Here is a 72089-nt window from a genome sequence, read left to right on the forward strand (position 1 = left end):
AATAAACCTCAGGACCAGATATTGGTGAATACTCCCCAGGACCAGATATTTGGGAATTCAGTCCAGGTCCAGATATTGGGGGAATACACCCCAGGACCAGATACTGGGGGAATACAACCCAGGACCTGATATTGAGGAATACAGCCCAGGACCAGATATTGAGGAATACACCCCAGGAACAGATATTGGGGAATACACCCCAGGACCAGATATTGAGGAATACACCCCAGGACCAGATACTGGGGGTACACCCCAGGACCAGATATTGGGGAAATACTCTCCATGACCAGATATTGGGGAATACACCCCAGGACCAGATATTGGGGAATACAGCCCAGAACCAGATACTGGGTGAATACACCCCATGACCAGATATTGGGGAATACACCGCAGGACCAGATATTGGGGAATACACCCCAGGACCAGATACTGGGGGAATGCTTTCCAGGACCAGATTATGGGGGATTATACCCCAGGAACAGATATTGTGGGAATACACCCCCAGACCAGATATTGGGGAAATATTCCCTGGGAGCAGATACTGGAGGAGTACACCTCAGGACCAGATTTGGGGAATACACCCGAGAACCATATATTATGGGAATACACCCCCAGACCAGATATTGGGGAAATAGTCCACGGGAACAGGTACCGGAGGAGTACGCCTCAGGACCAGATATTGGGGAATACACCCTAGGAGCAGTTACGGGGTAATACTTCCCAGGACCAGATTATGGGTGATTATACCCCAGGACCAGATATTGGGGAATACACCACAGGAAAAGAGATTGGGTGAATACATCCCAGCACATTATATTGGGGAATTACACCCAACGACAAGATATTCGTTAATAAACCCCAACACCGGGTATTGAGGGAATTACACCCAAGGACCAGATATTGGGGAATACACCCCAGGTCCAGATAACGGGGGAATTAACCCAGGACCAGATATTGGGGAAATAAACCCCAGGACCAGATATTGGGGAAATACACCCCAGGACCAGATTTTGGGGAAGAACACCTCAGGACCAAATATTAGAGAATATACCCCAGGAACAGATATTGGGGAATAAACCTCAGGACCAGATATTGGTGAATACTCCCCAGGACCAGATATTGAGGAATACACCCCAGGACCAGATATTTGGGAATTCAGTCCAGGTCCAGATATTGGGGGAATACACCCAGGACCAGATACTCGGGGAATACAACATAGGACCTGATATTGAGGAATACAGCCCAGGACCAGATATTGAGGAATACACCCCAGGACCAAATATTGGGGAATACACCCCAGGACCAGATATTGGGGAATACACCCCAGGACCAGATATTGGGGGAATACATCCCAGGTCCAGATATTGGGGAATACACCCCAGGACCTGATACTGGTGTAATACACCCCAGGACTAGATATTGAGGAATACACCCCAGGACCAGATATTGAGGAATAAACCCCAGTACCAGATATCGAGTGATACACCCCTGGACCAGATAGTGGGGGAATACACTCCAGGACCAGATATTGTGGTAATACACCCCAGGAACAGATATTAGGGAATACAACCCAGAACCAGATACTGGGTGAATACACCCCATGACCAGATATTGGGGAATACACCACAGGACCAGATATTGGGGAATACACCACAGGACCAGGTACTGGGGGAATATTTTCCAGGACCAGATTATGGGGGATTCTACCCCAGGACCAGATATTGTGGGAATACACCCCAGGAGCAGATAGTGGGGGAATACAACCCAGGAACAGGTATTGTGGAATCCCCAGGATCAGATACTGGGATAATACACCACCAGACTAAATGCATCCCAGGAACAGATACTGGAGGAGTACACCTCAGGACCAGATATTGGGGAATACACCCCAGGAGCAGATACTGGGGGAATACTTCCAAGGACCATATTATGGGGGATTATACCCCAGGACCAGATATTGGAGGATATAACCCAGGACCAGATATTTGGTCACTTCAAGACCAGATACTGAGTTAATTCACCCCATGATCAGATACTGGGGGAATACACCCCCGGACCAAATATTGGGGGCATACACCACAGCACCAGATATTGGGGAACAAACCGCAGGTCCAGGTTTTAAGGAAATACACTCCAGGAGCATATATTGGTTAATTACAACCCAGGAGCAGACACTACAGGAATACACCCCAGGAACAGATATTGGGGAATACACCCCAGAACCCGATATTGGAGAAGATTCACAGTCACAAAAATTGCAGGATAACACCACCTTATAGTCATAGGGTTAATACACCCTAGTAGCTAATGTTGTTGGATTGCACCCCAGGAACAGATTTTGGGGATATGCACCCAATGACCAGCTATCGGGGAAATACACCCCAGGATCAGATAATGGGGGACTTAACCCAGGGCCAGATATTGGGGAAATACACCCCAGGACCAGATATTGGACAAATACACCCAGGACCACATTTTGGGGAAAAACACCTCAGGACCAGATATTGGGGGAATTCATCCCAGGACCATATTTTGTGGAAAAACACCTCAGGACTAAATATTAGAGAATATACCCCAGGAACAGATATTGGGGAATACGCCCCAGGACCAGATATTGAGGAATACACCCCAGGACCAGATATTGAGTAATATACCCTAGCACCAGATATTGAGTAATACACCCCAGGACCAGATATTGGGGAATACAGCCCAGCACCAGATATTGAGTAATACACCCCAGGACCAGATATTGGGGAAATACTCCCCGGGAACACATACTGGGGGAGTACACCTCAGGACCAGATATTGGGAAATACAACCGAGGACCAGATATTGGGGGAATACAACCCAGGACCAGATATTGGGGAATACACCCCAGGACCAGATATTGGGGAATACACCCCAGGACCAGATATTGGGGGAATACACCCCATGACCAGATATTGGGGAATACACCCCAGGACCAGATATTGGGGAATGCACTCCAGGACCAGATATTGGGGAATACACCCCAGGGCCAGATATTGGGGAATACACCCCAGGACCAGATACTGGGGGAATACTTTCCAGGACCAGATTATGGGGGATTATACCCCAGGACCAGATATTGTGGGAAAACACCCAAGGAACAGATACTGGAGGAATACAACCCAGGACCAGGTATTGGGGAATACACCCCAGGACCAGATACTGGGATAATACACCACTGGACTAAATACATCCCAGGACCAGATATTGAGGAATACACCCGAGAACCATATATTGTGGAAATACACCCCCGGACCAGATATTGGGGATATAGTCCCCGGGAACAGAGACTGGAGGAGTACACCTCAGGACCCGATATTGTGGAATACACCCGAGGAGCAGATACTGGGGGAATAATACCCCAGGGCCAGATATTGGGGAATATAACCCAGGACCAGATATTTGGTCACTTCAAGACCAGATAATGGGTGAATTCACCCCATGAACAGATACCGGGGGAATACACCCTAGGACCAGATATTGGGGGAATACACCCCAGGACCAGATATTAGGGAATGTAACCCAGGACCAGATATTTGGTCACTTCAAGACCAGATACTGGGGGAATACAGCCCAGAATCCAATATTGGAGAAGATTCACAGTCACAAAAATTGCAGGATAACACCACCTTATAGTCATAGGGTGAATACACCCCAGTAACTAATGTTGATGGAATGCACCCCAGGAACAGATTTTGGGGATATGCACCAAATGACCAGATATCAGGGAAATACACCCCAGGATCAAATACTGGGGAATATACCCCAGGACCAGATTTTGGGGATTGCACCTCAGGAAAAAATATTGGGTGAATACATCCCAGCATCATATAAAGGGGGATTACACCCAATGACAAGATATTTGTTAATAAACCCCCAACACCAAGTATTGGGGGAATTAAACCCAAGGACCAGATATTGGGGAATTGCACCCCAGGACCAGATATTGGGGAAATACACCCCAGGACCAGATATTGGGGGAATTAACCCAGGACCAGATATTGGGGAATACACCCCAGGACCAGATATTGGGGTAATACACCCCAGAACCAGTTATTGGGGGCATACACCCCAGGGACTAGATATTGGGGGAATCTCCCCCAGTATCTGGTCCTAGGTTATAGTCTAAAGGGGCGGCCATTTAAGACTGAGATGAGCAGGAATTTCTTCACACAGAGGGTTGTGAATCTTTGGAATTGTCTACCCCAAACAGCTGTGGATGCTGAATCCTCACGAATAATCACGGCTGAGATAGTCAGATTTTTAGACTCCAGGGGAAGGAAGGGATATGGAGAGCAGGCGGGAAAGTGGAGTTGAGGTCGAAGATCAGCCATGATCTTATTGAATGGCGCAGTAGGCTCGAGGGGCCCGACTCCTGCTCTGAATTTTTATGTTCTTATGAGGGAATTTTCCACAAGTATTGTATTTGGGTGAATACATCCCAGATATTGGGGGAGATATTCAGCAACGTGTATAAGGGAATCCCTCGAGTATATTCATTGCAGGAATACACCCCAGGACCAGATACTGGGGGAATACACCCCAGGACCAGATACTGGGGGAATACACCCCAGGACCAGATACTGGGGGAATACACCCCAGGACCAAGATATGGGGGAAGATTCCCCAGGACCAAGATATGGGGGAACATTCCCAGTCCCATGTCTGCGGAAATCACCCCAGTATAGTTATTGGGGGGAATACACTAAGGGACTAGATATTGCTGGGAATACACAGCAGGACCCAATATTTGGGGAGATTCCCAGTCCCATGATGGAATCCTCCCCAAGTACAGAATTTTGGAAATACACTTCAGGGAGATTCCCAGTCACAAAAATTGCAGGAATAACTCGCCTGTATAGTCACAGGGGAATACACCCAAGAAACTGATATTGGCAGAATGTACCCCAGGTCCAGATAACGCGGGAGGTTCCCAGTCCCATGTATGAGCAAATTTCTCCCCAAGCACATTCATTGGGAGAATAGACTCCCAGTCCCATTTATGAGGGAATCCACCCAGGACGGTCTTTGCGGAAACACACACCAGGATCAGATATTGGGGGAGATTCCTAGTCGCATGTACGAGAGAATCCCCCCCTCCGCTGCAGTACAAACATTGGGGGAATGCACCCCAGGACCATATATTGGGAGAGATTCCCAGTAACATGTATGAAGGAATCCTGCCAGTGCAGTCATTGGAGAAATACACCCCATGACCAGATATTGGGGGTGAGACCAGTTCCATGTGTGTGAGAATCCCCCCAAATACTGTCATTCGGGGAATAAACTTATGAACCAGATACTGGGGGATTACTCCCCAGGACCAGATATCGGGGGAGATTTCTAGTTGCATGTGAGAGGGAACTGCCCCCCAGTTAAATCATTGGGAGAATACTCACAAGGAACAGATTTTGGGGGAAAATGACCCAGGATCAGATATTGTGGGAGTAAACCCCAGGACCAGATTTTGTGCGAGATTACCAGCCCCATGTATGAGTGTATCCCACCAGTAGAGTCAATGGGGAAATACACCCAAGGATCACATATTTGGGGAATACACCCCAGGACCCGATAACTGGCAACTCCACCCCAGGCCGGATATTGGAGCTGATTTCCATTCCCATGTATGAGGGCATTCCACCACCCCCCCCGCCTCCAGTATTGCAAATAGGGTCCACATGTCAACGGAATGTACCTGGATACATTTCAATACAATATATGGTGGATTAATCATAATACAATATACTGGTGGATCAATCATAATATAGTGGTGGAAGAATCATGATACAATATAGTGGGGTATATATCCCTATAGAATAGCCTTCACTCTGACTCTCTCCTCCACTCTTTAATAGTCTCCTTCCATCTATCACAGCAGCGAGAGTGACAGGCAGCTACAGCATCGTTTCCCAGGCAACAGCATCTGTTGCTGTATGATTTTACACAGTCCATCGCTCGCAAATAACGGCCTGGGCATCTGCTTCCTGTTTTGTGCTTTTTGCTTCTCTCCTGTCAGCCAACTGCCCAGGCGGTCTGTTTGTACAAAGTGTAGCCAGTCTCTGAATCCCAGCTTCTGTCCCTGTGCAGGGTGGAGTGGGGAGCGAGGAGGGGGGAGTGGGAGAGAAGGGGGGAGAGGGAGGGAGGATGTCTGTTTGTAGAAAGTGCAGCCAGCCTGTGAATCCCAGCTTCTGTCCCTGTGCAGAGTGGGGTGGGGAGCGAGGAGAGAGTGAGGGAGAGAAGGGGGGAGAGGAAGGGAGGGTGTCTGTTTGTACAAAGTGCAGCCAGTCTGTGAATCCCAGCTTCAGTCCCTGTGCAGAGTGGAGTGGGAAGCGAGGAGAGAGGGAGGGAGAGAAGGGGGGAGAGGGAGGGAGGGTGTCTGTTTGTACAAAGTGCAGCCAGTCTGTGAATCCCAACTTCTGTCCCTGTGCAGGGTGGAGTGGGAAGCGAGGAGAGAGGGAGGGAGAGAAGGGGGGAGAGGGAGGGAGGAGGAGGGAGTCGGAGAGGGATGCAGGGAGACAGGGAGTGAGGAGGCAGGTGAAAAGCAGGGAGGAGGCAGGGAGTGAGGGGGAGAGAGTGGTAGGGAGTTAATTTGTTCACTGGTGCCCTCCCTGTGCAGGATGGGGTGAGTGAGTGAGGGAGGAATCTGTTTGTAAACAGCTTCCATCCAAGTACAGGGTGTGGTGGGGAGAGAGGGAGGGAGGAAGTCGGTTTGTACATATGGGGGAGTTTCACGAGGTGTGGGGGGAGAGAAACTTAAAGGGACCAGAGTTTCACAGTGGGGAGTTTCAGGGGAGGGGAGCTTTACGGGGGGTGGGGCGGATTTTCACAAGGGGCAGTTTCACAGGGGCCAGTTTCACAGGGGGGAGTTTCACGGGGCGCGGGGGCGGGGGAGTTTCAGAGGGGGGAATTTCACAAGGGGAAGAAGTTTCACAGGGCGAAGTTTCACCGAGACATCCAGAGATCGCTACGGTTCTCCAAGTCTGGCCTCTTGCGCATTTAGTCGCTCCTCCATTGGTGGTCATGCCTTCAGCTGCCGAGACCCTAAGCTCTGGAATTCCCCCACTAAACCTCTCCGCCTCTCTATCTCTCTTTCCTCCTGTAAGACGGCCAATATGTCCTCATGTCGCTCGATGTCAAATTTTGTTTGATAACGCTCCTGTGAAGCTCCTTCTGACGTTTTACTACGTTAAAAGCGCTATATAAATACAAGTAGTTGTTGTTGCTGTTGTTGGACCAGATATTGGAGTTTCCCAGTCCCATATGAGGGAATTCCATCTCCTCCACACTCCCAACTCCTCCCCCCCGAAACAGTGGAGGAATAAACCCCAGGACCAGATATTGGGGGAATATGCCGCAGGACCAGATATTGGAGGATATTCCCAGTCCCATGTATGAGGGAATCACCAAACCCCTTCCTGCACTACAAGCACTGGGGGAATGAACACCATAACGTGATATTGGGGGTGATTCCCAGGACCATGTATGAGGGAATACCCCAAGTCCAGTCTTTGGGGAAATACACCCCAGGACCAGAAATTGGGGGAAGACATGACAAGACTAGATACTGGGACAATACATGCGAGGACTGGCTACTGGGGAAATACACCCCAGGACCAGAAATTGGGGGAAGACACAACAAGACTAGATACTGGGGCAATACATGGGAGGACTGGCTACTAGGGAAATACACCCCAGGACCAGAAATTGGGGGAAGACACAACAAGACTAGATACTGGGACAATACATGCGAGGACTGGCTACTGGGGAAATACACCGCAGGGCCAGAAATTGGGGGAAGACATGACAAGACTAGATACTGGGGCAATACATGGGAGGACTAGCTACTGGGGAAATACACCCCAGGACCAGAAATTGGGGGAAGACACAACAAGACTAGATACTGGGGCAATACATGGGGGGAATCGCTACTGGGGAAATACACCCTAGGACCAGAAATTGGGGGAAGACACGACAAGATTAGATACTGGGGCAATACATGGGAGGAATCGCTACTGGGGAAATACACCCCAGGACCAGAAATTGGGGGAAGACACAACAAGACTAGATACTGAGGCAATACATGGGGGGAATTGCTACTGGGGAAATACACCCCAGGACCAGAAATTGGGGGAAGACACAACAAGACTAGATACTGGGGCAATACATGCGAGGACTAGCTGCTGGGGAAATACAGCCCAGGACCAGAAATTGGGGGGAGACACGACAAGAGCAGATACCGGGCAATACATGCGAGGACTAGCTACTGGGGAAGTACACCCCAGGACCAGATACACAACAACAACTTGTATTTATATAGCGCCTTTAACGTCCCAAGGCACTTCACAGGAGTATAAGAGTAAAAATTTCACACCGAGCCACATAAGGAGAAACTAGGGCAGGTGACCAAAAGCATGATCAAAGAGGTAGGTTTTAAGGAGCGTCTTAAAGGAGGAAAGAGAAGTAGAGAGGCAGTGCGGTTTAGTCAGGGAATTCCAGGGTTTAGGGCCCAGGCAACAGGAGGCACGGCCACCAATGCTGGAGCGATTATAATCAGGAATGCTCAAGAGGGCAGAATTAGAGGAGCACAGATACCTCGGCGGGGGTGGTTGTGGGGCTGAAGGAGATTACAGAGATAGGAAGGGGCGAGGCCATGGAGGGATTTGAAAACAAGGATGAGAATTTTTAAATCGACGCGCTGCTTAGCTGGGAGCCAATGTAGGTCAGCGAGCACAGGGGAATTGGGCGAACGGGACTTGGTGTGAGTTAGGACACAGGCAGCCGAGTTTTGAATGACGCCAGGTGTACGCAAGGTAGAATGTGGGAGGCCAGCCAGGAGTGCATTGGAATAGTCAAATCCAGAGGTAACAAAGACGTGGATGAGGGTTTCAGCAGAGGATGAGCTGAGGCAAGGGCGGAGACGGGCAACGTTACGGAAGTGGAAATAGGTAGCCTTAGTTATGCTGCGGATATGTTGTCGGAAGCTCATTTCAGGGTCAAATATGACACCAAGGTTGCAAACAGTGTTGTTCAGCCTCAGACAGATGTTAGGGAGAGGGATGGAGTCAGTGGCGAGAGGATGGAGTTTGTGGTGGGGACTAAAAACAATGGCTTTGGTCTTCCCAATATTTAATTGGAGAAAATTTCTGCTCATCCAGAACTGGATGTCAGACAAGCAGTCTGACAATTTAGAGACATGGGAGGGGTCGAGAGAAGTGGTAGTGAGGTAGAGCTGGGTGTCGTCAGCGTACATGTGGAAACTGACGCTGTGCTTTCCGATGATGTCGCCAAGGGGCAACATGTAGATGAGAAATAGGAGGGGCCCAAGGATAGATCCTTGGGGGACACCAGAGGTAATGATGCGGGAGCGGGAAGAGAAGCCATTGCAGGTGATTCTCTGGCTACGATTAGATAGATAAGAATGGAACTAGGCGAGTGCAGTCCCACCCAGCTGGATGACAGTGGAGCGGCGTTGGAGAAGGATGGAGTGATGAACCGTGTCAAAGTCTGCAGACAAGTCAAGAGGATGAGAAGGGATAGTTTACCTTTGTCACAGTCGCAAAGGATGTCAGTTGTGACTTTGATGAGAGCCGTTTCGGTACTGTGGCAAGGGCGGATACCTGATTGGAGGGATTCAAACATGGAATTGTGGGAAAGATGGGCACGGATTTGGGAGGCGACAACACGTTCAAGGACTTTGGAGAGGAAAGGGTGGTTGGAGTTGGGGCGGTAGTATGCAAGGACGGAGGGGTCAGGGGTTGTTTTATTGAGGAGAGGGGTGATGACGGCAGATTTGAGGGAGGGCAGGACAGTACCTGAGGAGAGAGAACAATGTCAGCTAACATGGGAACCAGAAAATGAAGTTGGGTGGTCAGCAGTTTGGTACTGAGGGAATATATCTCAGGACCAGATATTGTGGGAGGTTCCCAGATGCATGTATGAGGGAATTCCTCCACAAGCATATTAAATAGAGGAATACACCCTCGGACGCAACATTGCGGCGTGGGCAGCGGGGGACGGGGAGGCAGCGGTGGAATTCAAGTTCCCAAGTATGAGGGTACCGCTCGAGGTACAGTCATTGGAAATACACCCCAGGACCAGATATTGTGGGTGATTCTCAGTCCCATATAAGAGGGAATCCCCTGAAGTAGAGTCATTGGAGAGTACATCCCAGGAACAGATATTGGGGGAATACACCCCAGGAACAGATACTAGGGGATACACCCGAGGACCAGATATTGGGGGAATACACCCCAGGACCAGATATTGGAGGAATACGCCCCAGGGCAAGATATTGGGGGAATACACGCCAGGACCAGATACTGGGGGATACACCCGAGGACCAGATACTGGGGGATACACCCGAGGAGCAGCTATTGGGGGAATACACCCCAGGACCAGATATTGGAGGAATACACCCCAGGGCAAGATATTGGGGGAATACACCCCAGGACCAGATATTGGGGTAATACACCCCAGAACCAGATGTTGGGGGAATACACCCCAGGACCAGATATTGGGGGATACACCCCAGGACCAGATATTGGGGGAATACACCCCAGGACCAGATATTGGATGAATACACCCCAGGGAAAGATATTGGGGGAATACACCCTAGGAACAGATATTGCGGAAAACACCCCAGGACCAGATATTGGGGGAATACATTTCAAGACCAGATACTGGGGGAATACACCAAAGGACCAGATATTGGGGAAAACACCCCAGGATCATATACTGGGGAATACATTTCAAGACAAGATACTGGGGGAATACACCAAAGGACCAGATATTGGGGAATACACCCCAGGGTCATATACTGGGGAATAAACATCAATATCAGATATTGGGGGAATACACCCCAGGACCAGATATTGGGCAATACACTGCAGGACCAGATAGTGGGTGAATACATCCCAGCATCATATATTGGGACATTACACCCAAGGACCAGATATTTGTGAATACAGCCCAGGATCAGATATTGGGGGAATATACCACAGGAACAGATACTGGGGGAATAAACCCCAGGACCAGATATTGGAAAATACACCCCAGGACCAGATATTGCGGAATACACCCGAGGATGAGATATTGGGGGAATACACCCCAGGACCATATGCTGGAGAATACGCTTCAAGACCAGAATCTGGGGGAATGCACCCAAGGACCAGATATTGAGGGAATACACCTCAGGACCATATACTGGGGAATAAATATCAAGACCAAATAATGGGGGAATACACCCCAGGACCATATACTGGGGAATAAACATCAAGTATTGGGTGCATATACCCCAGGACCAGATATTGGAGGAATACAGCCCAGGACCAAAATTGGGGAATATACCCCAGAACCAGATATTGGGGAATACCCCCCTGGGCCAGATATTGGGGAATACACCCCAGGACCAGATATTGGGGAACACAGCCCAGGACCAGATATTGGGGAAAACACCACAGGACAAGATATGGGGGGTATACACCCCAGGACCAGATATTGGGGAAATACACACCAGGACCAGATATTGGGGAATACACCCCCAGGAGAAGATATTGGGAATGCACCCCAGGTCCAGATATTGGGAGAATACATCCCAGGACCATATACTGGGGAATAAACATCAAGACCAGATATTGGTGAAATACACACCAGAACTAGATATTGGGGAAATACTCCCCAGGACCAGATATTGGGGGAATACACCCCAGAACTAGATATTGGGGAAATACTCCCCAGGACCAGATATTGGGGGAATACACCCCAGAACTCGGTATTGGGGAAATACTCCCCAGGACCAGATATTGGGGGAATACACCCAGGGCCAGATTCTGGGGGAATACACCCCAGGACCAGATATTGAAGAATACACCCAAGAACCAAATATTGAGGGAATGCACCCCAGGACCAGATATTGAGGAATACACCCCAGAACCATATATTGGGGAATATACCCCAGGACCAGATATTGGGGAAACACTCCCCAGGAACAGATACTGGGGGAGTATACCCCAGGACCAGATATTGTGGGAATACACCCCAGGAGCAGATACTGCAGTAATACTTCCCAGGTCCAGATTCTGGGGGATTACACCCAACGACCAGATATTGTGGGAATACACCCCAGGAGCAGATACTGGGGAAATACTTCCCAGGACCAGATACTGGGGGAATATAACCCAGGACCAGATACTGGGGGAAGATTCCCAGTCCCATGTCTCAGGAAATCACCCCAGTATACTCATTGGGGGAATACACTATGGGACTAGATATTGCTGGGAATACACCGCAGGACCAGATATTTGAGGAGATTCCCAGTCCCATGTAGGAGGCGATCTCCCCAGTACATTGTAGGAACAGATACCGGCGGAGTAAGTCCCAGGACCAGGTATCGGGGATAAAACCCATTCCCATGTATGAGGGAATTTCACCCACTCCAGTAATGCAAATAGGTTCCACAATTCAACAGAATATACCTGGATACATTTCAATACAATATATGGTGGATTAATCATAATACAATACACTGCTGGATCAATCATAATATAGTGGTGGAAGAACCATGATATAATATAGTGGGGTATATATCCCTATAGAATAGCCTTCACTCTGACTCTCTCTTCCACTCTTTAATAGTCTCCTTCCATCTATCACAGCAGCGAGAGTGACAGGTAGCTACTGCATTGTTTCCCAGGCAACAGCATCTGTTGCTGTATGATTTTACACCGTCCATCGCTTGCAAATAACGGCCTGGGCATCTGCTTCCTGTTTCGTGCTTTTTGCTTCTCTCCTGTCAGCCGATTGCCCAGGCGGTCTGTTTGTACAAAGTGCAGCCAGTCTGTGAATCCCAGCTTCTGTCCCTGTGCAGAGTGGGGTGGGGAGGGAGGAGGGGGGAGTGGGAGAGGGATGCAGGGAGACAGGGAGCAAGGAGGTGAGTGGGAAGGAGGGAGGAGGCAGGGAGAGAGGGGGAGAGGGGGGGAGTTAATTTGTGCACTGGTTCCCTCCCTGTGCAGGATGGGGTGAGTGAGTGAGGGAGGTAGGGAGGAATCTGTTTGTAAACAGCTTCCATCTCAGTACAGGGTGGGGTGGGGAGAGAGGGAGGGAGGAAGTCGGCTTGTACACATGGGGGAGTTTCACGGGGCGGGGGAGAGAATCTCAAAGGGACCAGAGTTTCACAGTGGGGAGTTTCACAGGAGGTGAGCTTTGCGGGGGTGGGTTGGGGGGGACGGATTTTCACAAGGGGGAGTTTCACAGGGGCCAGTTTCACAGGCGGGGTGTTTCACTGTGCGTGGGGGCGGGGTAGTATCAGAGGGGGGAATTTCACAAGGGGAGGAAGTTTCACAGGGCGAATTTTCACCGAGACATCCAGCCCTACCACCCTCCGAGATCGCTACGGTTCTCCAAGTCTGGCCTCTTGCGCATTTAGTCGCTCCTCCATTGGCGGCCGTGCTTCAGCTGCCGAGACCCTAAGCTCTGGAATTCCCTCCCTAAATCTCTTCGCTTCTCCACCTCTCTTTCCTCCTGTAAGCCGGCTAATATCTCCTTATGTGGCTCGATGTCAAAAAATTTTTGATAACGCTCCTGTGAAGCGCCTTCTGACGTTTTACTACATAAAGTGCTATATAAATACAAGTAGTTGTTGTTGCTGTTGTTGGACCAGATATTGGAGTTTCCCAGTCCCATATGAGGGAATTGCACCTCCTCCGCCCACCCAACGCCCCCCCCCCCGAAACAGTGGAGGAATACACCCTAGGACCAGATATTGGGGAAATATGCCGCAGGACCAGATATTGGAGGATATTCCCAGTCCCATGTATGAGGGAATCACCAAACCCCTTCCTGCACTACAAGCACTGGGGGAATGAACACCATAACGTAATATTGGGGGTGATTCCCAGGACCATGTATGAGGGAATACCCCAAGTCCAGACTTTGGGGAAATACACCTCAGGACCAGAAATTGGGGGAAGACACGACAAGAGTAGATACTGGGGCAATACATGGAAGGACTAGATACTGGGGAAATACATCCCAGGACCAGAAATTGGGGGAAGACACGACAAGAGTAGATACTGGGGCAATACATGGAAGGACTAGATACTGGGGAAATACATCCCAGGACCAGAAATTGGGGGAAGACACAACAAGACTAGAGACTGGGGCAATACATGGGAGGACTAGCTACTGGGGAAATACACCGCAGGACCAGAAATTGGGGGAAGACACGACAAGGCTAGATACTGGGGCAATACATGGGAGGACTAGCTACTGGGGAAATACATCCCAGGACCAGAAATTGGGGGAAGACACGACAAGACTAGATACTGGGGCAATACATGCGAGGACTAGCTACTGGGGAAATACATCCCAGGACCAGATACAACAACAACAACAACTTGTATTTATATAGTGCCTTTAACGTCCCAAGGCGCTTCACAGGAGTATAACACAAAAAATTTCACACCGAGCCACATAAGGGGAAATTAGGGCAGCTGACCAAATGCTTGTTCAAAGCGGTAGGTTTTAAGGGGCGTCTTAAAGGAGGAAAGAGAGGTAGAGAGGCGGACAGGTTTAGGCAGGGAATTCCAGACCTTAGGGCCCAGGTAACAGAAGGCACGGCCACCAATGCTGGAGCAATTATAATCAGGGATGCTCAAGAGGGCAGAATTAGAGGAGCGCAGATATCTTAGGGGGTTGTGGGGCTGAAGGAGATTACAGAGATAGGAAGGGGCGAGGCCATGGAGGGTTTTGAAAACAAGGATGAGAATTTTGAAATCGAGGCGCTGCTTAACCGGGGGCCAATGTTGGTCAGCGAGCACAGGGGGAATGGGCGAACGGGACTTGGTGTGAGTTAGGACACGGGCAGCCGAGTTTTGGATGACCCCAGGTTTATGAAGGGTAGAATGTGGGAGGCCAGCCAGGAGTGCATTGGAATAGTCAAATCCAGAGGCAACAAAGACATGGATGAGGGTTTCAGCAGAGGATGAGCTGAGGCAAGGGTGGAGACGGGCAACGTTACGGAAGTGGAAACAGGCAGTCTTAGTTATGCTGCGGATATGTGGTCGGAAGCTCATTTCAGGGTCAAATATGACACCAAGGTTGCAAACAGTGTTGTTCAGCCTCAGACAGATGTTAGGGAGAGGGATGGAGTCAGTGGCGAGAGGATGGAGTTTGTGGTGGGGACTAAAAACAATGGCTTTGGTCTTCCCAATATTTAATTGGAGAAAATTTCTGCTCATCCAGAACTGGATGTCAGACAAGCAGTCTGACAATTTAGAGACATGGGAGGGGTCGAGAGAAGTGGTAGTGAGGTAGAGCTGGGTGTCGTCAGCGTACATGTGGAAACTGACGCTGTAATTTCTGATGATGTCGCCAAGGGGCAACATGTAGATGAGAAATAGGAGGGGCCCAAGAATAGATCCTTGGGGGACACCAGAGGTAATGATGCGGGAGCGGGAAGAGAAGCCATTGCAGGTGATTCTCTGGCTACGATTAGATAGATAAGAATGGAACCAGGCGAGTGCAGTCCCACCCAGCTGGATGACAGTGGAGCGGCGTTGGAGAAGGATGGAGTGGTGAACCATGTCAAAGGCTGCAGACAAGTCAAGAGGATGAGAAGGGATAGTTTACCTTTGTCACAGTCACAAAGGATGTCAGTTGTGACTTTGATGAGAGCTGTTTCGGTACTGTGGCAAGGGCGGAAACCTGATTGGAGGGATTCAAACATGGAATTGTGGGAAAGATGGGCACGGATTTGGGAGGCGACAACATGTTCAAGGACTTTGGAGAGGAAAGTGAGGTTGGAGATGGGGCGGTAGTATGCAAGGACGGAGGGGTCAAGGCTTGTTTTTTTGAGGAGAGGGGTGATGACTGCAGATTTGAGGGAGGGCGGGACAGTACCTGAGGAGAGAGAACAATGTCAGCTAACATGGGAGCCAGAAAAGGAAGTTGGGTGGTCAGCAGTTTGGTACTGAGGGAATAGATCTCAGGACCAGATATTTGGGAGATTCCCAGTCCCATGTAGAGAGCATCCCCCCTGTAGAGTCATTGGGGGAATATACCCCAGGACTCCACGGATATTGGGGACGATTCCCAGGCACATGTACGACGGAATCCTACCCCCTCCCGTAATGCAAATAGAGACCACATGTCAATGGAATTTACTTAAATTCATTTCAGTACAATATACTGGTGGATCAATCATAATATAATATACTGGTGGATCAATCATAACACAATATAGTGGTGGATCAATCATAATATAATGTACTGGTGGATCAATCATAATATAATGTACTGGTGGATCAATCATAACACAATATAGTGGTGGATCCATCATAATATAATGTACTGGTGGATCAATCATAATACAATATACTGGTGGATCAATCATAACACAATATAGTGGTGGATCAATCATAATATAATGTACTGGTGGATCAATCATAATATAATGTACTGGTGGATCAATCATAACACAATATAGTGGTGGATCAATCATAATATAATGTACTGGTGGATCAATCATAACACAATATAGTGGTGGATCAATCATAATATAATGTACTGGTGGATCAATCATAACACAATATAGTGGTGGATCAATCATAATACAATATAGTGGTGGATCAATCATAATATAATGTACTGGTGGATCAATCATAACACAATATAGTGGTGGATCAATCATAACACAATATACTGGTGGATCAATCATAATATAATGTACTGGTGGATCAATCATAACACAATATACTGGTGGATCAATCATAATATAATGTACTGGTGGATCAATCATAATACAATATACTGGTGGATCAATCATAACACAATATAGTGGTGGATCAATCATAACACAATATAGTGGTGGATCAATCACAATATAATGTACTGGTGGATCAATCATAATACAATATAGTGGTGGATCAATCATAACACAATCCAGTGGTGGATCAATCATAACACAATCCAATGGGGTATATCTCCCAATAGAATACCCTTCCCCCTCTCTCTCTCTTCCACTCTATAATATCATCATTCAATCTACTTCCTCTTATGCTCGCTCTCTCTCCCACTTGGTAACACACTCCTCCCCTCGAATACTTCCTCTCTCTCCCACTTGATAACACACTCCTCCCCTCTATTTCCTCCTCTCTCTCCCGCACTCTAATACTCTCCTTCCGTCTATCACAGCAGCATGTGTGACAGGGAGCTACTGCATCATTTCCCAGGTGACAGCATCTGTTGCTGAGCAACCAGACCCCCTCCCACCCCCACAATTCACCCATTTTCAAACCCAGTATAAGAGGAATAAATGGCTACCTGAACATGTCACTGGGCTCCGCACCTCTGCAGCAATCTGTGTCTGCTCCCGACACTGGCCAGCTCTTTCTCTCTCTCTCTCTCTCTCAGTCAGTGAGTGAATGCCGAGGCCCTCAGTCCTCCAGTATAATGTTACACTCTATCGCTCGCAGATAACCGCCTGGGCCTCTGCTTCCTGTTGTGTGTTATTTGTTTCTCCCATCAGCCGATGGCCCAGGCAGTCTGTTTGTACAGCCAGCCTGTGAGTGCCAGCTTCTGTCCCTGTGCAGGGTGGGGTGGGGAGGGAGATGAGGGGGGAGAGTAAGCGAGGGAGAGAGGTGGAGAGGGAGGGATGGAGAAGGGGGGAGGGGGGGAGTGGGAGAGGGATCGAGAGAAAGTGGGCAGAGGGAGCGAGGAGGCACAAGAAGGGAGGGAGGAGGGAGAGAGGGAGGGGGGAGAGGCAGGGAGGGGTGAAGAGGGAGCGGGGAGAGGGAGGAAATCTGTTTGTACACAGTGTAGCCAGCCTGTCAGTGCCAGCTTCTGTCCCAGCGCAGGGTGTGGTGGGGAGAGGAAGAGAGGGGGCAGGAGGGGTTTCACGGTGGAGATGTGGAGGGGGTTCACGGGGTGGCGGGAGGTTTACAGGGGGTGTTTCATGGGGGTGTGTTTCATGGGGAGGGGTTTTCACAGGGGCTGGAGTTTCACCGGGGTGGGGGGTAGTTTCACAGACGGTGAGTTTCACATGCCACTGTGCTTCAGTCAGCGTTAGACTCTCACTCTCTATGTCCATGTGAGTCTCTATACCGTAGGCTGTTTTCAATCAGCCCTCTCATTGTCCATTTGTATCACACAGGACAGTGCGGATCCCATTACCTCACTGCACTGCATCAGGGGTCATCCTAATGGGTAGAATAGTCATTTTAACACATTTTAAACTCTTCCCTTTATATTTACAAATACACACCTTTATCTATCAACAACAACAACTTGCATTTATATAGCACCATTAACATAGTAAAACGTCCCAAGACATTTCACAGGAGTGTAAGACGACGGGAGGGTGAGATGACGGGAGGGTAAAATGGGCGGGAGGGTGAGATGGGTAAAATTTGACACCGAGCCACATAAGGAGATATTAGGGCAGGCACCGTCTTAGGTACTGTTGTCGGGGGGGGTGACGCATCGGGGGAAGGCACCAGCAGCCAGGCTCATGGCACCATGACTGGCTCTGTTGCAAAGAAGGGAGGGAAAAAGAGTGGCAGGGCTATAGTAATAGGGGATTCGATTGTAAGGGGAATAGATAGGGGTTTCTGTGGTCGCGACCGAGACTCCAGGATGGTATGTTGCCTCCCTGGTGCAAGGGTCAAGGATGTCTCGGCGCGGGTGCAGAACATTCTGGAGGGGGAGGGGGAACAGCCAGTTGTCGTGATACATGTTGGTACCAACGACGTAGCTAAAAAAAGGGAAGAGGTCCTACAAGTAGAATTTAGGGAGTTAGGAGCCAAGCTAAAAAGTAGGACCTCGAAGGTAGTAATCTCTGGATTACTACCAGTGCCACGTGCTAGTAAGAGTACAGAGAACAGGATAGTTAGGCTAAATACGTGGCTTGAGCAGTGGTGTAAGAGGGAGGGTTTTAAATTTTTGAGGCATTGGAACCAGTTTTGTGGTAGGTGTGACCTATACAAAAGGGACGGTCTACACCTGTGCAGAGATGGAACTGATGTTCTCGGGGTAATTTTTGATAAAGCAGTTCGGGAGCATTTAAACTAGTATGGCAGGGGGCTAGAAACCTATGTAGTGAAATAGAGGAAAGTGAAAGGCAGACAGAAATAAATGGTAAAAGGGTGAGGAACAAAAAACAAAGGGCCAAACTAATTCATAAAAAATGTGAGCATAAAAAAAGCCTGAGGGTTTTATACCTTAATGCGAGAAGCATCAGGAACAAGGTAGATGAATTAGCTGTGGAAATAGAGGTTAATAATTATGATCTAATTGGGATTACGGAAACATGGTTGCAGGGTGAGCAGGGCTGGGAGCTTAACATACAGGGGTATTCAGTATTTAGGAAGGATCGACAAAAAAGAAAGGGAGGAGGGGTAGCATTGCTAGTAAAAGAGGGGATAAATGCAATTGAAAAGAAGGATATTAACTCAGTTAATACAGAATCTATATGGGTGGAGCTAAGAAATAGCGAGGGGCGAAAAACATTAATAGGAGTGGTATATAGGCCTCCAAATAGTAAAATAGAGGTTAGGGAGGGCATCACGAGGGAAATTAGAGAAGCGTGCAATAAGAGCACAGCTGTCATCATAGGTGACTTTAACTTACATATAGATTGGACTAGCCTAATCAGTAAAAATAATGAGGAGGAGGAATTCCTTGAGTGTTTAAGGGATGGTTATCTGGATCAATATGTCGAGGAACCAACTCGGGAACAGGCTATATTGGACTGGGTACTGTGCAATGAGAAGGGACTAATCAGTAATCTTGTTGTACGGGGACCCTTGGGTCAGAGCGATCATAACATGATCGATTTCTCACTCGAAATGGAGAGCGAAGAAATTGACTCAGAGACTAAGGTCCTGAATTTAAACAAGGGGAATTATGATGCCATGAGACGGGAACTGAGTAGGTCTGATTGGACAACGTTCCTGGGAGGACTGGAGGTAGATAAACAATGGCAAACATTTAAAGATAGAATGACAAAATTGCAAAAATTGTTTATACCAATCTGGCATAAAAGGAAATCTAAAAAGGTGACTCAACCGTGGATAACAGGGGAAATTAGAGACAGCATAAAATCCAAAGATAGGGCGTATAAAATAGCCAAAAAAAGCGCCAGAGCGGAAGATTGGGAACAGTTTAAGATAGAGCAAAGGAGGGCAAAGGGCATGATCAAGAGGGGCAAAATAGCTTACGAAAACAAGCTGGCGGAAAATATAAAAACTAACTCCAAAAGCTTTTATAAATATATCAAAAGGAAAAGACTGGTGAAAACCAAAGTTGGTCCATTGCAGTCAGATACGGGGGAATATATAATGGGAAATAAGGAAATGGCAGATCAACTAAATGCATACTTTGGGTCAGTCTTTACGAAGGAAGACACAAAAAACCTCCCTGGGATATCGGGAAAAATAGGGACATTGGCAAAGGAGGAACTGACGCAAATCAATATCTCTAAGGATATGGTGTTAAGGAAGCTAAAGGGATTGAAGGTGGACAAATCCCCAGGGCCTGATAACATGCATCCTAGGGTACTGAAGGAGGTGGCCCTAGAGATAGCGGATGCACTAAGGATGATTTTTCAGAATTCATTAGACTCGGGAACAGTGCCGATGGATTGGAGGGTAGCTAACGTTACCCCACTATTCAAAAAGGGGGGTAGGGAAAAAGCAGGTAATTACAGACCTGTAAGCCTTACATCAGTTGTGGGCAAAATGCTGGAGTCCATCATTAAGGATGAAATAGCGGAGCACTTAGCAAATGGGGACAGGATAGGACAGAGTCAACATGGATTTACAAAGGGTAAATCGTGCTTGACTAATCTATTGGAATTTTTTGAGGGAGTAACTGGTAGAATAGATGGGGGAGAGCCAGTAGATGTGGTGTACCTGGACTTCCAAAAGGCCTTCGATAAGGTCCCACATAAAAGATTAGCATGGAAAATTGAGGCTCATGGGATAAAGGGGAAAGTTTTGGCGTGGATAGGGAACTGGCTGTCAGATAGAAAACAGAGAGTTGGAATAAACGGCTCATTTTCTGAATGGCAGGCAGTAACAAGTGGGGTACCACAGGGATCTGTCCTGGGCCCCCAGCTGTTCACAATTTACATTAATGACCTGGATCAGGGAGTCGGATGCAGCATTTCCAAATTTGCAGACGACACTAAACTAGGAGGGGGGGTGGGCTCAGAGGAAGAGACCAGGAAGCTCCAGAGCGATTTGGACAGACTGGGCGATTGGGCGGATAAATGGCAGATGCACTATAATGTGGACAAGTGCGAAGTTATCCACCTTGGGTGCAGGAACGGGAGGGCAAATTATTATTTAAATGGCAATAGATTGGGAGAGGGGGAAGTACAGAGAGACCTGGGTGTTCTTGTACACCAGTCACTGAAGGCGAGCATGCAGGTGCAACAGGCGGTCAAGAAGGCAAACGGTATGCTGGCCTTCATAGCAAAAGGGTTAGAATACAGGAACAGGGATACCTTGCTGCAGCTGTACAGGGCACTGGTGAGACCACACCTCGAGTACTGTGTACAGTTTTGGTCGCCTCATCTGAGGAAGGATGTTCTTGCCATGGAGGGGGTGCAGCGGCGATTCACCAGGCTGATACCAGGAATGGCGGGAATGACCTATGAGGAGAGACTATGTAGTTTAGGGATGTACACACTGGAGTTTAGAAGATTGAGAGGGGACCTCATAGAAGTGTATAAAATTCTGACAGGTCTAGACAGACTGGATGCAGAAGGAATGTTTCCCTTGGCGGGTGAGAACAGAACTAGAGGACATAATTTAAGGATAAGGGCTAAACCATTTAGGACAGAGATGAGGGGGAATTTCTTCACTCAGAGAGTGGTGAACCTGTGGAACTCATTGCCACAGAGGGCAGTGTACGCCAGCTCATTAAATATATTTAAGAGGGAATTAGATATATTTCTACGGGCAAAAGGGGTTAAGGGTTACGGAGAGAAGGCGGGGACGGGATACTGAATTAAAGGATCAGCCATGATCTCATCGAATGGCGGAGCAGGCACGAAGGGCCGAATGGCCTACTCCTGCTCCTATCTTCTATGTATCTATGTATCTATGTAACTAAAAGCTTGGTCAAAGAGGTAGGTTTTATGGAGCGTCTTAAAGGAGGAGAGAGAGAGATAAAGAGGCGGAGAGGTTTAGGGAGGGAATTCCAGAGCTTAGGGCCCAGGCAGTCGAAGGCACGGCTGCCAATGGTGGAGCGATTAAAATCAGGGCTGCGCAGGAGGCCAGAATTGGAGGAGTGCAGAGATCTCGGAGGGTTGTAGGGCTGGAGGATAGGGAGTGGCGAGGCCATGGAAAGAAAGACTTACATTTATATAGCACCTTTCACAATCTCAGGACGTCCCAAAGGGCTTTACATGCAATGAAGTACCTTTGATGTGTCACTGTTGTAACGTAGGAATGAGGGATTTGAAAACAAGATTGAGAATTTTACAATCGAGGCTTGCGGAACCGGGAGCCAATGTAGGTCAGCGAGAACACAGGGGTGTTGGGTGAACGGGACTTGGTGTGAGTTAGGATATGGACAGCACAGTTTTGGATAAGCTCAACATTGCGGAGTGTGCAAGGTGGAAGGCTGGCCAGGAGAGCATTGGAATGGTCGAGTCCATAGCTGACAAATGCATGGATAAGGGTTCCAGCAGCAGATGAGCTGAGGCTGGGACAGAGATGGGCGAAGTTACAGAGGTGGAAATAGGCGGTCTTGGTGATGGAGCGGATATGGGGTCGGAAGCTCATCCCAGGATCAAATAGGACGCCAAGTTTGCAAACGGTCTGCTTCAGCCTCAGACAATGGCGAGGATGGAGCCGGTGGCTAGGGAACGGATAACACCCAGGACCAAATACTGGGGGAAAACACCCCAGGGCCAGATATTGGGGGAATACACCACAGGGCCAGATATTGGGGGAATACACCCCAGGACAAGATATTGGGGGAATACACCCCAGGGCCAGATATTGGGGGAAAACACCCCAGGGCCAGATATTGGGGGAATACACCACAGGGCCAGATACTGGGGGAATACACCCCAGGACAAGATATTGGGGGAATACACCCCAGGGCCAGATATTGGGGGAATACACCCCAGGGCCAGATATTGGGGGAATACACCACAGGGCCAGATACTGGGGGAATACACCCCAGGACCAGATACTGGGGGTATACACCCCAGGACCAGATACTGGGGGTATACACCCCAGGGCCAGATATTGGGGGAAAACACCCCAGGGCCAGATACTGGGGGAATACACCCCAGGGCCAGATACTGGGGGAATACACCACAGGGCCAGATACTGGGGGAATACACCCCAGGGCCAGATATTGGGGGAAAACACCCCAGGGCCAGATATTGGGGGAAAACACCCCAGGGCCAGATATTGAGGGAATACACCCCAGGGCCAGATATTGGGGGAATACACCCCAGGGCCAGATACTGGGGGAATACACCCCAGGACAAGATATTGGGGGAAAACACCACAGGGCCAGATACTGGGGGAATACACCCCAGGGCCAGATACTGGGGGAATACACCCCAGGGCCAGATATTGGGGGAAAACACCCCAGGGCCAGATATTGGGGGAAAACACCCCAGGGCCAGATATTGAGGGAATACACCCCAGGGCCAGATATTGGGGGAATACACCCCAGGGCCAGATACTGGGGGAATACACCCCAGGACAAGATATTGGGGGAAAACACCACAGGGCCAGATACTGGGGGAATACACCCCAGGGCCAGATACTGGGGGAATACACCCCAGGGCCAGATATTGGGGGAAAACACCCCAGGACCAGATATTGGGGGAATACACCCCAGGGCCAGATATTGGGGGAATACACCCAAGGGCCAGATATTGGGGGAATACACCCAAGGGCCAGATATTGGGAGAATACACCCCAGGGCCAGATACTGGGGGAATACACCCCAGGGCCAGATATTGGGGGAATACACCCCAGGACCAGATACTGGGGGAATACACCCCAGGGCCAGATACTGGGGGAATACACCCCAGGGTCAGATACTGGGGGAATACACCCCAGGGCCAGATACTGGGGGAATACACCCCAGGGCCAGATACTGGGGGAATACACCACAGGGCCAGATACTGGGGGAATACACCCCAGGACAAGATATTGGGGGAATACACCCCAGGGCCAGATTTTGGGGGAATACACCCCAGGACAAGATATTGAGGGAATACACCCCAGGACAAGATATTGGGGGAATACACCCCAGGACCAGATATTGGGGGAATACACCCCAGGACCAGATACTGGGGGAATACACCCCAGGGCCAGATACTGGGGGAATACACCACAGGGCCAGATACTGGGGGAATACACCCCAGGGCCAGATATTGGGGGGAATACATCCCAGGACCAGATATTGGGGGAGATTCCCAGTTGTCTGAATGAAGTATTCCGCCCATTCCCCCTCCCCCAAGCATTGGGGGAATGCAACCCAGAATCTGATATTGGATGTGATTCCCAAGACCATGTAAGAGAGAATCACCTAAGTCCAGTTTTGAGCGGAATACAACCAAGAAACAGTTTCAGGGGGATTACACTCCAGGACCAGATATTAGGGGAATACACCCCAGGACCAGATACTGGGAAAATACACCCCAGGACTAGATATTGGGGGAATACACCCCAGGGCCAGATACTGGGGGAATACACCCCTGGACCAGATATTAGGTGAATACACCCCAGGACCAGATACCGGGGGAATACACCCCAGGACCAGATACCGGGGGAATACACCCCAGGACTAGATACAGGGGGAATACACCCCAGGGCCAGATACTGGGGGAATACACCCCAGGACTAGATACTGGGGGAATACACCCCAGGACTAGATATTGGGGGAATACACCCCAGGGCCAGATACTGGGGGAATACACCCCAGGACCAGATACTGGGAAAATACACCCCAGGGCCAGATACTGGGGGAATACACTCCAGGATCAGATACTGGGGGAATACATCCCAGGACCAGATACAGGGGGAACACACCCCAGGACCAGATACTGGGGGAATACACCCCAGGACCAGATACTGGGGGAATACACCCCAGGACCAGATATGAGGGGAATACACCCCAGGACCAGATATTAGGGGAATACACCCCAGGGCCAGATACTGGGGGAATACACCCCAGGACCAGATACTGGGAAAATACACCCCAGGACCAGATACTGGGGGAATACACACCAGGACCAGATATTAGGGGAATGCATTCCAGGGCCAGATACTGGGAAAATACACCCCAGGACTAGATATTGGGGGAAAACACCCCAGGACCAGATACTGGGAAAATACACCCCAGGGCCAGATATTAGGGGAATACACCCCAGGACCAGATATTAGGGGAATGCATCCCAGGGCCAGATACTGGGAAAATACACCCCAGGACCAGATACTGGGGGCATACACCCCAGGACCAGATATTAGGGGAATGCATCCCAGGACCAGATATTAGGGGAATGCATCCCAGGGCCAGATACTGAGGGAACACAACCCAGGGCCAGATAATGGGGGAATACACCCCTGGACAAGATATTGGGGGAAAAGACCCCAGGACCAGATATTAGGGGAATACACTCCAGGACCAGATACTGGGGGCATACACCCCAGGACCAGATATTAGGGGAATACACCCCAGGACCAGATACTGGGGGCATACACCCCAGGACCAGATATTAGGGGAATACACCCCAGGACCAGATATTAGGGGAATGCATCCCAGGGCCAGATACTGAGGGAACACACCCCAGGGCCAGATAATGGGGGAATACACCCCTGGACCAGATATTGGGGGAAAAGACCCCAGGACCAGATATTAGGGGAATACACTCCAGGACCAGATAGTGGGAAAATACACCCCAGGACCAGTTACTGGGGAAATACATCCCAGGAGCAGATACTGGAAAAAAATATACTCCAGGACCAGACACTGGGGGAATACACCCCATGACCAGATGTTAAGGGAATACACTCCAGAAGCAGATATTGGGGAAATACACCACAGGACCAGATATTGGGGGAATACACTCCAGAACCAGATATTGGGGAAATACATCCCAGGACCAGATACTCGGAGAATGCACCCCAGGACCAGACACTGGAGGAAAACACCCCAGCACCAGATACTGGGGGAATACACTCCTGGGCCAGATACTGGGGGAATACACCCCAGGACCAGATATTGGTGGAATACACCCCAGGACCAGATACCGGGGGGAATACACCCCAGGACCAGACACTTGGGAAACACACCCCAGGACCAGACACTGGAGGAATAAACCTCAGAACCAGACACTGGGGGAATACACCCGAGGACCAGATACTGGGGGAGTACACCCCAGAACCAGACACTTGGGGAATACACCCCAGGACCAGATATTAGAGGAATACACCCCAGGACCAGATACTGGGGGAATACACCCCAGGACCAGACAATTGGGGGAAAAAACCCCAGAACCAGACACTGGGGGAATACACCTCAGGACCAGATACTGGGGGAATACACCCCAGGACCAGATATTAGGGGAATACACCCCAGGACCAGATATTGGGAGAATACACCCCAGGACCAGACACTGGGGGATTACACCCCAGGACCAGATATTGGGGAAATACACCCCAGGACCAGATGCTGGGGGAAAACACCCCAGGACCAGACACTGGGGGAATAGTCCCCAGGGACAGATACTGGGGAAATACATCCCAGGACCAGATACTGGGGGAATAGACCCCAGGACCAGAAACTTGGGGAATACACCCCAGGACCAGATACTGGTGGAATACACCCCAGGACCAGATACTGGGGGAATACACCCCAGGACCAGATATTGGGGGAATACACCCGAGGACAAGATGCCGCCGAGAATGCACCCCAGGACCAGACACTTGGGGAATACACCCCAGGACCAGATACTGGGGGAATACACCCCAGGACGAGATATTGGGGGAATACACCCCGGGACCAGATATTGGGGGAATACACCTGGGACCAGACACTGGGGGATTACACCCCAGGACCAGATATTGGGGGAATACACCCCAGGACCAGACACTGGAGGAATAAAACTCAGAACCAGACGCTGGGGGAATACACCCCAGGACCAGATACTGGGGGAGTACACCCCAAACCAGACACTTGGGGAATACACCCAAGGACCAGATATCAGAGGAATACACCCCAGGACCAGATACTGGGGGAATACATCCCAGGACCAGACAATTGGGGAATAAACCCCAGAACCAGACACTGGGGGAATACACCTCAGGACCAGATACTGGGGGAATACACCCCAGGACCAGATACTGGGGGAATACAACCCAGGACCAGATACTGGGGGAATACACCCCAGGACCAGATACTGGGGGAATACACCCCAGGACCAGATATTAGGGGAATACACCCCAGGACCAGATATTGGGGGAATACACCCCAGGACCAGACACTGGGGGATTACACCCCAGGACCAGATATTGGGGAAAAACACCCCAGGATCAGATGCTGGGGGAAAACACCCCAGGACCAGACACTGGGGGAATAGTCCCCAGGGACAGATACTGGGGAAATACATCCCAGGACCAGATACTGGGGGAATACACCCCAGGACCAGAAACTTGGGGAATACACCTCAGGACCAGATACTGGGGGAATACACCCCAGGACCAGATGTTGGTGGAATACACCCGAGGACCAGATGCCGCCGAGAATGCACCCCAGGACCAGGCACTTGGGGAATACACCCCAGGACCAGATACTGGGGAATACACCCCAGGACGAGATATTGGGGGAATACACCCCGGGACCAGATATTGGGGGAATACACCAAGGACCAGACACTGGGGGATTACACCCCAGGACCAGACACTGGGGGAATACACCCCAGGACCAGATACTGGGAGAATACACCCCAGGACCAGATACTGGGGGAAAACACCCCAGGACCAGACACTGGGGGAATAGACCTCAGGACCAGATAGTAGAGGAATACACCCCAGGACCAGACACTGGGGGAATAAACCCCAGAACTAGACACTGGGGGAATGCACCCCAGGACCAGGTATTAGAGGAATACACCCCAAGACCAGATACTGGGGGAATACACCCCAGGACCAGATACTGGGGGAATACACCCCAGGACCAGATATTGGGGAATATACCCCAGGACCAGATATTGGGGGAAGACACCACAGGACCAAATACAGGGGGGAACACACCCCAGGACCAGTCACTTGGGGAATACACCCCAGGACCAGACACTGGGGGAATAAACCCCAGAACCAGACACTGGGGGAATACACCCCAGGACCAGATACTGGGGGAATACACCCCAGAACCAGACACTTGGGGAATACACCCCAGGACCAGATATTGGGGAAATACACCCCAGGACCAGACACTGGGGAAATAAACCCCAGAACCAGACACTGGGTGAATACACCCCAGAACCAGATACTGGGGGAATACACCCCAGGACCAGATACTGGGGGAATACACCCCAGGACCAGATATTGGGGGAATACACCCCAGGACCAGATACCGCCGAGAATGCACCCCAGGACTAGACACTGGGGGAATAAACCCCAGAACCTGATATTAAAGGAATACACCCCAGGAGCAGATACTGGGGGAATACACCCAGGACCAGATACTGGGGGAATACACCCCAGGACCAGATACTGGGAGTATACACCCCAGGACCAGATACTGGGGGAAAACACCCCAGGACCAGACACTGGGGGAATAGACCTCAGGACCAGATAGTAGAGGAATACATCCCAGGACCAGACACTGGGGGAATAAACCCCAGAACTAGACACTGGGGGGAATACACCCCAGGACCAGGTATTAGAGGAATACACCCCAAGACCAGATACTGGGGGAATACAACCCAGGACCAGACACTGGGGAAATAAACCCCAGAACCAGACACTGCGGGAATACACCCCAGGACCAGATACTGGGGGAATACACCCCAGAACCAGACACTTGGGGAATACGCCACAGGACCAGATACTGGGGGAATACACCCCAGGACCAGATACTGGGAGAATACACCCCAGGACCAGATACTGGGGGAAAACACCCCAGGACCAGACACTGGGGGAATAGACCTCAGGACCAGATAGTAGAGGAATACACCCCAGGACCAGACACTGGGGGAATAAACCCCAGAACTAGACACTGGGGGGAATACACCCCAGGACCAGGTATTAGAGGAATACACCCCAAGACCAGATACTGGGGGAATACACCCCAGGACCAGATACTGGGGGAATACACCCCAGGACCAGATATTGGGGAATATACCCCAGGACCAGATATTGGGGGAAGACACCACAGGACCAAATACAGGGGGGAAATACACCCCAGGACCAGATATTGGGGAAATACACCCCAGGACCAGACACTGGGGAAATAAACCCCAGAACTAGACACTGCGGGAATACACCCCAGGACCAGATACTGGGGGAATACACCCCAGAACCAGACACTTGGGGAATACGCCACAGGACCAGATACTGGGGGAATACACCCCAGGACCAGATACTGGGAGAATACACCCCAGGACCAGATACTGGGGGAAAACACCCCAGGACCAGACACTGGGGGAATAGACCTCAGGACCAGATAGTAGAGGAATACACCCCAGGACCAGACACTGGGGGAATAAACCCCAGAACTAGACACTGGGGGGAATACACCCCAGGACCAGGTATTAGAGGAATACACCCCAAGACCAGATACTGGGGGAATACACCCCAGGACCAGATACTGGGGGAATACACCCCAGGACCAGATATTGGGGAATATACCCCAGGACCAGATATTGGGGGAAGACCCCACAGGACCAAATACAGGGGGGAAATACACCCCAGGACCAGATATTGGGGAAATACACCCCAGGACCAGACACTGGGGAAATAAACCCCAGAACTAGACACTGCGGGAATACACCCCAGGACCAGATACTGGGGGAATACACCCCAGAACCAGACACTTGGGGAATACGCCACAGGACCAGATACTGGGGGAATACACCCCAGGACCAGATATTGGGGGAATACACCCCAGGACCAGATACTGCCGAGAATGCACCCCAGGACTAGACACTGGGGGAATAAACCCCAGAACCTGATATTAAAGGAATACACCCCAGGAGCAGATACTGGGGGAATACACCCAGGACCAGATACTGGGGGAATACACCCCAGGACCAGACAATTGGGGAATAAACCCCAGAACCAGACAATTGGGGAATAAACCCCAGAACCAGACACTGGGGGAATACACCCCATGACCAGATACTGGGGGAATACATCCCAGGACCAGATACTGGGGCAATACACCCCAGGACCAGATACTGGGGGAATACACCCCAGGAACAGATAATGGGGGAATACACCCCAGGACCAGATATTAGGGGAATACACCCCAGGACCAGATATTGGGGGAATACACCCCAGGACCAGACACTGGGGGATTACACCCCAGGACCAGATATTGGGGAAATACACCCCAGGACCAGATGCTGGGGGAAAACACCCCAGGACCAGACACTGGGGGAATAGACCCCAGGGACAGATGCTGGGGAAATACACCCCAGGACCAGATACTGGGGGAATACACCCCAGGACCAGACACTGGGGGAATACACCTCAGGACCAGATACTGGGGGAATACACCCCAGTACCAGATATTGGGGGAATACACCCGAGGACCAGATACCGCCGAGAATGCACCCCAGGACCAGACACTTGGGGAATACACCCCAGGACCAGATACTGGGGGAATAAATGCCAGAACCAGACACTTGGGGAATACACCCCAGGACCAGATAGTGGGGGATAACACACCAGGACCAGATATTAGAGGAATACACCCCAGGACCAGATACTGGGGGAATAAACCCCAGAACCAGACACTGGGGGTATACACCCCAGGACCAGATACTGGGGGAATATAACCCAGGACCAGACACTGGGGGAATAAACCCCAGAACCAGACACTTGGGGAATACACCCCAGGACCAGATATTGGGGAAATACACCCCAGGACCAGATTTTAGAGGAATACACCCCAGAACCAGGCACTGGGGGAATACACCCCAGGACCAGACACTGGGGGAATAAACCCCAGAACCAACACTGGGGGAATAAACCGCAGGACCAGACACTGGGGGAATACACCCCTGAACCAGACACTGGGGGAATGCACCACAGGACCAGACACTGGGGGAATAAACCCCAGAACCAGACACTCGGGGAATACACCCCAGAACCAGACACTGGGGGATTACAACCCAGAACCAGACACTGGGGGAATACACCCCAGGACCAGATACTGGGGGAATACACCCCAGGACCAGATACTGGGGGGATACACCCCAGGACCAGATACTGGGGGAATACACCCAAGGACCAGATATTGGGGGAATACACCACAGGACCAGATACTGGGGGGAATACACCCCAGGACCAAACACTTGGGGAACACACCCCGGGACCAGCCACTGGGGGAATAAACCCCAGAACCAGACACTGGGGGAATACACCCCAGAACCAGACACTTGGGGAATACAACCCTGGACCAGATATTAGAGGAATACACCCCAGGACCAGATACTGGGGGAATACACCCCAGGACCAGACACTGGGGGAATAAACCCCAGAACCAGACACTGGGGGAATACACCCCAGGACCAGATATTAGAGGAATACACCCCAGGACCACACACTGGGGGAATACATCCCAGGACCAGATACTAGGGGAATACACCCCAGGACCAGATACTGGGGGAATACACCCCAGGACCAGACACTGGGGTAATAAACCCCAGAACCAGACACTGGGGGAATACACCCCAGGACCAGACACTGCGGGAATACACCCAAGGACCAGATACTGGGAGAATACACCCCAGGACCAGATACTGGGGGAATACACCCCAGGACCAGACACTGGGGGAATAAACCCCAGAACTAGACACTGGGGGAATACACCCCAGGACCAGGTATTGGAGGAATACACCCCAAGACCAGATACTGGGGGAATACAACCCAGGACCAGATGCTGTGGGAATACACCCCAGGACCAGATATTGGGGAATATATCCCAGGACCAGATATTGGGGGAAGACACCACAGGACCAAATACAGGGGGGAATACACCCCAGGACCAGACACTTGGGGAATACACCCCAGGACCAGACACTGTAGGAATACACCCCAGGACCAGATACTGGGGGAATACACCACAGAACCAGAAACTTGGGGAATACACCCCAGGACCAGATATTGGGGAAATACACCCCAGAACCAGACACTGGGTGAATACACCCCAGAACCAGATACTGGGGGAATACACCCCAGAACCAGACACTGGGGGAATACACACCAGGACCAGATATTGGGGGAATACACCCCAGGACCAGAGTCTGGAGGAATAAACCCCAGAACCAGACACTGGAGGAATACACCCCAGGACGAGATACTGGGGGAATACATCCCAGGACCAGATACTGGGGGAATACACCCCAGGACCAGATATTGGGGGAATACACCCCAGGACCAGATACCGCCGAGAATGCACCCCAGGACCAGACACTGGGGGAATAAACCACAGAACCTGATACTAAAGGAATACACCCCAGGAGCAGATACTGGGGGAATACACCCCAGGACCAGATACTGGGGGAATACACGCCAGAACCAGACACTGGGGGATTAAACCCCAGAAGCAGACACTGGAGGAATACACCCCAGGACCAGATACTGGGGGAATACACCCCAGGACCAGATACTGGGGGAATACACCCCAGGACCAGATATTGGGGGAATACACCCCAGGACCAGATACCGGGGGGAATACACCCCAGGACCAGACACTTGGGGAACACACCCCAGGACCAGACAATGGAGGAATGAACCTCAGAACCAGACACTGGGGGAAAACACCCCAGGACCAGATACTGGGGGAGTACACCCCAGAACCAGACACTTGGGGAATACACCCCAGGACCACATGTTAGAGGAATACACCCCACGACCAGATACTGGGGGAATACACCCCAGGACCAGACAATTGTGGAATAAACCCCAGAACCAGACACTGGGGGAATAGACCCCAGGACCAGATACTGGGGGAATACACCCCAGGACCAGATACTGGGGGAATACACCCCAGGACCAGATACTGGGGGAATACACCCCAGGAACAGATATTGGGGGAATACACCCCAGGACCAGATATTTGGGGAATACACCCCAGGACCAGATATTGGGGGAATACACCACAGGACCAGACACTGGGGGATTACACCCCAGGACCAGATATTGGGGAAATACACCCCAGGACCAGATGCTGGGGGAAAACACCCCAGGACCAGACACTGGGGGAATAGACCCCAGGGACAGATACTGGGGAAATACACCCCAGGACCAGATACTGGGGGAGTACACCCCAGGACCAGACACTTGAGGAATACACCCCAGGACCAGATACTGGGGGAATACACCCCAGGACCAGATATTGGGGGAATACACCCGAGGACCAGATACCGCCGAGAATGCACCCCAGGACCAGACACTTGGGGGATACACCCCAGGACCAGATACTGGGGGAATAAACGCCAGAACCAGACACTTGGGGAATACACCCCAGGACCAGATAGTGGGGGAAAACACACCAGGACCAGATATTAGAGGAATACACCCCAGGACCAGATACTGGGGGAATAAACCCCAGAACCAGACACTGGGGGAATACACCCCAGGACCAGATACTGGGGGAATATACCCCAGGACCAGATATTGGGGGATTACACCACAGGACCAGATACTGGGGGGAATACACCCCCGGACCAGACACTTGGGGAATACACCCCAGGACCAGACACTGGGGGAATAAACCCCAGAACCAGACACTTGGGGAATACACCCCAGGACCAGATAGTGGGGAAATACACCCCAGGACCGGATTTTAGAGGAATACACCCCAGAACCAGGTCCTGGGGGAATACACCCCAGGACCAGACACTGGGGGAATAAACCCCAAAACCAGACACTGGGGGAATACACCCCAGGACCAGATACTGGGGGAATATACCCCAGGACCAGATATTAGTGAAATACACCACAGGATCAGATACCGGGGGGAATACACCCCAGGACCAGACACTTGGGGAATACACCACAGGGCCAGACACTGGGCGAATAAACCCCAGAACCAGGCACTGGGGGAATACACCTCAGAACCAGACACTGGGGGATTACACCCCAGAACCAGACACTGGGGGAATACACCCCAGGACCAGATATTGGGGGAATACACCCCAGGACCAGACACTGGGGGAATAAACCCCAGAACCAGACACTGGAGCAATACACCCCAGGACCAGATACTGGTGGAATACACCCCAGGACCAGATTCTGGGGAAATACACCCCAGGACCAGATACTGGGGGAATACACCCAAGGACCAGATATTGGGGGAATACACCACAGGACCAGATACTGGGGGGAATACACCCCAGGACCAGACACTTGGGGAACACACCCCGGGACCAGACACTGGGGGAATAATCCCCAGAACCAGACACTGGGGGAATACACCCCAGAACCAGACACTTGGGGAATACACCCCTGGACCAGATATTAGAGGAATACACCCCAGGACCAGATACTGGGGTGATACACCCCAGGACCAGACACTGGGGGAATAAACCCCAGAACAAGACCCTGGGGGAATACACCCCAGGACCAGATATTAGAGGAATACACCCCAGGACCAGATACTGGGGGAATACACCCCAGGACCAGACACTGGGGGAATACACCCCAGGACCAGATACTAGGGGAATACACCCCAGGACCAGATACTGGGGGAATACACCCCAGGACCAGACACTGGGGGAATAAACCCCAGAACCAGACACTGGGGGAATACACCCCAGGACCAGACACTGGGGGAATACACCCCAGGACCAGATACTGGGAGAATACACCCCAGGACCAGATACTGGGGGAATACACCCCAGGACCAGACACTGGGGGAATAAACCCCAGAACCAGACACTGGGGGAATACACCCCAGGACCATATACTGGGGGAATACACCCCAGGACCAGATATTGGGGGAATACACCCCAGGACCAGATATTAGGGGAATACACCCCAGGACCAGATATTAGGGGAATACACCCCAGGACCAGATACTGGGGAATGCACCCCGGGACCAGATACTGGGGAAATACACCCCAGCACGAGACACGGGAAATACACCCCAGGACAAGACACTGGGGAAATACACCCCAGGACGAGATACTGGGGAAGTACACCCCAGGACGAGACACTGGGGAAATACACCCCAGGACGAGACACTGGGGAAATACACCCCTGGACCAGATACTGGGGAAATACACCCCAGGACGAGACACTGGGGAAATACACCCCAGGACCAGATACGGGGGGAGATTCCCAGTCACAGAAATTGCAGGAATACCTTGCCTGTGTAGTCACTGGTGAATACATCCGAGGAATTGATATTAGGGGAATGTACACCAGGTCCAGCTAATGCAGGAGCTTTCCAGTCCCACGTATGAGCAAATTTTCTACCAAGCCGATTGATTGGGGGACTAGACCCCAGGAACATGTATGGGGGTGGGGGGAGTGATGATTCCCAGTCACATGTATGAGGGAATCCACCCAGTTGGATCTTTGCAGGAATACACACCAGGACCAGATATTAAGAGAATACACCCCAGGACTAGATATTGGGGGAGATTGTACGAGAGAACCCCTCCCCCACCCGCCACAATAGAAACAGTGGGGGAATGCACCATAGGACCATATATTGGGAGAGATTCCCAGTATCATGTATGAGGGAATCCCTCCGTACAGTCATTGGGGAAATAGACCCCAGGACCAGATATTGGGGGTGAGACCAGTTCCATGTATGTCAGAATCCCCTAAGTGCAGTCATTTGGGGAATACACTTAAGGATCAGATATTGCGGGAATACTCCCCAGGACCAGATATCGGGGGAGATTTCTAATCGCATGTAAGAGAGAACTGCCCCCAGTTCAGTCATTGGGCGAATAAACCCAAGGAACATATATTGGGGGAAAATGCCCCAGCATCAGATATTGGGGGAGTAAACCCCAGGACCAGATATTGTGCGAGATTACCAGCCCCATGTATGAATGAGGGTATCCCCCCAGTTCAAACAGGTGGGAACACACCCCAGGTTTAGATATTGGGGGAATATATCCCATGACCATATTTTAGGGGAATACACACAAGCACCAGATATTGGGGGAGATTCCAATATGAGGGTATCCTGTCTGTAGTTATTGGGGAAATACACTCCAGGTCTCAATATCTGAGGACTGCACCCCAGACCGGATATTGGGGGCGATTCCCAGTCCCATGTATGAGGGAATTCTACCCCCTCCAATAATGCAAATAAGGACCACGTGTCAATGAAAGATAGCTGGATACATTTCAATCCAACATAGTGGTGGATTAATCATAATACAATATACTGCTGAATCAATTATAATACAAAATAGCAGTGGATCAATCATAATTCAATATAGTGGTGGATGAAACATAATATAATGTAGTGGTGAATGAATAATAATTTTTTTTAAATTAGTTCCTGGGATGTGGGCGTCACTGGCAATGCCAGCATTTATTGCCCATCCCTAATTGCCCTTGAGAACGTGATGGTGAGCTGCCTTCTTGAACCGCTGCAGTCCATGTGGTGAAGGTACTCCCATAGTGCTGTTAGGGAGGGAGTTCCAGGACTTTGCTCCAGTGACAATGAAGGAACGGCGATATATTTCCAAGCCAGGGTCTCTTTTTTGACCTTATGTTGGAGGGAAGGTCATTGATGAAGCAGCTGAAGATGGTTGGGCCTAGGACACTGCCCTGAGGAATTCCTGAGCGATGCCCTGGGGCTGTGATAATTGACCTCCAACCACCACAAGTATGGTCGCACACCAGCTGGACACGGAGGGAGTGGAATCCTTTCTGGTTGCGGTACATCTCCGAATTGAGATGCAGCGCCCGCAAAACGAAGTGAGAGCAGTCAATGGCACCCTGCGCCATGGGGAAGCCTGCTATACTGGTGAAAACGCGTGCTCGCTCCTTCTGCTTCTCTCTGACAAGAGAGAATGAAATGTATTCCGCTCTCTTTGCATACAGAGCCTCAGTGACCTCCCTTATACAGGAGTGGACAGCTGCTTGTGGGAGATGTTACAGATGTCACCTGCTGCAGCCTGGAGTGAGCCCAATGCGAAGAAGTTCAAGGCCACGGTCACCTTTACAGCCACTGGCAATGCCGACCTCGCCTTGGACTGAGGCTGCAGCAGGTGGCAGATTTCAGTGAGCATCCACTTAGTAAAATGGAGACGTCACACACACTGTTCATCGCTGAGGTTGAGGTAGGGGAATTACTCCCTGAAGACTCCTGCTGAGAGCCCTTCTCCTCCTCCTCCTCCTGCCTCTACTAGCAGCTTGTCCTGCTCTGTGTCGCCTCTGCTCATTCTCCCTGTCATGCTGCAGGCTAAGAGAGATACAAACTACTCCACCCATGTCTGGCAGCAACTGGTCTGAGCAGACAACTTACTGGTCAATACCAATACTTGAGCACGTGCCACACCACTCCTTGTACATTTTAGTCAACTTTAAAGAAGTCCAGAAATCACCAAACACTTCTACAAACTCAGCAGCAGCTAGTAGAAATCAATCAGCAACTAACCTGTGAGTAGGTGCTGCTCCCTTTAAACAGCGCTGGTGGGGGGTCCTTCCTGCTGCTGAACACTCTGATCTGCGCACTCTGCATACTTACGCTGCACGCTCCCAGCGCTTACACTAACACCCTCACCAAAATGGTGTCCGGTGCAAACCGCACCAGAAGTGTCTGCGAGCTGCTTGGACACTAGTTTCAACCCAAAACAGCACCCATAGCACTCAAAACAACGGGCGCTACGGCTCTGAATTTTGTGGCTGCAGAGAGGTGGAGCGGTTTAGGGAGGGAATTCCAGAGCTTTGGGACTTGGTAACTGCAGGTACTGCCGCCAATGGTTTTAATCGCTCTGATTATAATCAGGGATGTGCAGGAATGGAACCAGGTGAGGGCAGTTGTACATAGCTGGATGACGGAGGAGAGGCGTTGGAGCAGGATGGTGCGGTCAACTGTGTGAAAGGCTGCAGACAGGTGGAGAAGGATGAGGGGGGATAGTTTACCATGGTCACAGTCACATAGGATACATTTTGGGTTTTTTAAGCAGTGGGTGATGGCGTCAGATTTGAAGGCAAGGGGGACATTACCGGAATAGAGGGAACTGTTCACAATATCAGCTAACATGGGGGCCAGGAAGGAAAGTTGGGTCAGCAGTTTGGTGGGAATAAGATCACGGGAGCAGGATGTGGGTCTCATGGACCAGATGAGCTTGGACAGGGCATGAGGGCAGATAGGAGAGGAACGAGAGATCGATATGAATTCAGGGTTCTATTTGTGTCTCTCTATATCACTGTACTCAGTCACACCTTTATCTCTCTCCCTCTGTTGGTGTCTCTCTGTATTGTTATGTATTGTGTGTTCTATTGTGTGTTCTCCTCCCACCTGTGGTGGCGCTGTCACAGGAGATAAATGGTTGGATGTTCTCTGTTAAGTTTTAGCTCTCTTTGTTCGGAATTTTCCAGAACTTCCTTTCCTTCCAACAAAGCACTTCATGTTTGAATCTCTGAGTTCTGAGTCCTAAATTGTGTCTAGTTAGAAAGGTACCGACACAACAAGTGGCAACGAGGAGCGGATGAATCTGCGTACGTTACGGGTGCAGTGAGTAAACAGAAAATTTAATTTGAAACGAGAGATGGCTACTATATTAGGAAACATCGGTGATTTTGATGAAAATGTGGAGCAATGGAGCGCATATATGGAACGTTTTGACTATTTTGTATTGGCGAATGCGGTGGCAAATGAAAAGGTCATGCCTACCTTTTTGAGTGTAATCGGGCCGAAGACTTTCAATTTACTTCGCAGCCTCGTGCAGCCAGATAAGCCAGGAACTAAAACATATACGCAACTAGTGGAAATTCTTGGAGCACATTTTTCACCAAAACCTCTGGTTATTGCTGAGAGATTTAGATTTCACAAACGGAATCAAGAGGAGGGGGAACCAGTGACGATGTTTATTGCTGCTTTAAAAAGGTTGTCGGAACACTGCCAGTTCAAGGAGGTGCTGAAGGACACCATTAGAGACAGACTTGTGTGTGGTCTGCAAAATGCAGCCACACAGAAGCGCCTTCTTACTGAGGACAACCTTACTCTTGAAAAGGCCATTGAAGTTAGTGTCTCCATGGAGATGGCAGAAAAGGAGGCTCACCAGTTGAGTTCAACAGGGAGAGTTCACAAGGTGTCGTCTGAGCCTAAAGGTGCGCGGAACGGCACATGTTACCGTTGTGGAAAAACGGGCCATCACGCTAATGACTGCTGGTGTACGGAGCTGGAATGCTGAAATTGTGGCAAAAAGGGTCACATTGAACGCGCCTGTTGAGGTAAAAAAAGAACAGACAGAGCTGGGAAGCATGGAAGCAAAATGTCTGTATTTGGACAAGAGAGGAAAAAGAGTGTTCATTCAGTGCAGTATGATGGAACAAGCAAAACAGAGGGGAGCGACACCTCTGAGGCGGAAGAGGTGCATATACTGACGGTTGCAGGTGGTTCAAATGGCTACTGGGTGTCACCACTGGTGGAGGGACAATCAGTGCGGATGGAGGTGGACACAGGCGCGGCTGTGTCCCTTGTTTCAGACACTGTCTACAACAAAATGCTAAAGCATCTTACCCTTCAGCCAACAAACATTGTGCTAAAGACGTATACCGGCGAACCTGTGGCCATGAGAGGCGTCATTGAGGTGACAGTTAAATTGAACGGACAGACTGCAAAACTGCCACTATATGTGGTAAAGGGAAATTACCCATCGCTACTGGGACGTGCGTGGCGAGAGAAAATTACGGTGGACTGGCCTGCAGTCCGCATGATGTCAAAAGGGGAGTCAGGTCTGACTGCAGTGTTAAACAAACATGCAGAACTCTTCAATGGGGAACTTGGGAGCATGAAAAAGATCAGCGTGAGACTGGACATTAAACCTGACAGCAAGCCGAAATTTCACAAAGCCCGACCTGTACCCTATGCAATTAGGCCAAAAGTTGAGGCTAACTTGGAGGCCTTAGTCGAGAATGGAGTCCTGGAGCCTGTGAGCGTGAGCAAATGGGCCACACCCATTGTTCCTGTCCTGAAAAAGGATGGATCTGTTCGAATCTGCGGGGATTTTAAAGTGACTATTAACCCGGTGCTGTCTGCGGAACAGTACCCTCTTCCCCTCATTGATGATCTTTGTACGGGCCTGGCCGGAGGGCAAAAGTTCAGCAAAATAGACTTATGCCAGGCTTATCTACAAATGCATGTTGATGATAAATCAAAGGAGCTGCTGACAATTGTGACACACAAGGGGCTATACAGGTACTGCCGCCTTCCATTTGGAATTACGTCGGCCCCTGCTCTATTCCAAAGGGCAATGGATCAGATTTTGAGTGGACTGCCAGGAGTCCAGTGCTACCTGGACGACATCCTTGTCACTGGGACAAATGAGGAGGATCATCTTCTGAACTTGGATGCGACACTACAACGACTGAAAGAGTACGGACTCAGAGTTCGTAAAGACAAATGTGAATTCTTTCAGTCTTCAGTTGAGTACCTGGGGCATGTGATTGACGCTACTTGTTGTGTATGTACCTTTAAGAGAATAACTGGTCTCAGACTGCAGTACCGGCAGTGACCACCCCTGTATAAAAGGCGCTGGAGAGCCTCTGTTGGTTAGTTTCGTTTATGCCTTTCACCAGTAAAGACTTGTTTGTTTCTCTCCTGCTAGTCCGTGCCTCAATCATTCACGGACTTAACACTGGCGACGAGTTAGAAACGAACTTACCTGCAACTCAGCAGCAGCTCCAACGACGTTGTTGAAGTCGGAGCCAGAAGAAAGAAAAAAAAAGAGGCCATTGAAACTCGAGAAATGGGCGTCGACCGTCAATCATCGGGTTCAAGGCTTTGCAGGAGAGACTTTCCAGAGCCAGGCTGGGTTCCTCGGTCTGTGGTTTCCCAGCTAATTGGGCTGGTGGCAGGTAGTGCTCTGATCCTTCCTGGGCTGCGGCGGGCTGAAGCTCGATCGGGTGGCCTTTCAACGGGGCCGGGCAGCGAGTCGGGAAGCAAGGAGAGAGAGAGAGAGGGTGGAGCACACACGGCGCGGCCGGTGTTTCGAAGCTGGGCAGCGTTTGGACCTCAGAAGAGGGAGGGAAGTGTCCCAGAGGGTCCGCTCCACGACGGGAAGAAAATAAAAGAAAACGAATTAATATTTAACGCGCAGGAAACCATGGAAAGCAGCGCTAACAACAGCGGGGAAGAAGACAAAGCACGGGAGGCGCCATTTTGTTAAATCGGGGAAGAAGGCAAAGCGCGGGAGGCGCCATTTTAGATTTGCAAGATGCCGAAGACTGGCTGTATCACTGCTTTTGATAATACATTAGAGGACTGGACCACGTATGTGGAAAGAGCCGAGCTATATTTCGAGGCAAATGAAATAGCGGAGGGGAAAAAGGCATCAATATTGCTAAACTTAATGGGCGCTAGAACGTACGGCCTATTGCGGGATCTGATTACTCCAGCCAAACCGAAGGCGAAGAGTTTTAACTAAATTGCTGCTGTTCTACAGGAGCACTTAAACCCTGCACCGCTGTTGATAGCAGAAAGATTTAAATTCCACAGGCGAACTCAGCACAAAGATGAGAGCAATGCTGAGTATCTTACGGAACTACGCAAGCTATCAAAGCACTGCCAGTTCGGAGCAGGACTGGCAGATACCCTACGGGACAAATTTGTCTGTGGACTCCTGAGTGAAGGAACACGGAAGAAGTTACTCGCAGAAAAAGAGCTGACGCTAGATAAGGCTTTCAGCGTGGCAGTATCGTATGAAGCAGCAGCCAGGGGAGCTGCAGAAATTCAACAAAAACCACAGGAATACGGCACCCACGAAATGACACGGGGATTTGCAAAATGTTATCGCTGCGGCAGAACTAACCATGACCAGAAGGACTGCTGGTCCAAAGACAAAATATGCAGACAATGCGGGTAGATTGGACACATTGCACGAGTTTGTAGGTCTGGGAAGAAGACCAGCGACAACAAAAAGGCTACTAAGGAACCGTACAAGAGAGTACAAAAGATGACGGACAGGAGTTCCGAAGACCAGATGAGCGATAGTGAATCCGAGAACAGGAGATTAAGCTGTCTCAAACTTCACAATGTAATCGCAAAAGAGGATCACCGAACCATTTGGGTCACCCTCACGATAGCAGGGTCCCAAGTTAAAATGGAATTGGATACAGGATCGGCGCTAACCGTCATGAATCGACGAGACTATGAGCGGCTATTTTCACACATAACCTTGAGAGAGACATCCATCATCTTGACGACGTATACGGGGCAAAAAGTATACCCCAGAGGAAAAATAAGGGTGCCTGTCGAATACAACGGCAAGAAAATACGGAAATTGTATCTCTACATACTGCCAAATGGTGGACCACCGTTATTGGGACGGGAATGGATCAGGAAGATAAACTTAGATTGGCATTCCATTCATGCAATGACGGTGGATGGTAAAAAAGATGAAGACGTCACTCCTGGACGATTGTCAACAATCTTAGCTAACGCCAAAGAGGTATTTCAACAAGAACTGGGCACGCTAAAAGGCGTAACCGCCTCGTTAAAAATAGAAGAGAATGCAGTTCCCAAGTTTTTCAAAGCGAGACCGGTACCATATGCAATTCGTCCAGCCGTCGAGGCAGAGCTGGAGAATCTGGAGAAGGCAGGCGTGTTGTCTAAGGTCGACTGGAGCGAGTGGGCGACACCCATCGTTCCTGTCATGAAGAAAACGTTAAGCAATAAGTCCGGAGAGCCAAGGAAGATTCGTATCTGTGGGGATTTCAAGGTGACGGTGAACCCTGTCCTTCACACAGTACAATATCCTCTTCCAAGGATAGAAGACATCTTTGCCTCACTGTCTGGAGGGAAGCGTTTTACAAAAATTGACCTAGCACAAGCATATTTGCAGATGGAGGTTGAAGAGTCCTCTAGGAAGTATCTCACGATAAACACTCACAAAGGTCTTTACCAGTATCATCGATTGGTATTCGGAGTAGCATCGGCTCCGGCGATATGGCAAAGAACGATGGAACAAGTCCTGCAAGGGATTCCGGGGACTCAGTGTTACTTGGACGACATCCTTGTAACAGGTGAAGATGACAGTGAACACCTTAACAACCTAGAACAGGTGCTCACTAGACTACGGGAACATGGGCTGCGAGCCAACCGCCCCAAGTGCGAGTTTTTTAAGAAACAGATATCGTATTGTGGCCACGTGATTGATGAAGAGGGGTTACATAAGTCCCCTGACAAAATTGAAGCGGTTGTTAAGGCCCCAGCGCCTGAAAATGTGTTGCAACTGAGGTCATTCCTCGGGTTGGTGAATTACTATCATAAGTTTTTGTCGAATTTGTCGACAATTCTGCATCCACTGAACGCCCTGCTACGAATGGGGGTAGCATGGAAATGGAGCGATGATTGTAAACGTGCTTTTCAGAAGAGTAAGTACTTAATCACTTCAAAGGAAGTATTGCTCACTACAACCCAGCACTGCCAATCAGGCTGGCGTGTGATGCGTCTCCCTACGGCATTGGGGCGGTACTGTCACATAAATTCCTTGATGGTTTGGAGAGGCCGATAGCTTTTGCGTCACGCTCGTTAACTTCTGCCGAGCGTAACTACGCCCAGATTGACAGAGAGGCCCTCAGCCTAGTGTGGGGGGTGAAGAAGTTCAATCACTATCTGCACGGTCAAAAATTTACTCTACTAACCGATCATCAACCTCTTGTCTCCATTTTCAACCCTCAGAAGGGCGTACCGATAATGACAGCACAACGACTGCAGAGATGGTCCCTTTTCCTAGGGGCACACCAATATGACATCGAGTACAAAGGAACTAAACAGCATGGAAATGCTGATGGATTGTCACATCTACTGTTGCCGACGGTGGAAGAAGAAGACCTTGCAGTGGATCCAATGGAGTTATTCCACTCGACCATAGTCGAATGTCTCCCTGTGATGAATGCAAACATAGAAAAGGAAACACGGAGTGACTCGACACGATCACGGGTCTATGATTTAACGGTGAAGGGATGGCCAGCACATGGCGAACCACTGCTGCCAGCATTTTCGCCAAGAAGAGAACAGCTGTCAGTGTGCAGAGCAACCTTGATGTGTGGATCCAGAGTAGTAATTCCACCTAAGTTGACGGATAGAGTGCTCAATGAGCTTCATGAGGGTCATCTGGGTGGGGTTAAAAAGAGAGCTTAGCCAGAGCGTTTGTGTGGTGGCCGGGAATCGATAGAGAAATCGAAGAGATGACCAAGAGCTGTGCAGGATGCCAGAAGGTCCAAAACGCCCCACCACAAGCTCCTCTGCATCCATGGGAGTGGCCCTCATCTCCATGGCAAAGGGTGCACATTGATTTTGCTGGTCCCTTCATGGGCTCGATGTTTTTAATTGCGGTGGATGCACATTCAAAGTGGCCAGAGGTAATAAAAATGTCCTCAACCACCACGGAAAAAACTATCACAGTTTTACGAACTATATTCGCCAGGAATGGGCTGCCTGAACAGATTTGATCTGACAATGGCCCACAGTTTGTGTCTGAAGAGTTCCGGAGGTCCTTAAAGAACAATGGTGTTAAGAATTACACATCTGCACCATATCATCCAGCCACTAATGGATTGGCCGAGAGGTTTGTCCAAACATTCAAGAAGGCTATCAAGGCAATGTGTAATGAAGATATACCCCTACAACACAAGGTGGACAACTTCTTGTTTGCCTACCGGAATGCGACACATGCGGTTACCAACCAAACTCCAGCCATGATGTTCTTCAATCGAAGGCTACGATGCCGCTTGGATTTGGTTAAGCCAAACGTCCGAAGAGATGTGGAGAACAGGCAGTTTCAGAATGTGAATGAAAGGCCGACCAGGAGTTTTAAGATAGGTCAACCAGTTTTGGCCCAGGACTACCGCACTGAGAAATGGCAGCCAGGAACGATTTGTACACGTCAAGGACCTCTAATGTATACCGTGGACGTTGGGGAGAGCATTGTAAGACGCCATGCTGACCAGATTCTAGAGTCACTGGAAAACGTCAGCTCCACACCACGATCTGATACACCTGGCGATGAAACCGAAGTACCAATTGCATCTACCGCAGAATCGGTGATATTGGAAGCAGACGAACCAAACAACAACATTGATTCCGACTCTACATTGCCAGAAGAACCTGATACTCCAAAGAGGCGTTATCCAGACAGAATCAGGAAGCCTCCTCAAAGACGGAACTTATAATTGCTTAAACTTAACCAATGTATCTAGCAACAGTAATTGTGATTGTAATTCGTTATCATTAGTTGTTAAAAGAATGTTATGTATTGTTTATCTAAAAGGGGAGGAATTGTTGTGTATGTACCTTTAAGAGAATATCTGGTCTCAGACTGCAGTACCGGCAGTGACCACCCCTGTATAAAAGGCGCTAGAGAGCCTCTGTTGGTTAGTTTCGTTTATGCCTTTCACCAGTAAAGACTTGTTTGTTTCTCTCCTGCTAGTCCGTGTCTCAATCATTCACGGACTTAACACTACTGGCCTGCATAAGGCGCCGCCAAAGGTCAAGTCGATCGTGGAGGCCCCAGCACCCCAGAATGTGAGCCAGTTACGTTTATTTCTGGGGCTACTTAACTACTATGGGAAGTTTATTCCAGACTTAGCAACATTGCTGAAGCCGTTACATCAGTTGCTATGTCAAGGCAAAACATGGAAATGGACTGAACTGTGCAACGAAGCTTTCGCCCAAGCAAAGAAAGCATTGCTGAATTCGGAGATCCTGACACACTTCGACCCAAAGCTACCCATGCAGCTAGCATGTGATGCATCACCATATGGTGTGGGAGCAGTCATATCCCACATCATGCCTTCGGGTGAAGAGAAACCTATCGCCTTCGCATCACGCACCTTGAACAAGGCCGAGAGTAACGATGCACAGATCGAGCGCGAGGCCTTGGGAATTGTTTTTGGAATTCGAAAATTTCATCAGTACCTGTTTGGGAGAAGGTTCACACTCCTGACAGACCACCATCCATTGACTTCAATCTTTGGGCCCCACACCGGAATTCCATCTCTCGCTGCAAGCAGGATGCAAAGGTGAGCTTTACTGTTGTCAGGACACACATACGACATCAAATATCGCAAATTAGACTTGCACAGCAACGCAGACGGTCTCTCGAGGCTACCCTTGCCTGTTACTCCCCCAGGGCCTCGTCAGATAGACATCTTCTACTTTAGACAAGTGGAGGGAGCACCTGTCACTGCAGTTCAGTTGCGAAGGTACACCCGCAACGATCCAGTCCTGTCTGATGTAATGGACGATGTCATTCGAGGGAGAGCGATAGGAGATTCTCCTAGTTTGAAACCTTACGTTTCAAAAAGAAATGAGCTCTCCGTCCAGGCAGGTTGTCTTCTTTGGGGATGCCGTGTCATCATTCCGCCACTTCTGAGGGAACCTATACTGCAACAATTTCATACAGGCCACAGTGGGATGGTTCGGATGAAGGAACTGGCAAGAAGCTACTTCTGGTGGCCAGGTCTCGATGGGAATATTGAGGAGAAAGCCAAAACATGTTCCCCATGTCAAAGGGTCCGGAATGTTCCACAGCTGGCAACCCTACACCCCTGGGATTGGCCTGCAGAAGTGTGGCAGCGAGTACATGTGGGCTTCGCCGGTCCTTTCGAAGGGAAGATGTTTATGGTGGTTGTGGACGCTCGTAGCAAGTGGCCAGAGGCCACTGTGATGAGGTCTACCACGGCAGAGAAAACAATTGAGAAACTTGGTGAGATGTTCAGCCGTTATGGCTCACCAGAACAACTCGTAAGTGACAATGGTCCACAATTTGTATCACAGGAGTTTGCAACCTTCCTGCATGTGAATGGTGTCCAACACATCAGGTCTGCGCCCTATCATCCCTCTACTAACGGCCAGGCAGAAAGGTTTGTGCAAACTTTGAAGCACGCCTTGAAGGCATCGCAAGGTCAGAGCTCAATCCACCAACGTCTGAACAGCTTCCTGTTGTCCTACAGGAACGAGTCGCATGCCACAACCAAAACTTCCCCCGCTTCGCTCATGATGAAGAGGCAGTTGCGGACAAGTTTTGACTTACTCAAACCTCCAAGGGCAGAACAGGTTGTCCATTGTCAACAACAAGCTCAAGTTGAAAAGAGAGAGAAAAGAGCCAAGGAGAGACGGTTTCATCCGGGAGAGCACGTCCTAGCTCGAAACTACAACACTGGACCGAAATGGGTTCCTGCTACGGTGATCGCGCAGACGGGCCCTGTGTCTTACACGGTTGAGACTGCTGAGGACGTCGTCTGGAGAAGACACACAGATCAACTGTTGCTAGGAGCAGAGACAGCCACAGAGGCGCCAACGGCTGGTTGGCCTGAACTGTTTCCGGATGATACCGCAAACCAGCATCCTTTGCCACAGTGCTCTTCTCCAACACAGGAAGTCAAAGAGACTGTTCCACCTGTGCAAACTCCTGACTTTCGACTGACACAGGCACCTTCTCCATCCAGGCCTGTGTCAATGCCTACTGCTGTGGAAGCCAGCGATGACCGCCGGTATCCTGTCAGAGAGCGGCGGCCTCCAAGACGCTTGGATCTGTAGGCTTAGTGACTTACCCACAAGACTGTGGCAGAATAAACCCCAGGGTAAAGTCAGGGTTTGAGGCAGTCCACCTCTACCCTAGCTTCGTTGAGTGCATTGAAAGTAACTTACCTGTTGAGGAATAATGTGGACCTTCCATTTAAGAGGGGAGGAAATGTTATGTATTGTGTGTTCTATTGTGTGTTCTCCTCCCACCTGTGGTGGCGCTGTCACAGGAGATAAATGGTTGGGTGTTCTCTGTTAAGTTTTAGCTCTCTTTCTTCGGAACTTTCCAGAACTTCCTTTCCTTCCAATAAAGCACTTCATGTTTGAATCTCTGAGTTCTGAGTCCTAAATTGTGTCTAGGTAGAAAGGTACCGACACAACATGTATCACTGTACTCAGTCACACCGTTATCTCTCTCCCTCTGTTGGTGTCTCTCTGTATCACTGTACTCAGTGATGTGCCTCAATAAATCCGAGACTCGATGTTAGCGAAACAAAACAAGGCTTTTATTGACTTAGAAGGTAACACACAGAGGAGAATGTATCTTCCATCCAGAGGTCTGCCGTACTGGATGTGCTGCAGGCTGGGCCAGCTTACATAGGAGCCAGGTATGGGTGGAGCCCTACACACAGTACAATACAATGGAAATGAAACTGAAACCAACCACAGTCACAGGCAGAGAAATACTGATGAGTGATGAATGGAATATTTCATCACATTCACCCCTTCTATAGATTTAGTCTGTTCGGGGGTTTGATAGTCCTTTGCGACCGACGTGGCTGTTGTGGTGCCGCGGGTGTCGGCTGGGTGTCCCCGGTGGCCTCCTGGGTCTCTGCCGGGGGTGCCGCCAGGGTTGTTGAAGGGGTAGTTGGTGGGGGTACTGTTGGTCGATGTTCTTCCGGGGGTGATGAAAGAGTAGTGGGTGGGTAAGAGTTGCTGTGGTCGTTGTTGCTGCTGTTGTCGTGGTTGTTGTTGTTACCGGCTGGGGCGACGTCTTTTATGGACATGGTGTCCTCCCTTCCATCGGCGTGCCGGACATACGTGTATTGTGGGTTGGCGTGGAGTAGGTGCACTGACTCCACCAGAGGGTCCGTCTTGTGGCCCCTCACATGCCTTCGCACGAATACCAGACCTGGGGTGGAGAGCCATGACGGCATGGATACGCCTGAGGTGGATTTCCGGGGAAAGACAAACATTCGCTCGTGAGGCGTGGCATTAGTGGCAGTACACAATAGCGACCGTATCGAATGGAGCACATCTGGGAGGACTTCCTGCCAGCGGGAGATAGGGAGGCCTTTGGTCCTTAGAGCTAGAGTGACTGCTTTCCATACTGTCCCGTTCTCTCGCTCCACTTGACTGTTACCCCGGGGGTTGTAGCTGGTGGTACGGCTCGTGGCGATCCCCCTGGACAGCATGTACTGGCGTAGCTCTTCACTCATGAAGGACGCCCCCCTATCCGTATGGATGTAGCTCGGCATACCGAACAGGCAGAACAGGCTGTTGAGGCATTTAATGACCGTGGCGCTGGTCATGTCTGGGCAGGGGAAGGCGAATGGGAAACGAGCGTATTCGTCCACAATGTTCAGGAAGTAAACATTGCGGTCGACGGACGGGAGGGGGCCCTTGAAATCTAAGCTGAACCGCTCAAAGGGCCGTGTAGCTTTGATTAAGTGGGCTCTATCTGGGCGGTAGAACCGAGGTTTGCACTCAGCGCAAGTGCGACAGTTCCTGGTCAGGGACCGAACTTCCTCAATCGAGTAGGGTAAGTTGCGGGACTTTATGAAGTGGAACAGCCGCGTGACCCCTGGGTGGCAGAGGTCATTGTGGAGGGTCTGTAGCCGATCCCCGGTGGCGCTGGCACACATCCCTCATGAGAGGGCGTCGGGGGATTCGTTAAGGGCCCCTGGCCGGTAAATGATGTCATAATCGAAGGTGGAGAGCTCGATCCGCCACCTAAGAATCTTATCATTTTTAATCTTCCCCCTCTGTTTACTATTGAACATAAACGCTACCGACCGCTGGTCGGTAAGTAGGGTGAAGCGTTTTCTGGCTAGGTAGTGGCGCCAGTGGCGCACTGCCTCCACGATGGCTTGGGCCTCCTTTTCTACGGAGGAGTGTCTGATCTCGGGCCCTTGGAGGGTCCTCGAGAAGAAAGCTACGGGCCGCCCCGCCTGGTTGAGGGTGGCCGCCAAGGCAAAGCCAGACGCATCACTTTCCACTTGAAAGGGAGTGTTCTCGTCCACTGCCTGTAGCGTGGCCCGCTCAATATCCTGCTTAATGCTTTTGAAGGCGGCATGGGCCTCAGCAGAGAGCGGAAAAGAGGATGCTTTCAAGAGGGGGCGGGCTTTGTCGGAGTAGTTGGGGACCCATTGGGAATAATAAGAAAATAACCCCAGGCACCTTTTCTGGGCTTTGGGAGTGTTGGGCAGGGGCAGCTCCCGTAGGGGGCGCAATCGGTCGGGGTCTGGTCTGATTTCCCCATTCTCCACCACGCTGCCTAGTATGCAGAGGCACGTGGTGTTGTAAACGCACTTGTCCTCGTTGTAGGTGAGGTTGAGTTTCTGTGCGGTTTTCAGGAACCTCTCGAGGTTCGAGTCGTGATCCTGCTGGTTGTGACCGCAGATGGTGACGTTGTCGAGGTAGGGGAAGGTTGTCTGCAAGTGGTGGTCATCGACCATGCGGTCCATCTCCCTCTGGAAGACCGAGACCCCATTCGTCACCCCAAAGGGGACTCTGAGGAATTGGTAGAGGCATCCGTTCGCCTCGAAGGCGGTGTACGGGCGGTCCTCTGGTCTGATAGGGAGCTGGTGGTATGCTGACTTGAGGTCGATGGTGGAGAACACCCGGTATTGGGCGATTTGGTTCACCATTTCTGATATGCGGGGTAGCGGGTAGGCGTCTAGTTGGGTGTACCTGTTGATCGTTTGGCTATAGTCGATCACCATCCGTTTCTTCTCGCTACCCCTTACCACCACCACTTGGGCGCGCCACGGGCTATTGCTGCGTTCAATAATGCGCTCTTTCAGGAGCCTGTCTACCTCGGTCGCAATAAACCACCTGTCCTCCCAGCTGTACCTCCTGCTTTTGGTCGCTATTGGCCGGCAGTTAGGGGTAAGGTTCGCGAATAACGAAGCCGGCTTTACCTTCAGGGTAGCCAGACCGCACACTGTGAGGGGCGGCTGGGACCCACCGTAATTGAGCATGATGCTTTGGTGGTAGCACTGGAAATCCAGGCCCAAGATCACGCTCGCACATAGATTCTTCATGATTAATACTTTAAAATTATCGTATACAGTTCCGTTAACGGACAATTGTACCGTGCAGTAACCCATAATGGTCGATGTCTGGGTTTTATCAGCCATAGAGATGGTACCCCGAGTAGGGACCACCTTTAGGGAGAGTTGTTGTACCAGTTCAGGGTGGATAAAACTCTCCGTGCTTCCACTGTCAATTAAACATTTAACCCTGCACCCATTTACCTCGATGTCCACCATTGATTTGGATAGCGGGTGCGGCCTGGTCTGGTCCACTGTGACCGATGCCACTGTAGGGCCCTGATCGAGACAAGATGGCGTCCACGCTGTCTGCTCACAAGATGGCGGACCCCATGAGGTCGGGCAAGATGGCGTCCAAGATGGCCGCTCCCACGGCGTACACGCGGCGGTGGCGGGTTTTCCGGCGGGGTTCCCTCTGCACACCTTCCCGAAGTGCCCCTTCTTACCGCACTTAAAGCAGGTGGTGCCTTTCGCCGGGCACAGGTTTCTGGTGTGCTTCGGCTGCCCGCAGAAGTAGCAGTTGGGTCCCCGACGCGTCGCGGCTGTCGTAGGGCTTCTGGGGGGAGAGCGGGGCCCCGACGGTGTCGGGCTGCCGGGCGGGGAAGATGCCTTCCAAGATGGCGGCGCCCTTGGTGCACACGTGGCGGCGTGGACGGCGCGGGCTGAAGAGTAGGCGTCCGAGTTTCTCTGGGCCACACCCAGGGATCGTGCTGTGTCCGCAGCCTGTTTCAGGTCCAATCCCGTTTTTTCCAGCAGTCTCTGCCGGATGTAAGTGGAGCTGAGGCCTGTGATAAAGACATCGCGAACAAGCTCGTCAGTGTACACTGCGGCTTTTACATCTTGGCACTTGCAGTCTTTGCCAAGCGTTTTCAGGGTGCCTAGGAACTCCTCCACCGATTCCCCAGGTCGCTGTGCGCGGGTAGCAAGCAGATGCCTAGCATACACCTCATTCGTAGGCTGCTGGTAATGCACCTTTAAGATGTCGCAGGCGGCCGGGTACGTGTCGGCGTCTTGGATGAGGGGGTAAACCCGGTGGCTTACCCAATTCCGTAGAATTCCGAGTTTCATACTCGCAGCGTCCGTAGCGTCTTTGACGGCTGCGGAATTGTCCAGGAAGAATTCCATACACATAAGCCAGTGTCCGAAGCGTGCCGATGCGTCCGAAGCATGCTGGTCCAAATCCAAACGTTTGGGTTTCAAGAGTTGATCCATTGTGTTGAAAATTAAGTCAATAAAATTGATGTGCCTCAATAAATCCGAGACTCGATGTTAGCGAAACAAAACAAGGTTTTTATTGACTTAGAAGGTAACACACAGAGGAGAATGTATCTTCCATCCAGAGGTCTGCCGTACTGGATGTGCTGCAGGCTGGGCCAGCTTACATAGGAGCCAGGTATGGGCGGAGCCCTACACACAGTACAATACAATGGAAATGAAACTGAAACCAACCACAGTCACAGGCAGAGAAATACTGATGAGTGATGAATGCAATATTTCATCACACTCAGCCACACCTTTATCTCTCCCTCTGTTGGTGTCTCTCTGTATCACTGTGCTCAGTCACACCTTTATCTCTCTCCCTCTGTTGGTGTCTCTCTGTATCACTGTGCTCAGTCACACCTTCATCTCTCTCCCTCTGTTGGTGTCTCTCTGTATCACTGTGCTCAGTCACTCCTTTATCTCTCTCCCTCTGTTGGTGTCTCTCTGTATCACTGTGCCCAGTCACACCTTTATCTCTCTCCCTCTGTTGGTGTCTCTCTGTATCACTGTGCTCAGTCACACCTTTATCTCTCTCCCTCTGTTGGTGTCTCTCTGTATCACTGTGCTCAGTCACACCTTTATCTCTCTCCCTCTGTTGGTGTCTCTCTGTATCACTGTGCTAAATCACACCTCTATCTCTCTCCTCTGTTGGTGTCTCTCTGTATCACTGTGCTCAGTCACACCTTTATCTCTCTCCCTCTGTTGGTGTCTCTCTGTATCACTGTACTCAGTCACACCTTTATCTCTCTCCCTCTGTTGGTGTCTCTCTGTATCACTGTGCTCAGTCACACCTTTATCTCTCTCCCTCTGTTGGTGTCTCTCTGTATCACTGTACTCAGTCACACCTTTATCTCTCTCCCTCTGTTGGTGTCTCTCTGTATCACTGTGCTCAGTCACACCTTTATCTCTCTCCCTCTGTTGGTGTCTCTCTGTATCACTGTACTCAGTCACACCTTTATCTCTCTCCCTCTGTTGGTGTCTCTCTGTATCACTGTGCTCAGTCACACCTTTATCTCTCTCCCTCTGTTGGTGTCTCTCTGTATCACTGTACTCAGTCACACCTTTATCTCTCTCCCTCTGTTGGTGTCTCTCTGTATCACTGTGCTCAGTCACACCTTTATCTCTCTCCCTCTGTTGGTGTCTCTCTGTATCACTGTACTCAGTCACACCTTTATCTCTCTCCCTCTGTTGGTGTCTGCCTGTATCACTGTGCTCAGTCACACCTTTATCAATTCAATTCAATTCAATTCAATTCAAATGCTTTATTGGCATGAAAGTTTACAGAGAACCATATTGCCAAAGCTTACATTGCAAAAAGGTACAGTTTTCTAACATTCTGTAGGTGTCAATCGATTTGACATTTGTTGGGTACATACAATATTACTTTTAAACAATATTAATTTTAAACAGTCTTTGTACTTCATTTGGTACGTTCAATATTAATTTTAAGCAGTCTTAATTTTAAACAGTCCTCAGGTTGTGACATGTTGTTACATATTTGGCCCCAAGGTATGGTCTGTCTCCTTCTCCTAGGACTAATCTCAATTTTGACAGATCATCCAATTCCTTGAAATCTGGGGTTGTTTGGCTTAGCTTGTTGAATAATATGTTTCTTGATGTGTTGAATTTTTCGCATTTTAGGAGGAAATGCATTTCTGTTTCAACCTCGCCAGCCAGACATTGATCGCATATTATATTCTCTCTAGGCTGCCAGGATTTCTTGTATCTGCCTTTTTCAATTTCCAGTTGGTGGTCGCTTAGTCTGTACCTGGTGAGGGTCTGTCTCTGTTTTGTGTCTCTGATGGTCGTGAGGTAGTCTGCCAGTTTATATTCTCTTTTTAGGGCCCGGTAACATTCTAATCTGCTTTGGCTTTCGGTTATTTTGTTCCAATGTTCTCTCTCCCTCTGTTGGAGGCTCTCTGTATCACTGTGCTCAGTCACACCTTTATCTCTCTCCCTCTGTTGGTGTCTCTCTGTATCACTGTGCTCACTCACACAGTTATCTCTCTCCCTCTGTTGGTGTCTCTCTGTATCACTGTACTCAGTCACACCTTTATCTCTCTCCCTCTGTTGGTGTCTCTCTGTATCACTGTACTCAGTCACACCTTTATCTCTCTCCCTCTGTTGGTGCCTCTCTGTATCACTGTGCTCAGTCACACCTTTATCTCTCTCCCTCTGTTGGTGCCTCTCTGTATCACTGTGCTCAGTCACACCTTTATCTCTCTCCCTCTGTTGGTGTCTCTCTGTATCACTGTACTCAGTTACACCTTTATCTCTCTCCCTCTGTTGGTGCCTCTCTGTATCACTGTGCTCAGTCACACCTGTAGTGTATGTACCTTTAAGGGGAGAACTACTTTTTACAGCTCCTGTATACTGTAGTACCGGCAGTGACCACACCTGTATATAAAACCTGAGTAGGGATCTGTACAGATAGTTTTTAGAGTAACCCTCATCCAGTAAACACCTATTGATTGTCCCCTGTAGTCTCTTGTCTCATTATTGATGGAAACACAACATCAAGATACACGGATCTAACAGTGGCGACGAGAAGATTCAAACCTACCTGCAAATCTGCATCACCTCCCAGGGATTCGCTCCTGGAGAACAGTCAAAAAAGAAGGCCGAGTCCAGAAGCATGGGCTTCGACCATCCAGCGGAGATTTGAGCATCGCAGGGGAGGCTGTTGAGAGCTGGGCTTGGTTCTCCAGTCACGGTGGTCCAGCGAAACGGGCTGGCAACAGGTACGGCGCAGACCCTTCCCGGACAGTGGCGGCTAGAGCCGACCGATGGCACAGAAAATGCCGAGCAGCGTCGACGGGAGAAGAGAGAGGGTAGAGCGCACAGTACGCAGCCGGTGTTCAGGACCGAATGGCGTTGACGGGAGAAGAGAGAGGGTAGAGCGCACAGAGCGCAGCCGGTGTTCAAGGGCCGAGCAGCGGCAACGAGAGAGAGAGGCGCGCAGGAAAACGTGCAGAGCGCAGCCGGTGTTCAAGGGCTGAGCCACAGCGGAGAAGAAGGGAGAGCGCGGGAGACGCCATTAAGAAGGGAGAGCGCGGGAGACGCCATTTTGAGCCGCAGCGGAGAAGAAGGGAGAGCGCGGGAGATGCCATTTTGAGCCGCAACGGAGAAGAAGGGAGAGCGCGGGAGACTCCATTTTGAGCCAGTCTAACCACACCCAAAAATGCCGAAGTGTGGCAGTATCACAGCGTTCGACAATGAAGTCGAAGATTGGACGACATATGTCGAAAGCATTGAAGTATACTGCAAGGCGAATGAAGTGCCAGATGACAAGAAAGCGCTGGTATTGTTGAATTCAATGGGTGCAAAAACGTATGGTTTACTGCGAAACCTAGTAACCCCAGAGAAACCAGTGGAAAAGAATTTTGAAAACATAGAGTCAATCCTACAGGACCACTTAAACCCCACACCGCTGCTGATAGCAGAAAGATTTAAGTTTCACAAAAGGAACCAGCATCAAGATGAAAGTAATGCTGAGTATTTAACGGAACTGTGCAAGCTATCGAAACACTGCCAGTTTGGAACGGGACTAGCAGATACTTTAAGGGACAAGTTTGTGTGTGGGCTTCAAAGTGAAGGAACCCAGAAACGGCTTCTATCAGAAAAGGATCTTACGCTGGACAAGGCTTTCAGCATGGCAGTATCACACAAAGCAGCAGCATGGGGCGCGGCAGAGATACAACGGAGACCGCAAGAATATGGCACAAATGAAATGTCATACGGAACAGTGAAGTGCTATCGCTGCGGCAGAACAACACACGACCATAAGGATTGCTGGTTCAAGGACGAAGTGTGAAGCCAGTGTGGAAAAGTAGGACACATAGCAAGAGTCTGCAGGTCGGAAAAGAAAACCAGCAGCAAGAAATCTCCACAGGAGAAGTACAAGAAGGTACATAAGGTGACGGAGGGTAGCTCAGACGAACAGAAAAGTGATACAGACTCCGGAAGCAAGGAGCTGGGTTGTCTGAAACTACATAATGTGATCAAAACGGAGGATCACCAAACTATCTGGGTCACGCTCAAGATAGCCGGAGTCCAAGTCAAAATGGAATTGGACACAGGATCAGCCCTAACAGTCATAAACCGAAGGGACTACAAGTGGCTATTCTCACATATACCCTTGAGAGATACAGAGATCGTCTTGAAGTTGTACACGGGGCAAAAAGTCTACCCCAAAGGAAAAATAAGGGTGACCGTTATATATAACGGCAAGGAAACACCAAAAATTGACCTATATGTATTGCCAGAGGGAGGACCACCACTACTAGGACGTGAATGGATCCGGAAGATACAGCTAGATTGGCATTCCATACAAGCACTGACTGTAGATGCCAAAAAGGATGACGACATCACACCTGGAAGACTGTCAAAAATGCTAACTGACGCACAAGAAGTGTTCCAGGAGGAACTCGGAACACTAAAAGGCATAACAGCAATGATCAAAATAGAGGAAAATGCAAGCCCAAAGTTTTTTAAGGCCAGACCGGTGCCTTATGCGATCCGCCCAGCCGTCGAAGCAGAGCTGGAAGGTTTGGAACATTCAGGAGTACTGTCCAAAGTGGACTGGAGCGAGTGGGCTACACCCATCGTTCCTGTAATGAAGAGGTCATTGAGTAATACACCTGGGGAACCAAAGAAGGTTCGCATCTGTGGGGACTTTAAGGTGATAGTGAACCCAGTCCTTCACACGGTACAATATCCGCTTCCGCGGATTGAAGGTATTTTTGCCTCGCTATCTGGAGGGAAACACTTCACTAAGATTGATCTGGCCCAGGCGTACCTGCAAATGGAGGTAGAAAAAGCCTCGAAACAGTACCTCACGATCAACACTCATAAAGGTCTCTACCAATACAACCGGCTGGTGTTCAGGGTAGCATCAGCTCCGGCTATTTGGCAAAGGGCAATGGATCAAGCCCTGCAAGGGATTCCAGGGACCCAGTGTTATTTGGATGACATCCTGGTTACGGGCGAAAATGACAGTGATCACCTCGCCAACCTGGAGCAGGTGCTCACTAGATTGAAGGAATATGGGCTCCGAGCTAATCGCCACAAATGCGAGTTTTTCCAGAAGCAGATCTCGTATTGTGGCCACGTTATTGATGAAGAGGGGTTACATAAGTCCCCTGAGAAGATTGAGGCAGTAGTCAAGGCTCCAGCACCGGAAAATGTGTCACAACTGAGGTCGTTCCTCGGGCTGGTGAACTACTACCATAAGTTCTTGCCAAATTTGTCTACCGTACTACACCCACTGAACACCCTACTGCAAACGGGGGTACCATGGAAGTGGAATGACGAATGTAAACGAGCTTTCCAGAAGAGCAAAGAATTGATCACATCAAAAGAGGTGTTGGCTCATTTCAACCCAGCACTACCAATTCGGTTGGCGTGTGACGCATCACCCTATGGCATTGGAGCGGCGCTGTCGCACAAATTCTCGGACGGCTCAGAGAGGCCAATAGCCTTTGCGTCACGATCACTAACCTCAGCCGAGCGTAACTATGCCCAGATTGACAGGGAGGCCCTCAGCCTAGTATGGGGAGTGAAAAAGTTCAACCACTGTCTGCACGGGCAGAAGGGCATTCCGGTGATGACTGCGCAACGGCTACAAAGATGGTCCCTTTTTCTAGGGGCGAACCAATATGAAATCGAGTATAAGGGCACGAAACAGCATGGAAACACTGATGGGCTATCACACCTGCCACTGCCTACTGCGGAGGAAGCACCAGCAGTGGACCCTGTCGAAATATTTCATTCGGCTATAATTGAAAGCTTGCCTGTAACTAACGCTGATATAGAGAAGGAGACCCGAAATGACCCGACACTGTCTCGGGTATATGACTTGACGGTGAAGGGATGGCCAACACATGGCGACTCACTGTTGCCAGCATTCTCATCCAGAAGAGAACAGCTGTCAGTATGCCAGGGGACCTTGATGTGTGGATCCCGAGTGGTAATTCCACCAAAGTTAAGGGAGAGAGTGCTCAATGAGCTTCACGAAGGCCATCTGGGAGGGGTGAAAATGAAAAGCCTTGCTAGGGCTTATGTGTGGTGGCCGGGGATCGATCAGCAAATCGAGGACCTGACAAAGAGCTGCTCAGGATGCCAGAAGGTCCAAAATGCACCACCACATGCCCCTCTACACGCATGGGAGTGGCCCTCATCTCCATGGCAACGGGTGCATATTGATTTTGCTGGTCCATTCATGGACTCAATGTTTTTAATAGCCATGGATGCGCACTCGAAATGGCCTGAGGTGATGAAAATATCCTCCACCACCACGGAGAAAACTATTGCAGTTCTACGGACCATATTTGCCAGGAACGGCTTGCCAGAGCAGATTTGCTCTGATAATGGACCACAGTTTGTGTCCGAGGAGTTTCGAAGATTTATGAAGAGGAATGGGGTAAAGCATTACACATCCGCCCCGTATCATCCAGCCACAAATGGATTGGCTGAGAGGTTCGTACAAACCTTTAAGAAAGCAGTAAGGGCCGTGTGCGATGACGACATTCCACTGCAGCATAAGGTGGACAATTTCCTGTTAGCCTACAGAAATGCGACACATGCAGTCACCAACCAGACCCCGGCCATGATGTTCTTTAACCGAAGGTTGAGATCTCATATGGATTTGCTCAGACCAAATGTACGAAGAGATGTTGAGAATAAGCAATTCCAGCACATCAATGAGAAGCCGACACAGAGCTTCAATGTAGGGCAACCAGTCTTGAGCCGTGACTACCGAACAGAGAAATGGCAACCAGGAACGATATGCACACAGCAGGGGCCACTAATGTACACAACAGTGGATGTTGGGGAGAACATTGTGAGACGCCATGTTGACCAGATCCTAGAGTCACAGGAACAAGTCAACCCCATTTCTCGCCCATACGTACCTGGCGATGAACCTGACATACTGGTAGCATCTACCACAGAAACAGTAGCATCGGAAGCTGATGAACCAACTGACGACAGGGGGCCAGAATCGCCTCCGCACCAAGAGCAAGACACTCAGGAAAGGCACTATCCAGAAAGGATCAGGAAACCACCCCAAAGACTGAATTTATAAATAGTCTATTTTTAGTTAATGTTGCATGTTAAAAGTGTTAATTGTAATTAGTTGATAGTTAATTGTTAAATGAATGTTATGCTCCTGTTAATCTAAAAGGGGAGGAATTGTAGTGTGTGTACCTTTAAGGGGAGAACTACTTTTCACAGCTCCTGTATACTGTAGTACCGGCAGTGACTGTTGTGTATGTACCTTTAAGAGAATAACTGGTCTCAGACTGCAGTACCGGCAGTGACCACCCCTGTATAAAAGGCGCTAGTGAGCCTCTGTTGTTTTCAGTTTCACTATTGACTCCCATCATTAAAGACTTGTTTTGTTCAGCTCCTGCTGTCCGTGTCTCAATCATTCACGGACATAATACTGGTGACGAGCAGATACGAACCTACCTACAGTCTGCACCACCTCCTGGGATCCATTCCTACAGCGAAGTGAGCAGAGGTCGAGGCCAGAAAGAAAAGAAAGTAAGAGGCAGTAGAAACGGGCGTCGACCGTGGGCATCCGCCCCTGTGTTAGCGGAGTTGAAGATTGCTGGAGAAGCTGTCGGAAGCGGGGCCTGGTTCCTGTCGACGGTGCTTCAGCTAACCGGGCTGGTGGCAGGTAGTATGCTGATCCTTCCTGGGCTGCGGCGGTCAGGAACTCGAGCGGCTGGATTGCAACGGGGCCAAGCAGCGTTGTCGGGAAGAAGAGAGAGAGCGGGTGGAGCACACAGGGCGCGGCCGGTGCTACGAAGCCGGGCTGCGTATAGACCCAAGAAGAGGGAGGAAAGAGGCCCACAGGGTTGTTCCACGACGGGAAAATAATAAAAAAAGAAATATTAAACGCGCAAGAAACCGCGAGGAGCTGCAGGTTGCAACGGGAACCATGGAAAGCAGCGCTAGCAACAGCGGGGAAGAAGACAAAGCGCGGGAGGCGCCATCTTAATCAGCGGGGAAGAAGGCAAAGCGTGGGAGGCGCCATTTTGTTAAATCGGGGAAGAAGGCAAAGCGCGGGAGGCGCCATTTTAGATTTGCAAGATGCCGAAGACTGGCTGTATCACTGCTTTTGATAATACAACAGAGGACTGGACCACGTATGTGGAAAGAGTCGAGGTATATTTCGAGGCAAACGAAATAGCTGATGAGAAAAAGGCATCGGTATTGCTAAACTTAATGGACGCTAGAACGTACGGCCTATTGCGGGACCTGATTACTCCAGCCAAACCGAAGGTGAAGAGTTTTAACGAAATTGTTACTGTCCTACAGGAACAGCTAAACCCTGCACCGCTGTTGATAGCCGAAAGATTTAAATTCCACAGGAGAACTCAGCATAAATATGAAAGCAATGCTGAGTACCTTACGGAACTACGCAATCTATCAAAGCACTGCCAGTTCGGAGAAGGACTGGCAGATACCCTACGGGACAAATTTGTCTGTGGACTCCTGAGTGAAGGAACACAGAAGAAGTTACTATCAGTGAAAGAGCTGACGCTAGATAAGGCTTTCAGCGTGGCAGTATCGTATGAAGCAGCAGCCAGGGGAGCTGCAGAAATTCAACAAAAGCCACAGGAATACGGCACCCACGAAATGACACGGGGATTTGCAAAATGTTATCGCTGCGGCAGAACTAACCATGACCAGAAGGACTGCTGGTCCAAAGACAAAATATGCAGGCAATGCGGAAAGATGGGACGCATTGCACAAGTTTGCAGGACTGGGAAGAAGACCAGCGACAACAAAAAGGCTACTAAGGGACCGTACAAGAAAGTACAAAAGATGACGGACAGTAGTTCCAAAGACCAGATGAGCGATAGTGAATCCGGGAACAGGAGACTAAGCTGTCTCAAATTTCACAATGTAATCGCAAAAGAGGATCACCGAACCATTTGGGTCACCCTCACGATAGCAGGGTCCCAAGTTAAAATGGAATTGGATACAGGATCAGCGCTAACCGTCATGAATCGACGAGACTACGAGCGGCTATTCTCACACATACCCTTGAGAGAGACATCCATCGTCTTGACGACGTATACGGAGCAAAAAGTATACCCCAGAGGAAAAATAAGGGTGCCTGTCGAATACAACGGCAAGAAAATACGGAAATTGTATCTCTACATACTGCCAAATGGTGGACCACCGTTATTGGGACGTGAATGGATCAGGAAGATAAACTTAGATTGGCACTCCATTCATGCAATGACGGTGGACGGTAAAAAAGATGAAGACGTCACTCCTGGACGATTGTCAACAATCTTAGCTAACGCCAAAGAGGTATTTCAACAAGAACTGGGCACGCTTAAAGGCGTAACCGCCTTGATAAAAATAGAAGAGAATGCAGTTCCCAAGTTTTTCAAAGCAAGACCGGTACCATATGCAATTCGCCCAGCCGTCGAGGCAGAGCTGGAGAATCTGGAGAAGGCAGGCGTGTTGTCTAAGGTCGACTGGAGCGAGTGGGCGACACCCATCGTTCCTGTCATGAAGAAAACGTTAAGCAATAAGTCCGGAGAGCCAAGGAAGATTCGTATCTGTGGGGATTTCAAGGTGACGGTGAACCCAGTCCTTCACACAGTACAATATGTGTGGGGTCAAATTAAAAAACAGAACCTCAAGGGTAATAATCTCTGGATTATTACCTGAGCCACGGGCGAATTTGGCTAGGACACATAAAATCAGAGAGTTAAATGCATGGCTCAAAGACTGGTGTGGGAGAAATGGGTTTTGCTTCCTGGGACACTGGCACCAGTACTGGGGCAGGAGGGAGCTGTTCCGTTGGGACGGGCTTCACTTGCCAGTGCTGGGACTAGGGTCCTGGCGGATCATATAACTAGGGCTGTAGAGAGGGCTTTAAACTAACTAGTGGGGGGGAGGTTCCTAGAGAACATATAATAAAAATGACAACCGAGAAGGTCATAGACTTAGGTAGCAGTGGGGAAATGAAAAACCAGAGCGTGTCAGGAAGGGGCAGAAGGTATGGAGTAAAAGGTAAAGTAATAAAAAGGGCAAAAGCAGGAACTAAGTGTCAAAAAACACATTTGAAAGTTCTCTATCTGAATGCACGTAGCATTCGTAACAAAATAGATGAGTTAATGGCACAAATAGCTACATATGGGTATGATCTTGTGGCCATTACAGAAACATGGCTGCAGGGTGACAATGCCTGGGAATTAAACATACCAGGTTATTTAACGATCAGGAAGGACAGGCAGGAAGGAAGGGGAGGTGGGGTGGCTATGTTAATAAAGGAAGGAATCGCTGTAATACAGAGAAATGATATTGGGTCAAAAGATCAGGATAATGAAACAGTTTGGGTGGAGATAAGGAATAATAAGGGGAAAAAAACACTAGTGGGCGTAGTCTATAGGCCTCCAAACAGTTGCAACTCGGTTGGACGGAGTATCAATCAGGAAATAGTTGAGGCTTGTAATAAGGGAACATCTATAATTATGGGGGATTTTAACTATCATATTAACTGGACAAATCAAATTGGGCAGGGCTGCCTTGAGGATGAGTTCATTGAGTGTATTAGGGATGGGTTTCTTGAGCAGTATGTAACTGAACCGACCAGGGGGCAAGCAACCTTAGATCTGGTCCTGTGTAACGAGACAGGATTAATTAAAAATGTCCTAGTAAAGGATCCCCTTGGAATGAGTGACCATAACATGGTTGAATTCCATGTTCAATTAGAGGGTGAGGAGGTTGTATCTCAAACAAGCGTGCTAAGCTTGAATAAAGGAGACTATGAAGGTATGAGAGCAGAATTGAGCAAAGTGGATTGGGAAAATAGATTAAAGGGTAAGACGATACATGATCAGTGGTGTACATTTAAGGAGTTATTTTACAACTTCCAAAAAAAGTATATTCCACTGAGAAGAAAAGGGTGTAAAAGAAAAGACAGCCATCCGTGGCTAAGTAAAGAAATTAAGGATAGTATTCGACTAAAAACAAGGGCATATAAGGTAGCCAAATCTAGTGGGAGGATAGAGGATTGGGAAAACTTTAAAAGACAGCAAAAAATAACAAAAAGATTGATTAGGAAAGGGAAGATAGATTATGAAAGTAAATTAGCAAAAAATATAAAAACAGATAGTAAGAGTTTTTATAGTTATATAAAAAGAAAAAGGGTGGCTAAAGTAAATGTTGGTCCCTTAGAGGATGAGACCGGGAAATTAATGGTGGGAAATATGGAGATGGCAAAAACACTGAATGAATATTTTGTATCAGTCTTTACAGTAGAGGACACCAAGAATATCCCAACACTGGACAAGCAGGGGGCTATAGGGGGGGAGGAGATAGACACGATCAAAATCACTAAGGAAGTGGTACTCGGTAAAATAATGGGACTCAAGGCGAATAAATCGCCTGGACCTGATGGCTTACATCCAAGGGTCTTGAGGGAAGTGGCGGTAGGGATTGTGGATGCATTGGTAATAATCTTCCAAAACTCCCTGGACTCAGCAAAGGTCCCAGCAGACTGGAAAACTGCTAATGTAACACCCTTATTTAAAAAGGGCAGTAGACAGAAGGCTGGAAACTATAGACCGGTTAGCCTAACATCTGTGGTAGGTAAAATTTTGGAGTCCATTATTAAGGAGACAGTAACAGGACATTTGGATAATCATAGTTTAATAAGACAAAGTCAGCATGGTTTTATGAAGGGGAAGTCATGTTTGACAAATTTGCTGGAGTTCTTTGAGGAAGTAACATACAGGGTGGATAAAGGTGAACCAGTGGACGTAGTGTATTTAGACTTCCAAAAGGCATTTGACAAGGTGCCACACAAAAGATTATTGCTTAAGATAAAAAATCACGGGATTGGGGGTAACATTCTGGCATGGATAGAGGATTGGCTATCTAACAGAAGGCAGAGAGTTGGGATAAATGGTTCATTCTCAGACTGGCAATCAGTAACCAGTGGTGTTCCGCAGGGGTCAGTGCTGGGTCCCCAACTCTTTACAATCTATATTAACGATTTGGAGGAGGGGACCGAGTGTAACATATCAAAGTTTGCAGATGATACTAAGATGGGAGGGAAAGTAGTGAGAGAGGAGGACATAAAAAACCTGCAAGGGGACATAGACAGGCTAAGTAAGTGGGCAGAGACTTGGCAGATGGAATACAATACTGGAAAGTGTGAGGTTATGTACTTTGGCAGGAAAAATCGTAGAGCAAGTTATTATCTTAATGGCAAGAAACTGGAAAGTACTGAAGTACAAAGGGATCTGGGGGTCCTGGTGCACGAAACTCAAAAGGTTAGTATGCAGGTGCAGCAAGTGATTAAGAAGGCCAATGGAATGTTGGCTTTCATTGCCAGGGGGATAGAATATAAAAATAGGGAGGTATTGCTTCAGTTGTACAAGGTATTGGTGAGACCGCACCTGGAATACTGCATCCAGTTTTGGTGTCCATACTTAAGAAAAGACATACTTGCTCTCGAGTCAGTACAAAGAAGGTTCACTCGGTTAATCCCGGGGATGAGGGGATGGACATATGAGGAGAGGTTGAGTAGATTGGGACTCTACTCATTGGAGTTCAGAAGAATGAGAGGCGATCTTATTGAAACATATAAGATTGTGAAGGGGTTGGATCGGGTGGATGCGGGGAGGATGTTCCAGATGATGGGTGAAACTAGAACTAGGGGGCATAGTTTTAGAATAAGGGGCTGCTCTTTCAAAACTGAGATGAGGAGGAACTACTTCACTCAGAGGGTGGTAGGTCCATGGAATATGCTGCCCCAAAAAGCTGTCGAAGCTACATCATTACATAAATTTAAAACAGAAATAGGCAGTTTCCTAGAAGAAAAGGGAATTAAGGGTTACGGGGAGCGGGCAGGAATTTGGACATGAGTCTAGGTGCGGATCGGTCATGGCCCTGTGGGTAGCGGAGCGGGCCCAGGGGCCGTGTAGCCTGATCCTGCTCCTGTTTCGTGTGTCTAATTCTGTTAGATTCAGGAGATAGTCCTGTCATAGTGGATTGGCGGTTAGGATCAGATCAGCCATGATCTTATTGAATGGCGGAGCAGGCTCGAGGGGCCAATTGGCCTACTCCTGCTCCTATTTCTTATGTTCTTATGTAATATCCTCTTCCAAGGATAGAAGACATCTTCGCCTCACTGTCTTGAGGGAAGCGTTTTACAAAAATTGACCTAGCACAAGCATATTTGCAGAAGAGAGGTTGAAGAGTCCTTTAGGAAGTATCTCATGATAAACACTCACAAAGGTCTTTACCAGTATCATCGATTGGTATTCGGAGTAGCATCGGCTCCGGCGATATGGCAAAGAGCAATGGAACAAGTCCTGCAAGGGATTCCGGGGACTCAGTGTTACTTGGACGACATCCTTGTGACAGGTGAAGATGACAGTGAACACCTTAACAACCTAGAACAGGTGCTCACTAGACTACGGGAACATGGGCTACGAGCCAACCGCCCCAAGTGCGAGTTTTTTAAGAAACAGATATCGTATTGTGGCCACGTGATTGATGAAGAGGGGTTACATAAGTACCCTGACAAAATTGAAGCGGTTGTTAAGGCCCCAGCACCTGAAAATGTGTCGCAACTGAGGTCATTCCTCGGATTGGTGAATTACTACCATAAGTTTTTGCCGAATTTGTCGACAATTCTACACCCACTGAACGCCCTGCTACGAACGGGGGTAGCATGGAAATGGAGCGATGATTGTAAGCGGGCCTTTCAGAAGAGTAAGGACTTAATCACTTCAAGGGAAGTATTGGCTCACTACAACCCAGCACTGCCGATCAGACTGGCGTGTGATGCGTCTCCCTACAGCATTGGGGCGGTACGGTCACATAAATACCTTGATGGTTTAGAGAGGCCGATAGCTTTTGCGTCACGCTCGTTAACTTCTGCCGAGCGTAACTACGCCCAGATTGACAGAGAGGCCCTCAGCCTAGTGTGGGGGGGTGAAGAAGTTCAATCACTACCTGCACGGTCAAAAATTTACTCTACTAACCGATCATCAACCTCTTGTCTCCATTTTCAACCCTCAGAAGGGCGTATCGATAATGACAGCACAACGGCTGCAGAGGTGGTCCCTTTTACTAGGGGCACACCAATATGACATCGAGTACAAAGGAACTAAGCAGCATGGGAATGCTGATGGATTGTCACGCCTACCGTTGCCGACGGTGGAAGAAGAAGACCTTGCAGTGGATCCAATGGAGTTATTCCACTCGACCATAGTCGAATGTCTCCCTGTGACGAATGCAAACATAGAAAAGGAAACACAGAATGACCCGACACTATCACGGGTCTATGATTTAATGGTGAAGGGATGGCCAGCACATGGCGAACCACTGCTGCCAGCATTCTCGCCGAGAAGAGAACAGCTGTCAGTGTGCAGAGGGACCTTGATGTGTGGATCCAGAGTAGTAATTCCACCTAAGTTGACGGATAGAGTACTCAATGAGCTTCATGAGGGTCATCTGGGTGGGGTAAAAATGAACAACTTAGCCAGAGCGTTTGTGTGGTGGCCGGGAATCGATAGAGAAATCGAAGAGATGACCAAGAGTTGTGCAGGATGCCAGAAGGTCCAAAACGCCCCACCACAAGCTCCTCTGCATCCATGGGAGTGGCCCTCATCTCCATGGCAACGGGTGCACATTGATTTTGCTGGTCCCTTCATGGACTCGATGTTTTTAATTGCGGTGGATGCACATTCAAAGTGGCCAGAGGTAATAAAAATGTCCTCAACCACCACGGAAAAAACTATCACAGTTTTGCGAACCATATTCGCCAGGAATGGGCTGCCTGAACAGATTTGCTCTGACAATGGACCACAGTTTGTGTCTGAAGAGTTCCGGAGGTTGTTAAAGAACAATGGCGTTAAGCATTACACATCTGCCCCATATCATCCAGCCACTAATGGATTGGCCGAGAGATTTGTCCAAACATTCAAGAAGGCTATCAAGGCAATGTGTAATGAAGATATACCCCTACAACACAAGGTGGACAACTTCTTGTTTGCCTACCGGAATGCGACACATGCGGTTAACAACCAAACTCCAGCCATGATGTTCTTCAATCGAAGACTACGATGCCGCTTGGATTTGGTTAAGCCAAACGTCCGAAGAGATGTGGAGAACAGGCAGTTTCAGAATATGAACGGAAGGCCAACCAGGAGTTTTAAGATAGGTCAACCAGTTTTGGCCCGGGACTACCGCACTGAGAAATGGCAGCCAGGAACGATTTGTACACGACAAGGACCTCTCATGTATACCATGGACGTTGGGGAGAGCATTGTAAGACGCCATGCTGACCAGATTCTAGAGTCACTGGAAAACGTCAACTCCACACCACGATCTGATACACCTGGTAATGAAATCGACGTTCCAATTGCAGCTACCGCAGAACCGGTAATATTGGAAGCAGATGAACCAAACAAAGACATTGATCCCAACGCAACATTGCCAGAAGAACCTGATACCCCAAAGAGGCATTATCCAGACAGAATCAGGAAGCCTCCTCAAAGACTGAACTTATAATTTCTTAAACTTAACCAATGTATCTAGCAACAGTAATTGTGATTGTAATTCGTTATCATTTAGTTGTTAAATGAATGTTATGTACTGTTTATCTAAAAGGGGAGGAATTGTTGTGCATGTACCTTTAAGAGAATAACTGGTCTCAGACTGCAGTACCGGCAGTGACCGCCCCTGTATAAAAGGCGCTAGAGAGCCTCTGTTTGTTAGTTTCGCTATTGACTTCCACCAGTAAAGATTTGTTTGTTTTCACTCCTGCTGGTCCGTGTATCAATCATCCACGGACTTAACAAAGCCCACACACAAACTTGTCCCTTAAGGTATCTGCCAGTCCCGCTCCAAACTGGCAGTGTTTCGATAGTTTGCGCAGTTCTGTTAAATAATCAGCATTGGTTCGTCAGCTTCCAATACCCCTGCTTCTGAGGTAGACGCAATCTGTACTTCGGGCTCATTACCAGGTGCACATGCTTGTGGTACAGGTTTGGCTTGTTCCTGTCAGCATGGCATCTCACGATGCTCTCTCCAACGTCCACTGTGTACATTAGTGGTCCCTGCTGTGTGCATATCGTGCCTGGCTGCCATTTTTCTGTTCGGTAGTCGCGGGCCAAGACTGGTTGCCCTATCTTGAAGCTCCTGGTTGGCTTCTCATTTATGTGCTGGAACTGCTTATCCTCAACATCTCGTCTTATGTTTGGTTTGAGCAAATCCAAGCGACAACTTAGTCTCCGGTTGAAAAGCAGTACGGCTGGAGTTTGGTTGGTTACTGCATGTGTCGCATTCCAGTAAGCAAACAGGAAGTTATCCACCTTGTGTTGCAGTGGTGTGTCATCATTATACATTGCCTTTATGGCCTTTTTAAAGGTCTGAACAAACCTCTCAGCCAATCCATTTGTGGCTGGATGATATGGGGCAGATGTGTAATGTTTCACCCCATTATTCTTCAGGAACCTCCGGAAATCCTCAGACACAAACTGTGGGCCATTGTCGGAACAGATCTGTTCTGGCAACCCATTCCTGGCGAAGATGGTCCTTAGGACTGCAATAGTTTTCTCCATTTCGAATGAGCATCCACAGCGATTAGAAACATTGAGTCCATAAATGGACCAGCGAAATCAATGTGTACCCGTTGCCATGGAGATGAGGGCCACTCCCACGGATGTAGCGGGGCCTGTGGTGGAGCGTTTTGGACCTTCTGGCATCCTGTGCATCTCTTGGTCATATCCTCGATTTCTTTATCGATTCCCGGCCACCATACAAATGCCCTGGCTATGCGCTTCATTTTTACCCCTCCCAGATGGCCCTCGTGAAGCTCATTGAGTACTCTATCTCTCAACTTGGGTGGAATTACCACTCGGGATCCACGCATCAAGGTTCTCCGGCACACTGACAGCTGTTCCCTCCTTGGCAAGAATGCTGGCAACAGTGAGTCACCATATGCTGGCCATCCCTTCACCGTCAAATCATAGACCCGAGAGAGTGTCGGGTCATTTCGGGTTTCCTTCTCAATACTTGCGTTTGTAATAGGCAAACATTCGACTATGGCCACATGGAATATCTCCACAGGGTCCACTGCAGGTGCTTCTTCTGCCGTAGGCAACGGTAGGCGCGACAGCCCATCAGCGTTTCCATGTTCTTTCGTACCTTTGTACTCTATGTCATACTGATGTGCCCCTAGAAAAAGTGACCCTCTTTGCAGCCGTTGCGCCGTCATCACCGGAACGCCCTTCTTTGGGTTAAAAATTGAGACCAGGGGTTGATGATCAGTCAGTAGGGTGAATTTCTGCCTGTGCAGATAGTGATTGAACTTCTTCACCCCCCACACCAGGCTGAGGGCCTCCCTGTCAATCTGGGCATAGTTACGCTCGGCTGAGGTTAGCGAGCGCGACGCAAAGGCTATTGGCCTCTCTGAACCGTCACGGAATTTATGTGACAGCACCGCTCCAATGCCGTAAGGTGACGCATCATTTGCCAACCGAATCGGTAGTGTTGGGTTGTAGTGGGCCAATACTTCTTTTGAAGTGATTTGGCATTTACATTCCTGAAAGGCATGCTTACACTCATCACTCCATTTCCATGTTACACCAGTTTGAAGGAGGGCGTTCAGTGGGTGCAGAATTGTAGATAAATTCGGCAAGAACTTATATGGCAGTAGTTCACCAACCCGAGGAACGACCTCAGTTGCGACACATTTTCTGGTGCTGGAGCCTTGACTACAGCCTCAATCTTGTCCGGCGACTTATGCAACCCTTCCTCATCAATCATGTGGCCACAATACGAGATTTGTCTCTTGAAGAACTCGCATTTGGGACGGTTGGCTCGTAGCCCATATTCCTGCAACCTCGTGAGCACCTGTTCCAGGTTGGCAAGGTGTTCATTGTCATTTTCGCCCGTAACCAGGATGTCGTCCAAATAACACTGGGTCCCCGGGATCCCTTGCAGGACTTGTTCCATTGCCCTCTGCCACATAGCCGGGGCCGATGCTACCCCAAATACCAGTCGATTGTACTGGTAAAGGCCTTTGTGAGTGTTTGTCGTGAGGTATTTCCTACATGCTTCTTCCACCTCCATTTGTAGATATGCTTGAGCCAGGTCAATCTTTGTAAAACGTTTCCCTCCAGATAGTGAGGCGAAAATATCTTCTATCCGCGCAAGCAGGATTGGGTTCACAGTCACCTTGAAGTCCCCACAGATGCGAACTTTCCTTAGCTCCCCAGGTGTGCTGCTCAATGCTTTCTTCATTACAGGAACGATGGGTGTGGCCCACTCGCTCCAGTCCACCTTAGACAGCACCCCCGAACGCTCCAGACTCTCCAGTTCAGCTTCCACAGCTGGGCGTATCGCGTATGGCACCGGTCTGGCCTTGAAAAATTTTGGGGTTGTGTTATCCTCAATCTTTATGGTTGCCTTTACTCCTTTTAGAGTCCCAAGTCCTTGTTGGAACACCTCTTCTGCGTCAGATAGAATTTGTGACAGACGTCCAGGTGCGACGTCATCATCTTTTTTGTCAGTCACAGTTAGTGCCAGAATGGAATGCCAATCCAATTGTAGTCTTCCGATCCAGTCACGTCCCAATAATGGTGGTCCTCCATCTCGTAGTATATACATGTATAGTTTCTGTGTTTCCTTTCCGTTATATTCAACTGGCACCCTTATTTTTCCTCTGGGGTAGACCTTTTGCCCCGTGTATGTCTTCAATACAATGGACGTGTCCTTTAAGGGTATGTGTGAGACATGACAGTTAGGGCTGATCCTGTGTCCAATTCCATCTTCACTGGGGACCCTGCTATCATGAGGGTGACCCAAATGGTTCGGTGATCTTCTTTTGCGATCACATTGTGTAACTTTAAACAACTTAGTCGCCTGCTCCCGGAGACCTTATCACACTCCTGATCTTCTGAACTACTATCTGTCAGTTTCTTTACTTTCCTGTACTGTTCCTTAGTAGTTCTTGTCGTGTTCGTCTTCTTTCCTGACCTGCAGACTCTTGCTATATGTCCCATTTTCCCGCATTGCCTGCATATTTTGTCTTTAAACCAGCAGTCCTTCTGCTCATGGGTTATTCTGCCGCAGCGATAGCACTTTTCGGCTCCATACGCCATTTCGTTAGCGCTGTATTGATGCGCTATCAATTACTCATAAAAGACTGAGAGTTAGAAGAGTAACCAAAGGCTTTTATTAACAACAGAATGGAGGTCTGCCTCGAGTGGTCGACCGGTCCAGGATACCAAGGGCTGGGGAGCAGTCACCTTTATACTAGGACCTGTGGGAGGAGTCAGCCGAGGCATGTCCAGGCATGTACACAGTGGAATACAAACAGGACAAACAGGAATACAAACAGTGGTTTACCACATGTATTCTTGTGGTTTCTGTTGTATTTCCGCAGCTCCCCGTGCTGCTGCTTCGTAGGATACTGTTCTAGCGTCAGGTCCTTTTTTGAAAGTAGTCGTTTCTGGGTTCCTTCACTCTGGAGCCCGCAGACAAACTTATCCCGTAAGGTGTCTGCCAGTCCTGCTCCGAACTGGCAGTGCTTCGATAACTTGA

The sequence above is a fragment of the Somniosus microcephalus genome, chromosome 4 (genome assembly GCF_052327205.1).
Source record: "Somniosus microcephalus isolate GS21.2 chromosome 4, FLI_Smic_1.0, whole genome shotgun sequence".
Taxonomy (NCBI): domain Eukaryota; kingdom Metazoa; phylum Chordata; class Chondrichthyes; order Squaliformes; family Somniosidae; genus Somniosus; species Somniosus microcephalus.